Source organism: Castor canadensis, chromosome 14 (genome assembly GCF_047511655.1).
Source record: "Castor canadensis chromosome 14, mCasCan1.hap1v2, whole genome shotgun sequence".
NCBI lineage: Eukaryota > Metazoa > Chordata > Mammalia > Rodentia > Castoridae > Castor > Castor canadensis.
Window position 1 is genome coordinate 24286407 of NC_133399.1, and position 72089 is coordinate 24358495.

A 72089-nucleotide genomic window follows, 5' to 3' on the forward strand; every position below is an offset into this window, starting at 1 on the left:
TGTACTCCTGCCTGAGAAAAAATGTACAGAATACATGGATCAGAAGAGAAAGAAAGCATGTTATGATTAAAATAAAATACAAGGCACATGATTGAGTTTAGGTTCATTTATCCACACACATCAGAATTAATGCTGACAATATGTTGCAGATTTGTTTCCTTTAATATATTTAGCAATTATATATCCAATCATCCTAGAAAAGTAAAGAGCAAATTTAATATTTAAAAATGATTGTACACTCCAATCGAGAAATGTCAACATTAAGAATGCCTAAATCGTGAACATTAATTTAAAACAGACAAACATCACTGATAACCACTGTAGTCTGTGAAGGTGTATAGTGGATTCTAGTCTGAAATACATTTGAATAATGAAAGAAAGGGTACATCATTGTTAATCAAGGAATGAAATGAGTAAAAAACATTGTACACTGGAAGAACAAAATGTGTGCTATTCCATTATGACCTTACTATTAGAAATAATTTGAGAGACTAATGATGCACTGAAGAGAATGTCAGTGCAGCTTTCTGTATTCTTTCTTCAGTTTCTTCTCACCTTAAAAATTCACATTCATTTGTGGGTCAGTGGTGTGATCATTCATTTCATCATTTGTCTTCCCACTGTTTATGGAGTTCCTACCACATCATAGGTACAAACTAAATATAACTCTGGGATATATAATAAATATTGAGGCTCAGATATGTACTATGCTATAAAAGAAAAATATTTAAAATTATCAAATATGCAAAGAATTGAATAGTTAACTTCAATTAAAATGCATTCCTATCTATTTAAGTGATTATACAAGATTAACAGGAAACCAATTTTAGAAATATAAGCAATTTAAGTAATTTTTTGCTTGCTAACATAATTCTTTACAAAATTGAGTCAATAAATAGAATATATATGATGTATTTGAAGAAAATTAGCTGCTTTGCTTGTGATAGAGACAGTACTAAGGCTATATGCAAATTGAGTATTTTTTGGTGGTCCTGAAGTTTGAATTCAGAGTTCCATATGTGGTGAGCAGGCAATCTGCCACTTGAGTCATTATGGCAACCCACTGAATAAATTGGGAAATTAAGATAAATTCCCCAACTAAATAAACAATGGTTGCTTTCACAACACATCCAACAGGAAATGTTACATGTAAATTACAATGTTTGTGATAACTTGGTGAACATGCCAAGAAGTCCCCTCCAACTGCAATTATTGGAAATTTCTCTTGAGATTGAAAGGAATTTGTATGCTAAGGATGCCACTTAGTGGGAGAAAGCTTAGCTAGTGTCCAGACAACCCTGACCTCAATCACTAGCACTATAAAAATTAAAAATGAAAACAACAATAATGAATTGGTAAACTGTGAGAAGGAAGTTGGACAGAATTACAGCATAAGCTGTTAGATTGCTGTTAGATACATTGTGTACCTAAAGGTGAAATGATAACTACAATAAGGTAGAATGAGTAACAAATAGAAGTATTTCAAATATGTTAGTAAAAACAGTTAAAGGTATAACCAAACTCCAATCAAATGTGGAACAAGATAGATGATATGTTATACAGCATCACTGAATAGAAAAATATATGATAGGGTGAAAGAAATCTGACAGGATCTTCTCATAGATAGGAAAGTGTGGAGAAGACATATAGCCTCTTAAGAGTTTACATATTAGTGAAACAGGTTTTAGATTGCAAGAAGTGAAAGAAAAGAACAAAGGAAAAGCTAGAAGAGATGAGATTTAATGGATCCTGAAGCCCCTTTAAATTACACTTACTTCACCTTAACAAAATATTGAAATATCAGAATTTGTCTTTCTCATTATTTTATAGGTAAAACCCAGTACCCATCTCCTCTCTTCCCTTTGTTCTTACTCTGCCAACCCCTGCCTGGATACCCTGATTCTTCATATGGCTATGACTAAAGCCTCTTCTCCACACTGTGTCCCCAGGGAACACACCTCCTTATTCACAGGAGCTGATATCAGAAAAGTACATATCAGCAGCATTATAAACATTATTAAATGTTCTTCCATCTCAAGGACTGTATACATAGAGCTCTGTGCTAAATAAATTGCTCCATTTTATTTTGACTCACCAAATAATTCAGTTTCCTGGGGGTACAAACAAGATTTTAGAGTAGATATTTTCAGGGTGTTTTTAACTTAGCAGGCAGAGTCAAAGGAGTTGAATTTATTTCCACCAAGAAAAAAACTTTTTTCCCTAGATTGGATTTTAACATCATAAGGTGTCCTCTAAATTATGATTAATTTCTGCAAGTAAAATATCTTAGATACCAGCTCTCTCTGGTATGCCATCTTTAACAATCTGGGTATTTTGAAAACTTTTTCAGATCCATAATGCTATAGATGAAAATAAGTAGTTTATTCTTTTCTATTTTCAAATATGTTTGCTACTTAATTACATTGACTGATAGATTACACATATTTACTGTATTCAAAATGATGTTAGAAATAGTTTTATTGCATATTATTTAAATCTAAAAATTAACTCTTAACTTATTCCATTAGTTATCCTTTTCATGCTGAAAATACATAAATAACATCAGCTCAAAATTCTTCAGGAACTAAATATATCATCTCTAACTATAGCTGCTATATGATACAATAGATGACTGGAACTTATTTTTCTGTCTAAATGAAACCTTGTATCCTTTGACTAGCACTTTCTAAACATCAATCCCACAACTAAACCACTATCTGGTAACCTCCATACTTCGCTCTGTTTCTATGATATCAGCTTTTTGAAATTTCACACTTAAGTGAAATCAAATGATATTTACCTTATTGAGACTGTCTTATTTCTATTCATCTTACGTACTCCAGGTTCACACATGCTGTTATTAATGACAGAATTTCCTTCCATTTTATACCCAAATTATATTGCACTGTTTTCATACCACATTTTCTTCATACAGTGACTCTTGACAGACACTTAGGTAAAGTTCAGATCTTGGTTATTTTGAAAAGTCCTGCAAGTCTCAGAAAGCAGTTATCTTTTAAACATATTAAAGATATGTTTGATTATCTCTCTAGCAGTATTATCAAGTGATCATATAGTAGTTCTTTAATTTTTAAAGCATCTTTATATTGTTTTCTATGCAATTTGTACTAATTCTTAACAATATAGTGATAGGGTCCCATTCCTTCCACACTTTTCATAGTAGCCATTGCAATACATATGAAAACATATCATATAGTAGTGTTTATTTGATTTTTCCCTAATGAGGATTGATGTTGAGCAACATTTGACCATTTGTATCCTTTTCAGAAATACCTATTTAGGTTTATTCCAAGTTTTTTTTAGGTTTTATTTTTAATCTTTAAATGATCTACATTAATTTTTAGTGTATAAAACATCACATTTATACTTTGCATACAAGATCCTCCTTTTACAGGCTTTTTTAAAATTCACACTTACTCGGTTGACAGTTTTTCTTTACTTTGCTGTTCATAAATATTTTAGTTTTATGTGATTCTGTTTTTCGTCTTTTACTTTTGCAGTCCAAGTCTTAGAGGTCATATCCAAAAAAGAAATAAAGGAGATAAAGAAAGAAAGAAAGAAAGAAAGAAGAGAAGGGAAGAGGAGAGAAGAAGGAAGGAAGGAAGGAAGGAAGGAAGGAAGGAAGGAAGGAAGGAAGGAAGGAAGGAAGGAAGAAGAGAAACAAAGAAGAATGAAAAAAAAAACTACTACCACCAACAAGAGAAAACATTGCCCAGATTGATATCATGGCCACAGACAAAAGAAAACATTTTCTACAACACTAATCAAGAGAGTAATGTAAATTAAAACCAAAATGAGATAGCACCTCACATATGCTTGAAGAGCCATAATAAATGTGGCTGATAATATGGAAAAATGTGACAATTTAATGCTTTGGTAATGTAATGTAGTGTAGGAAGCATGGAAAATGATACTCAGGTTCACCACAAGATTAAAATTGTATTATTATAAGATACATCAATGCCATTACTTCTTGTATTTACAAAGCATGTCAAAGAAGAATGCAGGACATATTTGCACCTAATTATCATGCCAGCATTATTCAAAATAGCAAAGACATTTAATTACTACTAAATGCTTATTATCAAATAATAGATATACTAATATGATACATATACACAATGGAGCACTAATCAGTCACAAAAGTAAGATAATTCTGGTGATTTTTTTTCTTAAAAAAATCTTTTTATTGATTCTTTACCATACAAAATTTATTCAAATTACATCCATTTGAAGTGGTAAAATCACAACTAGAGAACAGGTCACCTTGTAACAAATATATTTACAAAATCCATAATAAAAGCTTTTTTTATTTGTTTGGTGTTTTTTACATTATTTTACATTATTTTCTTTTTTAAACTAGCATACAACACAAAGATAAACTGATTAGTAGTTTGCCTACTCTCAATCTTGGGAGAAATACTTACTTTTTTTTTTTTTACAAAACCAGTACCCCTTAGGAAAAGAAATTCCCACACCCTCACAATTGCCAGCCGGGACTTAGTCTGCAAGGCATCTTCCTTCAAATCCCTCCTCCTCATACACCCAAGTTGTCATGCACACACTGGGTTCTTACTCCCTTTTTCCTGAAAGCTAAAGCTTTAAATACTGTAGTTCTATTTACAGATCTACACATAGGACAAAAATGAAAACAACGGAAAACAAAAACAAGGTAACACTCTTAAAAAATTACAAACCAGCTAGAAAATATTCTGGCAGTGTTTACTAATTAATTAATTGCCATTTTTGTACAAAATTTCTAAATAATGAAAATGTGAGTAAACTACATGTCAACTTAAATAGAACAATTGCTATGCACAACTCTGTACATATAAACACAAACCTAACACGGTTTGACAGTTCATGTGTCGCCCTTTATACATGTCATATTCTAAGGCTCATGCGGTCATAATTTGCACACTTGTAACTTTTAGCCACTTCATGTGTAAGCTCTAATAGCAGCAACTGAATGGTACCAGGAAACCTGCATACTTAGTACTTAAAGTAACACAAATACTGTAGTACTAACCAACCTCTTGTGCCAGATACTATATGAAAAGAAAAATGCTTCACTCAAACAGAACACAGCATGGATATCTAATTAATGTACACCAGTTAAACGCATTAACTGGAAAAAATCTTATGCATGAGGAAATTTTAAGACTTATTAGTATTTCTTTCATTCCTTAAAATAATAAATATGGTATTATATTATGAAAAGGTTCAAGAAAGTCAACAAAACACACAACAACCTAGCCAGGTGAGCTCAGTCTTTAGACTTTGGAAAAAAATCAGCTCTGTGAAGCTGGCAAAGAGAATTACACAAAGCTGGAAGCAGAGGCAGCTAACTAGATGAAATAAATATGGGAAATGGGGGAAAGCTTGGCATAAATGGTTTCCCATACAGGAAAAAATCCCACAGTGCATTTCCAGTAGGCACTTAACACAAAGCTCCCCCTCCCTCCTCCACCCCAATGCTTCATCTCGGACCACATGGATATTTTGTACCAAGTCCAGTGTGTATGAGGGGAGGAGGCTGGGGATGGAGGTTAAAGAAGAGATAGGGAAGATAGTCTGCACCTTTGTTTTTCTTCCCAAACATACACCATGCACACCCACACACAGAGTTTAAGTGCTGGTGTCATGTTTCGACCCCACCACCACTTTGCATATTGTGGAAATCTATCTAGAGTAAACTGGCCGGGTTCTTGTGGTTTATTAAAATTTTTTTTCCTAAGGGATATTTTCAATTTGATGAGTTGAGTGCCAACTATGTGTCTCCCAATGGGCCAGGCACATAATATTTCAATTCAACTGTTCATTTGGAGATTTGTTTTTCATGACTCCCTCATTTCCACAGCCCTTAGCATCCAAGGAATGGATTTGAGGTACTATGCCATATTCCCAGGAGGAGTTGGCCATTGCCACCTGCTGATGGGAATGCCATTCTTGGATGTAACTGGTAGGATTTGCAGCTACAAAAAGCCTCCAACTTGCAATACCATTCCTGAGGAGTAAAGAGGGAGATGCCCTGGCATTCCATCACTTCATGTTCTACCTCCTGACTTCCTATAATCCTACTCACTCCTTCATAGTGGAAGGGAATGGGTTCTGGCCAAGACTCTTCCACCCCCAACAGAGTGGGAGCTCTCTGTTCTTTCTAGCTTAAGGAAGTGCCCCTAATATAATGCTATTCACATAGTGGGATGTCTTTCTCCCTAAAGATCTCTCTATCTGAACCCATCCTGAGAAGTGGTCTCCCTGAGTGTGGCTAAGAGCCCTTTCCCCCGGTCACAGGGGCCCAGGAAGCCCAAGGATGGAGGGGTCTGTCCATGCCTAGTTGCTCCTTGGGACTGCTTTGTCATCTGACCTGTTGTCTTTCCCAATGGGCCACCCATGTCAGCGACCTCCAGAGCTGACTCACTACAAGCTCCCTTTCTGGGAAAGAAAGCAAGATGGAACAATGCTTCTTGCAGAGGCTGGTAGACCTTAGGTCACACAGGTTTAGATGCTCTGATCAGTAGAGGTTCTCTCCCTCTGCTAAAATAATATGAATTTGTAAAAACTGCTTTAAAGTAAACAATTGAAATGGTGATGGGTGCCACAGGAATGTTAAATGGCAGCTAAAAAAGTAAAGTCTAAAAACAATCCACAAGGAACTCCTAAGTAGGCATTTGCTACAAATCACCTGGAAACTCACAAATACATTGGGGACAGTGAAGTGGGAGTGGTTTATGGTGACAGGCAAATCCACAACAGCTTGGAGTGGCAGAACTCTACCAATCTGTATCTGCAACAAGTACTTAAAAACAGGTTCTTCATCCAAAAGGCTGTGGAGGTCGTCTCGACTTCCAAGTGGGACACACAGTCCATAGCTTAAATTGAATTATGACAGTAATTTAAATATTCTTAAGAAGTGCTAAAGAAATCCATTTCATACTGTTGCATGACTTCAAGTTTGCATTTGCTGCAGTTCCATTCCATATTAGCAGACCCCAAAGACATGCATTCTGCAGAGAAGGCACGGCATTAAATGCTATTAAGGAAGATTGCTGTTTTCCAGTGGGCCAGGTGGACAGACCCCATTCTACAGTCCATCCGTCAGGCACAGCAAGCCAATCTGGGAGGAGGGAAGAAGGGAAGGAGTTGGGAAGGAAAAGGACAGGTGAGAAACACCTGATTGCACATTTTCTCACTTCCTGACTCATCTAGGAGGTTTTGGAGCCTGGGATAAGGCAGGGCTTTCCCAAGGGAGCCTGCGACTGTGCGTTTAGACAATTTCTTTTTAATTCATTGTCTTTTCAATGAATTGCATATAATAAATAAGTAATACTATTGGAATGGAAATAAATAAACATAATAAAAATATTTTAAACATAATTTACCATATTGCACCTGTTTATAAAGATTGTAACATTGAGTTTGTCTGTGAGGACTACTGGGAGGTATAAGAAGGAAAGAAATGTTAGAGAGTGAGAAATATTGAAACATTAGACCAGTATATTAAGATAATATAACTCAATGCATTGTTAGTGTTGAATAATAGACAACATAGAGATAAAAAAAAAGAATTAGGAATGGGTAATTAATCTAATGAAAGCATGATATATATACATGTCTGAAATACCAAGGGGAAACCACTTTGAACAATTAATATTCACTTAAAAATTTAGCACAGGGAAGTAAAACAGATACTTTAGATATAGGTAATAGTTTGAAGAAGGGCAGCATTAAGAAAGAATGGAGGAGGGCAAATATATTGGATATCTTTTGTATTTGCATATGAAAACAGAACAATGAATGCTGCTGAAATGATTTTAAGAAGGGAAGGAAGAAGGATGAGGATGAATGATAGAGGGTATGAATCTAATTAAAATATATTGTAAGCACATATGTAAATGTCACAAGGCATAACTCTTATAAAATATTATATAATAAAAATATTTTTAATAAAAACAAACTCAATAAAAATAAATCATAACCATAACCATAATAGATATATTGAATTGGTGAAATTTTAATGCCATTACAGAAGTCAGCAGCCTGGACTAGGAATGAGAAATATTTTTGCTGAATTTTAGAATATCCCAAGTCAATCTCCTCCCTTTTCAGTCTTTTTATATTTTCCCTGAAATTTAAAGGGATGGGAGAAGATACTGTGGACTCTAACTTGAAATGTTATTTACAGCAATATTTCACTAAGAAGGGCTAATATTAAGTTTAATATGCCAGCACAATTAGTTACGAGGTCAAGAAAAAAGTCCAAACAAATGTAAAACAATATGCACAATACCTCCTGTGTAATAGATCTTCAGTGAATAATCAATAAAATTGGATGCAGGTCATTCAACTGTCACCTAGAATTTATATGAAATATTGAAGAAGAGTTGTAGACACTCCATAAAATAATTCTTGTTGTATTAAGGCTCAGGATTCCTGATAGTGGAGAAAAAAAATAAAATAAGCTCTGAAGATGAATGGGTTCTATGGAAACTAAAGTCCTTTAGTATAAGAGGATTTCACCTTCATAGCCCAAAGAAATATAGAAATTTGTCATACTTAGTATCCTAGAGGTAAGGCCTAGTACACACTTGTTATCTTTTTCTTCTTCTTGCTCCCTCAGCCCTAACTGAGACAAACTAAAGCTCTCTTATGTTTACCAGTGAAGCTTTCTCTCCTCCACAATATGTCCCCAGAAAGCCCACATTGGTTTTGATAGAGACTGTGACCAGAAAATTTCTCTATGTCAGAATTCTCGAATCTCCTCATTAAATAAATTGTTCTGTTTTCACTCCAGTCTCCAAACAATTCATCTCCCTTGGGGTACAATAGAAAAGACACAGTATACTTTTTTTTTCATTCAATTTCAGGCTATGTAGGTAATGATAGATGGAGATTAAATTATTTTTTCCAAAGAAATAATTTTCATGTTATTTACATGTGTTTTTATGTGATTTATATCAAATGTGATGTAAATGTGATAAATTGGCCCTTTAGGAAAGATTGATTTCTACAAAACAGATACCAACCCCCCCATCACTATGGTTTGCTATCTTTAACAGTTTTGGTTATTATAAAATTCATTTCACATCTACATTGTTATGTAGGGAAAATGTCATTCCTTTTCTATTTTCCTTACACTTTAGTTTTCAAATTTATTGGCCTGTTTACCTATTTATTCATGTAATTGAATTTACAGATAAAATTGAACATATGTATTGTGTAAAATAATATATCTAGGGCTATTTTAAATTTTGCAATTTGTGAATTTTTCCTCAGTTGAATCTCAGCACATTGTATGCATCACTAAATTATTAGTGTATGCTACTTGTACAAAGTATTTCATTGTGATAACTCATGCATATAATGTAATTTGATCACATTCACTCTCACTATCACTCTTACTTTCTTCTTTCCCTTTTCTTTCAATTCTTAAGTTTTAATTAACTTTGTAATTTTCATACATGCATATGATATAATTCAATTATATTCTTCCCCCATCAACCTGTGCTTCCTACCTCTTACCACTGGTTTCTACTTAACCAGTCTCACTTTTTTCAGTGTCAAGTTCACTAATTCATTAGAATTTTGTGGTGATAACAATTGACATCAGTTCACCATTTTTCAAGAACAAAATATATCTCCCATAGCTATAGTTGCCATGTTGCCAAAAAAATTGGGGAATATTGTCCTCCTATGTAAATGTAAAGTTGTATCCTCTGATCAATATTTCCCTCATTACTACCTGCAACTTCTGGTGACCACTATTCTCTTCACTATTTCTACAGTATCCAATTTTTTAATCTCCACACAGAGTGAAATTATGTGACATTTATGGTGTGCATAGTTTAATATAATATTCTCCATGTTCATCCATCTGCTTGTAAATGATAGTACATTCTGCGTCTTCATGCCTAACCGGCATTTTATGCATTTATTTCATGTTTCCTTTATTCACCTATCTTTTACTAGACACATAAGTTGATTTATTATTCTGACTATTGTGAGTGATGCTCAAAACCAAGGTGATGATTTGTATTTTCCACATAATTATATTTACTTGGATATATGCAGAAGAATGGAAAAGCTGGATCACATAATTATATGATTTTACCATTTTTGAGGGGCTTCATGTTCTTTTCTATATTGTGTGTACTAACTTAAATTCCCACAGCAGTTGAAACTATTCCCATACTGTCATTAAAATTATGTACAATGGTGGTTCTTATTCTCCTTTTTAAATATATTTACCTGTGAACACTTTTAATTGCAAATTCTCTCTCCTTACCCTAAACAATTTAATAACATCATCTATATGTGAAGCTTTTGCTTATTCCTTTCTACAGCAAAACTTAGGACAGCTATCATAGAATATTTCCTGGCATTTAATAATATAACCAGTATACACCATTAATAATACCCATGATATATATTAACATATAAAAAATTAGTGTTATTCCAAATTAATACAAATGTAACATTATAGAATACAGGACAAAGAGAGGAAAAATACGGAAAAAAGAACAGTCTTTGTATGAGATACCTTACTTTGATAATATGTGCTTTATCAAAACATAGAAAAGCTAAAAAATTGTTTTCCAAGAATTTTCTTATTTCTTTATTACTTAATTATGGACTGTGTTAATGTCACTATTTCCACGTTTCTGGGTCGTATGTTACTAGCATAATGTATTTATGTGACTTCAATGAAATAATTTTTCTTTCAAAATTTAAAAGGCAGGACAGACAGAGATAGGAATTATATATTAGATACTTTTTAAATCAAAGTTGAATATTTATGCTGAGAAAAGATAATTATCAGAAAACAAAATAATGACAAATTAGGAGATATGGTCACATAATTATATTTTCTAATTATAAGGCATTCATTTTAATGTAGTATTCAGACCTGGTAGACCTATGTCTGACTGAGTATACACAAACATTTTTAAGAATGGACTTCTATAGTTTTTGTTATATTACAATAAATTAAGTGAGTAACGTTCCTACATTATCTTAATGAGAATACGTTTTTCTCCATGAAGAAAGCATTTTCTCCTCTGTTTAGGACATTTCATATTCTCTATTTTTTTCTAGATTACTGAACTATCTTTACATGTGCTCACTGATGTCTTCTTCTATATTATATTCCTAGTCTTCTAACACTGTGCAGTATGTCCCAAATTACAGAGTGCATAGGACAAGGTGAATAAAACAGGGGACAATAATGAAACAAAACCCTGAAGACAGTGTTTTCACAGCAGAGAAATTTTGTTGAATATTTGTTGAACAAAATGTGCATATTTCATTACAAATAACTAAAGAAAGCTTGGTGTAGTAAAACACAATGGTCAACTGGGAAGCAGAAGAACTGCTTGAGCCCACAAATAAAAGGCCAGTCTGTGCCACATAAAGAGACAACATGTGTGCATTTGTTCATATGTTAATGTTAATATATGTATATAGATAGATATACTACTGGATTTCTGCTCATTTCTTGCATTTCTCCAACACTGTTTTGTTACTTCAAAGGTTTCATATATATATATATATATATATATATATATATATATATATATATATATATATATATATTATATATATATATATATATGAATTATATATATATATATATAATGTAGATTTTAACACAAGTCACAGAATTCTAACACATGGGAATCTCAGATAATACAGGACTGCTCTTTTTGTTTGCTCTTAATACAGTTTATGCTGTTATTATGGTTTGGAACATGCTTATTATCATGGTCATCAGCTGTGACTTCCACTTTCACAACTCATGTACTTCTTCCTGTCCAATATGTCCTTGGATGACATCTGTCTCCTCTCAACCACATTCACAAAGATGATTTTTGACATTCAATCTCACAGAAGATGCATCTTCTACATTTTTTGACTAACATAGATGTCCCTTTTTATTATTTTGGGGTGTTGGATCATTTGTTGCTACTGTCAAGGCCTTTGGACATTGTTTTGCCACTTGTTACACCTTATATCACCTTATATTTTAGCCTTTTGGACTGATTTGATTGTCTTACAACCTGCCTGTTTCAAGGAAAATTCTAATTTCTTCTATCGGTCACCTCTCTCAGATTCTTCTTCTTGTCTATTCTGACAATTCAATATCTTATTTATGAATTAGGTGCCATATTTGGTCTTATTCCTACCTCAGGGATCTTTTATTTTAATCATACACTAACATTTCTCCTCCATTTTGAAAATGTATTCTTCATTTGCAAGTGTAAATCCTTCTCAACACTGTACTTCATTTATTCCTTTTAGGAACAAACATTACAGTCTACTTTTTGAAGATCTCTTTCTTCAAGAGGATGCTGTGAATTGTATGATGTACTCAGTGGTCACTGCTATGGTGTATTTTTTCATCTACAGTCTGTGCATTAGGAGCCTTTATCGTGTCCTAAGAAAGACTCCTAGCAGAATATTCTAATCTTAGTAACCCATGACATTTGGAATGTAACTATGAAAAGTAGCAAAAGGAAACATTCACTCATGTAAATTTTGCCTCCTTGCTGACAATATTTTTGTTGAATGCCTTCTAGTGATGTTGCTTAATAGTATGGCAGTTGCCAGAGTTAGGGGAGGCTGAATGTGGAGTTTTGAAAGTGTGTTCCAATTTGAAGCTTAGAAGTATGTAAAAATTCCAAGAATGGATTGTGGTGGGTTTTGAACAACAACACGCATGTTATTTATACTTGAAAACATAAAAATGGAAAGAAAATGCCATAATGAGGAAGACACCATAAACTTTAGGGGCCAGTCATTATGTCAGCTTCTTTCTCCAATAATGTGAGAAAGTCCTTAGAGGGCAGGATAATATGGACCAATTTAGCACCTCGATCCTCCAAGGTCCTACAGTGGTGAATAATCAGCCTGTAATGACAGCCTTGCATTTAGTTGGTTTGGTCCAATGAGCTCTATGTGTGTTTCAGCTTTTTGCCTGGTTAAGTGCATGAAAAAGCTCCTCTAATTTACTAATATCAGTCCTGAAAACAGATCTGAGCATTCATTTGATACCTAATAAGAGATCTACTTTGGATCACAATATTTTAGTATGGCACAGTATAGAAGGAACCTACACCAGAAAGTACTGAGGGAGATATTTAATGGAGAAAAGTCCACAAGAAATATTATTTCCTCATTATTAGGAATAATATGACAGTGTGGGTAGCCATATAGGAGAGAACTAATGTGCAAAATTTCAGTTATGAGGACTGTGACTTCATATTCTTGGTTGCAGTGAGCATGTCAGAAATCGTATTCTTACTTAGGCTACCATGTACATTGTTCTAATTCCAATAGATATATAGCTCATGTTAGTAGAAAATGTGTCTCTACAAAAGTTTCCCCAGTGTTCCAAGGGGATTGTGAAGGTGATGCCAAGCATGTGGAGGATGACAGTGAGTACAACATTGTGAAGTGTTATTGAGGGCTTCCCAAATGCCAGACTCTGAGCTCGGCATTATAAGCAGTTTATGTACTTCCTGTGTAGATGAGGACTTTGTAGAGATGGAGTAGAGGAAGACTACTTCCTCTACCTATAAGTGTCTACATCTACATTTTTTAGAGAGAATTAAAGATTATAATATATTTATGTAACATTAATTAGACTATCAGGAAAAATGAGTAAGGGTGTGTTTGAAATGTGTTATCTGATTATGAGCACAGGGTATCTGTTTGGAAAATATGTACTGCTTGTTCCCTTGAAAACCCAACAATCTCTGTAACTCCAAAGGGAGACTCCATTATCATTCTGTTTTTTCTTTTGGGGTGTTCCTTGTAGATCATAGGGCATAGCATTATTTTTTCTGGTAGAATGCAATATATCATGGGTAGGTATAAATCACCAAAATGTGAAGACAACATTGGCACAGAACCATGCAACAGAAATCTCTCTTTCCGTCTCTAGAAAACAATTGCAAATGCACCTTTTCCCTTTCATCTTATCACTAGTCCACTGAGTCTCAAATGGACACATAAAGTCAGGTCTTGATTTTGTGTCTAGAGAGGAGAGTGGAAAGAGTTTTTAAGAAAACTTCATATGCAATTGGGACTGAGACCTCTGGAATTTCCCTTAAAATTCTCTGATGATGTGGAAGTAATGATTAAGATTAAATACTGTTTACTGTGGCCCAGACTGGAGTTCTAAGGAGTTCTAAGGAGACTAAGGCAGGAGGATCACAAGTTCAAAGCCATCTTGAGCTACATAGCAAGATCCATATTTTTAAAAAATATGCATTAGTGTATCAGTGTCCCAGAGCTAAACTATTTGATTAATGTTGATTTTGATATCATTCTAACCAAATGTACTTTTAGCAAAATTTACCATCTTTCTCCTTCTGTTCCAGGACTTTCTTTATCTGTATAATTTCATTCAGTATAATTGGAGAGGAAGGAATAATTTTTAACTACTGATTCTCTTGAGCTCATATATAAATGAAGCATAATATTACAAAAGAGATGGCTAGGAGTGCAGTTTAGGATACAATTCTTGCCAATCATGTGGGAAACCATAGGTTAAATCCCCAACACCAAAAAGTAAAATGAGAAGGAAGAAAAAATTTCTCTTTAATCACAAAATTGGCATTATCAATTTGATATTGTCTCCACTCTTGCTTTCCTGTATTCAATTTCTTCAATTTTAGGAATGCATCATAGAAATAGAAAAAAATACAAAGTGTCTCTGATTTTTGCTGATGTCATGGGCAAAGAGGAATTATAATTCCATTTAAAGGCATCTACACCATTCAATTATTCACAAAATAGAAGACATTGGCATGGACAGGACAAAGAGAAAAGATGTACAAAGAAAAGTATGTAGGTAAACATTAAGACTTCGGGTGAGAAACATTTTAGAATTCACATCATTCAAGAATCCAGTGCCCATTAAGAACTATATTCATCAATAAATGCATGATAGACTTTTTGGTTGAAAACAACACAGTAATCAGGCAGGATGGCACACACCTGTAATTCCGGATACATGAGAGCTGTAGATAGGATCATATATTGAAGCAAGCTCCTGCCAAATTTAGCAAGATTGTACATACAAAAACAAGCTACACATGGTGGTGCACAGCTGTGATCCCAGCTAGGTGGGAGGAGGGTGTAGGGATATTGAAATCTCATACTAATCTGAACTAATGTACAGCACCCTCATTGAAAAAGAAAGTAAAGCAAAAATGAGAAATATATTTTGATCTTTAAGAAAACTCATTCTAGGTTTGGACGCATGGCTCAAGTAAAAGGTCCCAAGTTCTTATGCCAGTATCGACAGAAAACCCCAATTCAATGATAATTCAATTGTGGATAGATAAATATTTATATAGACACATAAATAAATACATAAATAATATAGATAGGTAAGATACATACATTGAAAGATAATTTACATAGGTAGAAAGATACTTATAAACATGTTGCAGATGATAAAAATGTGCAGATGAGCATTTTTCTCCCATTTTCCACTATGCAGTTGTGCAGAGAAATGGGAATATTTAACCAAATACTTTAGCTAGTCGTGTGTCAGTGACATGAGTCTAAAATATTCATTTCTTGAACTTCATGCCAGGGTCTCTTTTGTTTGAGGAAAAGTACTCTTTATGCAAAATTAATTCCATTTTGAGTTACACTGGAGGAATTATTACTAGACAGATTTTAAATATAATTATTGTAGTGTAATTTAAAGACAATATATAGGAAATAACTGATTTATATTGGGTCAAGAAACTTAGGTGATGAATAGTAAGTTACCATGTATCACATATGGTAATTCAAGCAACTGCCACATGGGTAAAATGGAAATTGTAACTTAGGTATGTGGAGGGGAGACATAAGAATTGAAAAGTAATGTCATAATAATGAATTGACACATTAGGTAGCATTAATTCCTCAGGTAATGCTGATAATCAGTTAAAATATTTGGAGTTGATATACATACGTCTCAGTCAATTACCATGATATAAATGCAAACCAGTACTTCTCAGTGACAATAGGTTTTATGTGGTTCACTACTTAAATGACCTAAAATACTATAAGATAAGCTTTGAAAAAATTATATAAGAGAAAATTTTACCAGCAAATTCATAACAGTATTTGTCTTTGGAAGATAGGTGGGCAAGAGAATGGACTCGTGTGGGGATAGAGAGAACACAAATTTCATAGGTGAAAACTCACTTCATAATAGCTACATAGTAATTATAGAGCAAATATCATTAAGTGGTTATATTCTTATATCACTTATGGATATCAGTACAAGTAATAACTAATTAATACTAATGGACTGTTTTGTAATGCCAGCAAATATTCTAAGGCAGTTTTTCTCAACTATTATTTACAAATTGATGAAAGAGAACATGATATATAGTTTCTTTTATTTAACTTGTCTTGTCTGGTGCTACTTATCTGCACATTCTAAAATAAACAGATTTAAATACATTGATATATGAGACAGTATCAGCATTCTTATGAAATTCAAAAATCTTCTTAAAATCCTTAAATTCAAAAATCTTCTTAAAATCCTTTCTTGTCACAGCCTATAAGGTAGACAATTGTGATACTAATTTCACTGATGTGGAAATTGATAGATTGCTTTGGTTTTGTTCCTGTAGTTTTTGTGCTTTCATTTTGCCCAAGAAAGAATTGAAATAAGGAGTATTTGAATATGCCTTTACATGCAATGAAAATTTTCTTAAATATGGTAATATATACATTATTCTTTATGTTATTTTAAATGAATATGATGTACTTCCTAATGTTCCCGGACTTGATACCTCTGTCTTGGTTTGGCAATATATCTTGGCTGAATATCCCTAAAGCAGGTGTTCATAGGAGGAGTAAAACACAGACATCAGAAGGAAATGGGTCTAATAATTTTGAGTTCATCATGAATGAGAAATATATCTGAAGGTATATGGACATTAATGTGAATGGAATATACATGGAATTATGGGAGTTAAAAACACACATACAGTGTGGATTCCTGCTTAATTGATTTTCTGACTTTTTTCATTTCAAATGGTGTCCAGACAATGTAGAACTCCAAAATCTAACACTAGTATCAAAATTCCATCTCAAGATACTCTCAGAAGATACAGATATACAGACTATCCTTTTTGGACTGTTCCTGTCCATGTACCTCATAACAGTGCTTGGGAATCTGCTCATAATCCTGACTGTCAGCTGTGTCTCCCACCTCCACACCCTGTACCTCTTTCTCTCTAATCTGTCCTTCGCTGATATCTGTTTCATTTCTACCACTGTCCCAAATATGATTGTAAACATTCAAACTCACAAGAGAGTCATCTCCTATGAAAGCTGTGTGACACAAATGTCCTTTTTTGCCATTTTTGGATGCATGGATGATCTTATGACTGTGATGGCCTATGACCATTATGTGGCTATCTGTTACCTTTTGAATTACATGGTCATCATGAACACTCAACACTGTGCCTTTTTAGTACTATTATGTTTCTTATTTAGTCTTCTGGACTCCCAATTGCATAATTTATTTATCTTAAATCCTTCCTACTTCAAGGATGTTGAGATTTCAAACTTCTTCTGTGATCTATCTCAACTCATTAATCTGGCCTGTCCTGATATGTTTGCTAATAACATAATCATGTATTTCACAGGCACCATATTTGGGTTTCTTCCTATCTCAGGGATCATTTGCTCTTACTATGAAATCATTTCTTCAATTCTCAAAATGCCAAATACAAGAGGAAAGTATAAAGCCTTCTCCACCTGTGGGTCTCACCTGTTACTTGTTTGCTTATTTTATGGAACCAGTCTTGGAACGTACCTTTTTTCAGATGTGTCATCTTTCCCCAGAGAAAGTGCAGTAGCATTTGTGATTTACACAGTAGTCACCCCTATGCTGAATCCCTTCATCTACAGCTTGAGGAACAGGGATATAAGAAGTGCCCTGAGGATCCTCTACAATAGAACCTGTTCTGGGTCTTCCATATAGAATGTCAGTTGGAAATGTCAACAAAAATAAACATCTATACATTAAGAAATTCTGTATCCTTAGTCAATTAGCATGTAGTTAGGTGTCTTCAGTTTCTCATAATGTTTTATAATTTCATTGACAGGTCTTGGGGAAGGAAAAGTAGAAATTTCTTTACAAATAGAAAGATATAGTTTGAGAAGTTGAAAGATAGCTGGAGATAGAAGATGGTGATGGCTACACAACAACATGAATAGAATTAATGCCATTGATCTGTTTAATTTATTATGGTCAAAATGGTAACTATTTTGTTATGCATATTTCACAACAGCAAATTATTATGTAAAAATTAGAATGATCATAAGAAGAAAACAACAAAAAAGTGAATAGTAGACATGAGCTACTTCTGAGTAATGGAAAAACAACATATTTTAGACATTTGTTTTCCTTTTTTCTTCTTCCTCTAATATGAAGTCAAATGAAATTGAGATAAGTTGGACTAATCTTACTATTTATATGCTGCTTGTACTGAGCTCTGAGGTCATATAAATAAATATTCAGGCTGCTCAGCAAGTGATTTTGATGGATGTTGGTTCTACTGTCTTAGACCTGATCCCTGTATCTCTTCCTAACATACATTTTTTTGTATCAGGATTCATTTATCTTATCTAGTATTTAAATCTATTACTAATCTGAATCCCTACCTTTCATTTGATACTCGTCATGGGGGCAATTTTGTTACTTTCATGATCTTAACCCAACAGTAAAAGTGTAAGCCCTTAAATTCTAAGGCAGATGATGGATAAGGAAAGAACTATCAGAACCATTCATTTCCTTTCCAAGTACAAACACTAAAGTTTTTTAGTAAGTAGAGAAGATTCTAATATGCAATTAGAGGTATGAGTTCTGTGAATATTATATATTTGGTTGTTCTGGGTTCCCAAGAATCTCATTCAAAGTGTTGTTTTATCCCACACTCACTCTTCTTCCCTTCGACATCTCACCCTTGATAGCAGTATGTGAGTCTTTATAAAGTAGAAGGTGCTCTGCACTTCAGAAACACTTTGAAGATGATGTGGAAGATAAGTATGAGGGTGAGAATAATGAACATATTTTGGGTTTTTAAATACCAGCATTATTGATATGTGTTGTAGATAACTTGTCTAAGTTCATCAACATAATCTTTTCTATTATAAGCTCTAATACTGTTATTAGAAAAGGAAGAAAGCCTATTTTATTTATCCAATACTAAGCCATTTAATAGAAAATAAGAAATCATGTTTGCTTGGTCTTTGTGATTATAGACATGGCATTTTGCTAACAGAATATTGGAAGGCTTCCATCTTGAGAATCTAAGAATGGTTTCACTTCCATATGTCTCCAGAAAGAGACTCCTAGATCACCCTGGATTTTTGTTGTTAGGCTTCCTGATAGATCACTAGGACAACATTGGTTTTTACCTCTGTATCAACTGTAGGAAGGGCAGTTATAGATCACAGGAAAGATTTCATGATGTGTATATGTCAATCTCTCTCTTGGCCCTACTTCAGGATATCAATGAAACTGTGAACATTGTTCTCAAATATTATAACCATCCTACTCAAAACCAAAAGGAGACATATTCAGGATTTTACACTCAAAACTGGATAAAATTTAAGAAATACTTATTATTTAAAACTCTATACTTCCTCCTAAAACTTTCTGATGTATCAGGTGAGGCAGTCACATCTGTAATAGTAGTTACTTGGGAGTCTGAGATTGGGAAGATCATGCTTTCCGGCCAACCTTGTTAAAATTTTATGAGACTTAATTTCAGTACATTGGACATGATGAAACATACCTGTGATTCCAGCTATGCAGGAGGACATAGAAAGTAAGACTGCAGTCCAGACAAGCCATAAACAAAAATGAGAGATACTACCTCAAAAAAAATTAAGCAAAAATGGCCAAGAGGTGTGACTAGGTTTTAGGGCACCAAACTAACAAACTCAAGGTCATGAATTCAAACTTCACTACCACATTTTCCCCTTTTTTTCTTGATGGTGTTACGGGGGTTTGAACTCAAGACCTTGAGTTTTTAGGCTGGTATTCTTTCATTTAAGCAAGATTCACAGCACTTTGTGCTTTAATTTTTTTTTCAAGATGGAGTCTGGCTTTCTGCACGGGGTGGCCTGCCTAGTGAGAAAACTTCATATTTTTGCTTGCTGTGTAGCATTGGTAGGAATTAGTATAAAATGAATAGAAAACAATATAAAGTTGCTTTAAAAAATATATATATATATATCATATCCTTCAATACCAACACTAGTTAGGTACTTAAGGAGGACAATTTGGTATGTCGAGAAGAAATCTGTTGTCCAATGTCTAAAGATATATTCACAACAGCCAAGATATGGACTTAAGTGTCTTTCAACAAGAAATAGAGGCCAACATGGTCGTTACCTAATAGTGGATTACTTGTGGGAAAGATGTAGAGGTTGTGCTCCTCAAAGGGCACAAGGTCCCATTTAGACAGATAGAATATTTTCAAGAGATGTTTTGTAACTATGGTAATTATAGTAACCATAAATATTCCTGCCCACATTGTGAAAATGTTTCCTTTACTTTCCTCTACACCATTGTAAACATCTATGGTTATTGATGACAAATTAAGTTCCTGAGAAATTTTAAGCTAATGTGAAGTATTTTCACTGCAAAAGGGATAGGTAGTGGGATAAGGCAAATGTTAATTTTCAGATTTAAACATTATACAACAATGCAAAATACTTATAGATTTACATTGTACACAGCGTGTATATATAATTTATCAATCAACATAAATAAATAGTTATTGTATAACAACGTAGATGTTAAATGAGTTTTAAAATATCCAAAGACTGTTAAAGGTTGCATACCAGAGAGAGATGGCTTCTGAGATATTTTACTTGTGTAAATTAATCATAAGGGATACCTTACACCTTTTATTATTTTTATTTTTTTTCTATCCATTCCTTCTTTTTTTTTCTTTTATTATTCATATGTGCATACAAGGCTTGGGTCATTTCACCCCCCTGCCCCCACCCCCTCCCCTACCACCCACTCCGCCCCCTCCCTCTCCCCCCTACACCCTCAATACCCAGCAGAAACTATTTTGCCCTTATTTCTAATTTTGTTGTAGAGAGAGTATAAGCAGTAATAGGAAGGAACAATGGTTTTTGCTGGTTGAGATAAGGATAGCTATACAGGGCATTAACTCACATTGATTTCCTGTGCATGGGTGTTACCTTCTAGGTTATTTCTTTTTGATCTAACCTTTTCTCTAGTTCCTGTTCCCCTTTTCCTATTAGCCTCAGTTGCTTTTAAGGTACCTGCTTTAGTTTCTCTGCATTAAGGGCAACAAATGCTAGCTAATTTTTTAGGTGTCTTACCTATCCTCACCCCTCCCTTGTGTGCTCTCGCTTTTATCATGTGCTCATAGTCTGATCCCATTGTTGTGTTTGCCCTTGATCTAATGTCCACATATGAGGGAGAACATACGATTTTTGGTCTTTTGGGCCAGGCTAACCTCACTCAGAATGATGTTCTCCAATTCCTTCCATTTACCAGGGAATGATAACATTTTGTTCTTCATGGCTGCATAAAACTCCATTGTGTATAGATACAACAATTTCTTAATCCATACGTCAGTGGTGGGGCATCTTAGCTGTTTCCATAACTTAGCTATTGTGACTAGTGCCACAATAAACATGGGTGTGCAGGTGCCTCTGGAGTAACCTGTGTCACAGTCTTTTGGGTATATCCCCAAGAGTGGTATTGCTGGATCAAATGGTAAATCGATGTCTAGCTTTTTAAGTAGCCTCCAAATTTTTTTTTCAGAGTGGTTGTACTAGTTTACATTCCCACCAAAGTGTATGAGGGTTCCTTTTTCCCCACATCCTCGCCAACACCTGTTGTTGGTGGTGTTGCTGATGATGGCTATTCTAACAGGGGTGAGGTGGAATCCTAGTGTGGTTTTAATTCGCATTTCCTTTATTGCTAGAGATGGTGAGCATTTTTTCATGTTTTTTTTGCCATTTGAATTTCTTCTTTTGAGAAAGTTCTGTTTAGTTCATTTGCCCATTTCTTTACTGGTTCATTAGTTTTGGAAGAATTTAGTTTTTTAAGTTCCCTATATATTCTGGTTATCAGTCCTTTGTCTGATGTATAGTTGGCAAACATTTTCTGCCACTCTGTGGGTGTTCTCTTCAGTTTAGAGTCCATTTTTCTGATGAACAGAAGCTTTTTACTTTATGAGGTCCCATTTATCTATGCTATCTCTTAGTTGCTGTGCTGCTGGGGTTTCATTGAGAAAGTTCTTACCTATAACTACTAACTCCAGAGTATTTCCTGTTCTTTCTGTATCAACTTTAGAGTTTGAGGTCTGATATTAAGATCCTTGACCCATTTTGAGTTAATCTTGGTATAGGGTGATATACATGGATCTAGTTTCAGTTTTTTGCAGACTGCTAACCAGTTTTCCCAGCAGTTTTTGGTGAAGAGGCTGCTGTTTCTCCATCATATATTTTTAGTTCCTTTGTCAAAGACAAGTTGGTTATAGTTGTGTGGTTTCATGTCTGGGTCCTCTATTCTGTTCCACTGGTCTTCATGTCTGTTTTTGTGCCAGTACCATGCTGTTTTTATTGTTATTGCTTTGTAATATAGTTTGAAGTCAGGTATTGTGATACCTCCAGCATTGTTCTTTTGACTGAGTATTGCCTTGGCTATTCGTGGCCTCTTGTGTTTCCACATAAATTTAACAGTACATTTTTCAATCTCTTTAATGAATGTCATTGGAATTTTGATGGGAATTGCATTAAACATGTAAATTACTTTTGGGAGTATCGACATTTTTACTATGTTGAGTCCACCAATCCATGAGCATGGGAGATCTCTCCACTTTTTATAGTCTTCCTCAGTCTCTTTCTTCAGAAGTGTATAGTTTTCGAGGTCTTTCACATCTTTTGTTAGGTTTACACCTAGGTATTTGATTTTTTTTTTGAGGCTATTGTAAATGGAATTGTTTTCATACATTCTTTTTCAGTTTGCTCATTGTTAGTGTATAGAAATGCTAATGATTTTTCTATGTTGATTTTATATCCTGCTACCTTGCTATAGCTATTGATGATGTCTAGAAGCTTCTGAGTAGAGTTTTTTGGGTCTTTAAGGTATAGGATCATGTTATTTGCAAATAGGGATGTTTTGAAAGTTTCTTTACCTATTCATATTCCTTTTATTCCTCCTTCTTGCCTAATTGCTCTGGCTAGGAATTCCAGTACTATGTTGAATAGAAGTGGAGATAGTGGGCATCCTTGTCTGGTTCCTGATTTTAGAAGGAATGGTTTCAGTTTTTCTCCATTAAGTATAATGCTGGCTGTAGGTTTGTCATATATAGCTTTTATAATGTTGAGGAACTTTCCTTCTATTCCTAGTTTTCTTAGAGCTTTTATCATGAAATGATGTTGGATCTTATCAAAGGCTTTTTCTGCATCTATTGAGATGATCAAGTGGTTTTTGTCTTTGCTTCTGTTAATGTGGTTTATTATGTTTATTGATTTTCGTATGTTGAACCACCCCTGCATCCCTGGGATGAAGCCTACTTGGTCGTGGTGAATAATCTTTTTGATGTGTTGCTGAATTCGGTTTGCCATTATTTTGTTGAGGATTTTTGCATCAATGTTCATTAAGGAGATTGGCCTATAGTTCTCCTTTTTGGAGGTGTCTTTGCCTGGTTTTGGGATAAGTGTAATACTGGCTTCATAAAATGTGTTTGGCAGTTTTCCTTCCCTTTCTATTTCATGGAACAGTTTAAGGAGGGTTGGTATCAGTTCTTCTTTAAAGGTCTGATAGAATTCAGCAGAGAATCCATCAGGTCCTGGACTTTTCTTTTTAGGGAGACTCTTGATTGCTGCTTCAATTTCATTTTGTGTTATAGGTCTATTCAGGTGATTAATTTCCTCTTGGTTCAGTTTTGGATGATCATATGTATCTAGAAATCTGTCCATTTCTTTTAGATTTTCAAACTTATTTGAATATAGGTTTCAAAGTAGTCTCTGATGATTTCCTGGACTTCCATGGTGTTTGTTGTTATGTCCCCTTTTGCATTCCTAATTCTACTAATTTGGGTTTTTTCTCTCCTCATTTTAGTCAGGTTTGCCAGGGGTCTATTGATCTTCTTTATTTTTTCAAAGAACCAACTTTTTGTTTCAGTAATTCTTTGTATGGTTTTTTTGGTTTCTATTTCATTGATTTCAGCTCTTATTTTTATGATTTCTCTCCTATTTGTTTTGGGATTTGCTTGTTCTTGTTTTTCTAGGAGTTTGAGATGTATCATTAGGTCATTGATTTGGGATCGTTCAATCTTTTTAATATGTACACTCATGACTATAAAGTTTCCTCTCAGGCCTGCCTTAGCTGTGTCCCATAGGTTCCAGTAGGTTGTGTTTTCATTTTCATTGACTTCCAGAAACTTTTTAATTTCCTCTTTTATTTTATCGATGATCCATTCTTCATTAAGTTATGAGTTATGTAGTTTCCAGCTGTTTGCATGTTTTTTGTCTTTACTTTTGTTGTTGAGTTCTACTTTTACTGCATTGTGATCAGATTGTATGCACGGTATAATTTCTATTTTCTTATATTTGCTGAGACTTGCTTTGTGCCCTAGGATATGATCTATTTTGGAGAAGGTTTCATGGGCTGCTGAGAAGAATGTATATTATGCAGAGGTTGGATGTGATGTTCTGTAGACATCTACTAGGTCCATTTGATCTGTTGCATATTTTAGATCTTGGATTTCTTTATTGATTTTTTGTTTGGATGACCTATCTATTGATGATAATGGGGTGTTAAGGTCTCCCACAACCACTGTGTTGGCATTTATATATGCTTTTAGGTCTTTCAGGGTATGTTTGATGAAATTGGGTGCGTTGACATTGGGTGCATACAGATTGATGATTATTATTTCCTTTTGGTCTATTTCCCCTTTTATTAGTATGGTATGTCCTTCTTTATTTCGTTTGATCAATGTAGGTTTGAAGTCTACTTTGTCAGAGATAAGTATTGCTACTCCTGCCTGTTTTCGGGGGCCTCTGGCTTGGTAAATCTTCTTCCAGCCTTTTATCCTAAGCATGTGCTTATTTCTGTCAGTGAGATGAGTCTCGCGTAAGCAAAAAATTGTTGGATCTTCCTTTTTAATCCATTTTGTCAAACAGTGCCTTTTGATGGATGAATTAAGTCTGTTAACATTAAGCATTAGTACTGATAGGTATGTGGTGATTCCTGCCATTTAGTTGTCTTAGTTGTTTGAAGGTTTGATTGTCCTAAGTTGATGTTACTCTCTACTGTCTTGCTTTTTCTTTTCCTGTGGTTTGGTGCTGGTTGTCTTTTCATGGTTAAGTTGGGTGTCACTATCTGTGTGCAGAATCCTTTGCAGAATCTTTTGTAGTGGTGGCTTTATGGTCACATATTGTTTTAGTTTCTGCTTATCATGGAAAACTTTTATTGCTCCATCTATTTTGAATGATAGCTTTGCTGGGTAGAGTATCATGAGATTGAAGTTATTTTCATTCAATGCCCGGAAGATCTCACCCCACGCTCTTCTTGCTTTTAATGTTTCTGTTGAGAAGTCTGCTGTGATTTTGATGGGTTTACCTTTGTAGGTTACTTGTTTTTTCTCTCTTACAGCCTTCAATATTCTTTCCTTATTTTCTGAACTTGTCATTTTAATGATGATATATCGTGGAGTAGTTCTATTTTGATCTGGTCTGTTTGGTGCCCTGGAGGCCTCTTGCATCTGTATGGGAATATCTTTCTCTAGATTTGGGAAATTTTCCATTATTATTTTGTTGAATAGATTACGCATTCCCTTCGCTTGCACCTCTACTCCTTCTTTAATGCCCATGATTCTCAAGTTTGGGCTTTTGATGGAGTCAGTGAGTTCTTGCATTTTCTTTTCACAGGTCTTGAGTTGTTTAATTAATAGTTCTTCAGTTTTTCCTTTAATTACCATTTCATCTTCAAGTTCTGAGAGTCTGTCTTCTGTTTGTTCTATTCTGCTGGATTTGCCTTCCATTTTGTTTTGCAGTTCTGTTTCATTCTTTTTTCTGAGGTTTTCCATATCCTGGTTGTTTTCCTCTTTAATGTTGTCTATTTTTGTCCTGAGTTCATTTATCTGTTTATTTATTGTGTTCTCTCTCACTTTGGTGTTTATACAGTGCTTCTGTTGTTTCCTTTATTTCTTCTTTTGCTTTTTCAAATTCTCTATTTTTGTTGTCTTGGAATTTCTGAGTGTCTCCTGTTCATTTTGTTTGACCCTATGCAGTATCATCTCTATAAAATTATCATTGAGTACTTGTAATATGTCTTCTTTTAAATTATTATTGTGGGCTTCATTGGGTCCTTTGGCATAGTTTATCTTCATTTTGTTTGAGTCTCGATCTGAGTTTCTGTTCTCTTCACTCCCCTCTGGTCCCTGTACTAATTTTTTGCTGTGGGGAAACTGGTTTCCCTGTTTTTTCTGTCTTCCCATCATTGTCTTTGGTGTTGTTATTGTCCCTGTACTGTGTGCAATTAAGTATTTTCTAGCTTGTAATAATAACAATGGTAATATTTAGAAGGGAACGGTGAGCTGAGATGGAAAGCAAGAAGTTAAAGAAAAGGGGATAACAAATACACAGACAAGAGGGAGAAAGCAGAACAAGGTTTCAGATAAGAAAGTTTCAAAGGTATAAATAGGGAGCTTTAGTGTACTAATTAACAGTAAGCTGGTCCGCGTCTTCCCAAGCCATCTGGGTGCCGGCCACTGGTGCCCTGGGGCCCTCCTCGTTTCTCCATTTAATATGAGGTGGAGATTATCTGCACCAGCTGGAGATGTGGAGGGGTCAAAGTTATGCCTTTTCTCAGTGATTATGCCTGCAAAGTGTGTCTCCAGTGTCTCTCCAAGATTTCACTATAGGAGGCTCGCTTTCTGCTTCCTACCACTAGCTGCCATCTTGGAATCCACCTTACATCTTTTAAAACCAATCAAGGGAAAATATATTTTTCTTGGAGGAAATGAATTTGTCTTCCATGCTTGTACCTACATAGGTAAAAGTTTCCACTCTAGTATATTATTTGTACTGCAGGGATCTGAATTATTTGTAGAGTGAAAATAAATAGACTATTTATTTAATTAGGAGCTCTGAGAATTCAAGTCCTGAGACAGTCAAGCATTTAATAATGCTCCATCTGCCTTTCATTTGTACTTTTCTGATCTCAGTTCCTTTGAATACTCAAGTGTGTTTCCCAGTGACACAGTGTGGATAACAGGCTTCAGTTGGTTACAGCCATAGTAGGTGTCAATGTGTCCAGTCAAGGACTACCAGAATAAGAAGAAAAGGAAGAGAGGGAGTTAGTACTGTGCTTTTCCTCTAAAATAATGAGAATGACAAATTCTGATATTCCTTTATTCTGTTAAGGTGAAGTCCCAGTAATTTGAAGGAGCTTTAATCTCCACTGAGACTTGTCTCTTCCAGTTCCTGCGGTTTCTTCTCTCACTCTGAACTCTAGAGCCTGTTTCAATATGATGTAGGTTCTTAATTGCCTAGCTTCCTTTTCTCTTCTAACAATCTATTATTTTTTTATTTTCATTTAATTGTTTTTTAATGCTGGGGATTGAAGCAAGTGTTATCTGTACACTAGATGAACATTGTCTCACTGATTGGTATCCCTAGCCCACCAATTCCTTTTGCTATCCAGGCAAATATCAAATTGTTGAAGTTGGAGGAGACTTTTTTAGCATGTTCACAAATTTAACAGATACTCTAACATTTCCTGTTGGATGTGGATTGCAAACCACAATTGTTTATTTGGTTAGGGAAGTTTTCTTCACTTCTCAATGTATTCACAGCCACATCTTCATCTTCTACTAAAAAAAGCTCTTAATTTTTTGAAATATATAGTATATTTTGTGTCTATTGAGCTAAATTTGTGCAGAATAATATTGTAAAGCATGAATTTCTCAAATTGGCCTTCATTTGCAGAAACACTTTCCTGTTAATCCTGTATTATTCTCTTAAATAGAGAGGAATATATTTTAATGGACTTCACTATTCAATTCTGTGCCTCTTTTTGGATATATGATAATTTATCAAATGTTTCTTTTGTGGTGTAGTACACATTTTGTCTCAGTAATTATTAGAGATCACACACATGTATGAGGTTGGCCCCTACAATGTGGTAGTCACCATATAAGTCACTGGGAAGACAAATGATGAGATAGACTGTAACAGCACAGACACACAAATGAAGATAGATTTGCAATGTTACAGGACCATCAAGAACAAACACAGGAAGCTTCGCTGTCATTCTCTGCAGCCCATTACTGGTTTCTCAAATTGCTTCCTCTACTAAGTTCAATGTAGACAAACATACATTCTCTTTTATCAGTGTAGAATATTTTCCATTCCATTTATTCTCTGATCCACAATGATGCATGCTTTCTTTCTTTTTTTCAAATATTTGTATTTCTGAATAAACTTCCCTACCCACTTCACAGAATAAATTGGTCATCAATGATATTTTCTGTTTTGAACAACAGTTTATGATCTAGGCATTCATAATACTGCTTTTTCTCTAATGGAATTACAATGTTCTATTTTCAACAGTAAATTTGTTTTTTACTGTCTCTAGGATGATTGTTTATATAATTGCTGAATGTGTTAAAAATGAATCAGTTATATATTTTGTGCATTAACACTCCAATGAAGTGTGTGGATAAAGAAGCATACACTCTCCTATGTGCCTTATACTTGATTGTGATGATAGTATGATTTTTTTCTCTTCTTATCCATGTATTCAGTGTACTTTTCCCTCTGTTGTGATGATTTCCTCATAAGCATTTTCCAAACAAGGATCTAAAGGGCTCTCAGTAATTAGAAATGCTCTATAGCAGTCCAAAGTGATAACAGAATTGTGTTTGTATTATTAAGTACACTATCCAATACAGCTCCCCAGTTAAAGAAGACCATAGCAAAGTTGTAACATTAAATATCAGATGTATTGAGATGGTAAGAACAGAAAATTTTCAGGTGTGGTTGTCTGTATCTGTAATTCAAACACTCAGAATATGAAGGCCATATGGTCATGAGTTTGAGGCCAGCCTGGACTACAAAGATAGACCCTTGTAGAAATAAACAAACACAAAAGAAACAGAAAACAAACCAGAAGGTCACATTTGTGAATTCCAATTGTATGAAATACTAACCACAGTAGAAAATGTACACCAATGTAATTTAACTTTAACCTCCAGTCATATTAACTGCTGAGTTCTTAGTGTTCTTATTCTAATGATTATGTACTTGTAAATGACAGATGGTAAATAACCTTGCCAAGGTCACAAGGATGTTGATAAAACTACTAATGAATGTTTAATTCAAGAGTTATATTTCTTAAACACCTCTACATACTGTATAAATGGAAGATTTATACTTAAAATATTATTCAAGAGATTTTAAAATTGTAATCATAGTAATGAATAGTACCCAAAACTGAAACCCCTTCTGAGTACAAAATCATTTTTAAGCCTCCTAATTAAGGTAACAAGTAAAACCACATTTAGATGAAAAAAATAAAACAATATGAATTGACTAGTCCCATAATTATAGTTGTTTGAAATAAATATGTCTGTTTCATCAGGTTTATGTAGATTACCAAGGAAATTATGTGAAATACAATCAATTCTTTAAGATGAGAGATAGCAAAGAAAAAATGATTAATAAGTTTTCAAAGGCAAATTACAGCAGAATTTATGACAAACGTATGATATATGTAGTAACTGAGAGGACCAGAGGGTGGAACAGGTCCTGCCTGGGAGGGTTCGTATCAGTGTTATGGGGGAGGAGGTAGGGAAAGGGTGTGGGAATATATAGTGCAAATACTGTGCACACATGCATAAAAATAGAAAAATGATACCTGTTACTATTCCAGTAATGAGGGTAGGAGGAATAATAGAGAATGGTGAGAGGGTGAATTCAAATATGATACATCTTATTTATTATAAGAACTTTTGTAAATGTTACAATGGACCCCCAACCAGTACAATAATGAAAACTGGAAAAAATTCTAATTGATTGTATGCCTAAAAAGGGAAACAGGATTTCAACTAAAAGAATCAATTACTTAGGAAATGATAAAGTGTGGGCTTTGTCAAACAAAAAATAATAGTATATTAAGTAACAAGTAACAGAAGTTCCATTTGACTGGTTTTAAATGTTGACTTTCCTTTCTTCCCCAAAGGATCCAGTATAAACATGGAAACAAAAAAACATACAAATCTATGACAATTCATCCTCTGGGGCCCCTCAGATAATCCTGAAATGCAACTCCTTCTTTTTGGTGTATTCAAGTCCATGTACATTGTCACTATGTTAGGGAACCTACTCATTATCCTGGTCACCTTCACTGACTCCCACTTGCACACCCCCATGTACTTCTTCCTCTCCAACCTGTCCTTTGTTGATATCTGTTTCACCTCCACCATAGTGCTGAAGATGCAGCTGAACATCCAGATATAGAACAAAGGTATCTCTTACTTGGACTGTATTACTCAGGCTTATTTTTTCATTATTTTTTTGGAGTGAACAACTTTCTACTGACTATAATGGCCTGTGACCGTTTTGTGGCCATCTACCACTCCTTAAATAACACAGTCATCATGAACCTGAAGCTCTGTATCCTTCTTGTCCTGATGTCTTGGTTCATTATAATGTGGGTCTCACTCACTTATATTCTACTGATGAGGTGACTGATGTTCTCCTTAGGCACTGAAATTCTACATTTCTTTTGTGAACTGGATCAGCGTCTCAAGGTGTCCAAGTCTGATACTCTCATCAAAAACATCTTTGTTTATGCCATCAGTACCCTGCTGGGTGTGCTTCCTGTAACAGGGATCCTCATATCTTATTCTCGAATTGTATCTGCTGTAATGAAGATGACCTCCCTTGCAAGCAAGTACAAAGCATTTTCCACTTGCGGGTCACATATCTGTGTAGTTTCTTCGTATTTTGGCACAGGAATTGGTTTTTACCTCAGTTCTACTGTGGTTCATTCATCCCAGAGAAACACAATTGCCTCAGTGATGTACACTGTGGTGACCCCGATGCTGAACCCCTTCATCGACAGCCTGAGGAACAAGGATGTGAAAAGAGCTCTGGGAAGACTACTCAGCAGAGCATCTTCTTGTCTTAGAACACGTACCTCTGAACTGAATATTTGGTAGGTATTTGTAAGGCAAATGTTATGAATTTCAATATCCTGGGTGTTTTACTTTCCTAAAGGTCATGGTTAAATTTCTCTATTACCACAATTTGTAAGAATTTTCATGTGCTTATTTTTATTTCTTCCCTATAACTCCCTCATTAATTCCTTTTAAAATTATTTTCCTTATAAATTGCCAATAAAATTCCATTTTTGGTGAGGTTTCATACAGGCCTTCATAGATTTCTGTCTTGGCAGAAATCAATTATATTGCATACTGACAAGGATTCCACCAAACTTACTACTTAATGTTCTTCTTAATTTAATCGCATATTTGTTTTCTCTGAAGGAAATAGTATGGAAATCAATAATCAAAGCACTGTGCTTATCATAATTGTGTGGCCTCGTCACTTTATGAAGAGTGACTTTGATGATAAGATCATTTCATCCAGGTATTTCCTATCATTCACACTTCTTTCAAATGAAGAGAGAGGTTATAGTAAACAATTACCTGAATTTGGGCTAATATTGTTAAATTTTGCTACATAACCTTTTGTAAGAGTCATCTGAAACTTGGAATGTACCTTTGGATGCAGGTTTGTTGCATGATGTATACTGATATGATGACTAAGATTTTTGTTTTCCTTCTTGTGATCATTCCAATTTCTTTGTTTCCTGCTGTTCCTCCTTCATTCCTACCTGCCATCATTCTCACTTCATTTATCTCTTCCTGCCTTTCTGTTGATTCATTAGTTGCTCCATTTCTTCTAACTGATGAATAATATTCTATTCTATGTGTATACATTTTTTGTTTATCTGCTAATCCACTGATGGGCATTTGAGTAATATACTTCTTTTGGATACTGTGATTTTGATGCATGCAAATGTGTGCATGTTTATTCTTTTAATATGGCCATGCATCAGATAATGTCATTTCAGTCAATAATGGACTATTTTATGATGGTGGCCCTATACGATTATATTACCTAGTGACATCACAGCTAATCTCAGTTTGTTGAAACATGATCTATTCTGTTCACGCATTAGTATAATAAGATACTGATGCATTAGTAAGAACACATTCCTGTGACTGAAAGATATCTGAATATATATTCAGTTACATATTTGTATATAAGTGAGGCTGCCTGTTAAAATGACAATTTTACTTTTAGTTGTTTTAGGACTAGCCAAATTGTTTTGCATAGTATCTTGCTTATTTTAGATTTGAACGAGGATACTAATATGCTCACAAACTTTCCAATAATTTTTAATTTTAAATTTTAAGAAAGAAATAGCCCCCACTGGGTGTGAAATAGTGTCTTGTGGTATTTTCTACTGGAATTTCTCTTTAACAAACTGAACATCTTTTCAGGTATATGTTCATAGCTTCTTTATCTATGATGTATAAATGTCTTTTTAAGTGTATGCTTAGATTGTAGTCATTAGATTATACCTTTGTAAATACTTGTGAAAATTACTTATTCTGTATACTTGCCTCATACTTGCCTCTTTCAATATGTGTGTTGCAAATATTTTCTCCATTTGGAATGATGAATTCTATTTTGAGGTACGCAATTCATTGTTATTACCTGCACTCATCATCAAGCACAGTACATCTCTTAAAGTTATTGCACATGTGTATTTGAAATTTTTTGTTCTTGTACAATATTCATGACTAACACATCACTTCACAGCCTTGGATAGTTACCATCTTACTTTCTGTTGAAATGATTTTAACTGATAACATTTCCCATATAATTGATGTCAGTTGATGTTTGTTCTATTATTCCTGCCCCATGTCCTAACAAAATTTTTTACAAGTTAATTCATGTTCTAAAGTAAATGACAGGATTCTTTTCTTTTTATGCCCGAGTAGTTTTCTACAGTATATTTTTTGCCATATTTTTGTATATGACTCTCAGGACGGACAACTAGTTTGGTTCTTTATCTTGAGTTTTGTGGATAATTCTCTCAAATTGGGAATACAGGTACTTTTGACAAACAAATTTCATATCCTTTATACATACATGCAATAGTGGAGTTATTGTATCATACAGTGTTTCCATTTTTAACTTTTGAATAAACACCATATTATATTACTGCACTGATATATATTCCTACCACTAGGGCTAGGTGATGCCATTTGTTCCAATTTTTATCAACATTTGTTATCATTATTCTTTATGATAAGAGCCATTCTTACACTTGTGATATGATACATCATTGTGGTGTTAATTTACATTCTTCTACTCATTAGTGTTGCTGAGTTATTTTCCATAGGCATCACATACATTTTTGGCAATTGTATGTCTTCTTCAATTGATATGAATTTAGATACAAGCCATTATTTATGCTTTTTAAAGTTTGAGGGAAATATAATTATTTATTTCATTTCATTTTATGGACATATATGAGTTGCATGAAATAATGCATTTCATGTTGACATTTTAATATGTGTATACATTTTTCTTCAAACATGTTCAGCTCCTATCACCTTGTCTTCTTACATTCGCACCTTTCAGTTTGCCTCACCAATTATGGTGCTTTTACCACTTTCATGTTTTTTTTTTTTAATTCTAGATTCCATGTATGATAGCAAACACATAATATTGGTTCTACTGAAACTGAAATAACACTCTTAACACTGTGATTTCCACTTCCATTTCCATTAATTTTTCTATAAACATTATACTTGTGTTCTTTATGGATGAATAATATACATTAAATTGTATACATAGGCTGATTCCATACATTTGTTTGTGAATACTTTCACAGTAAGGCAGGAGAAAGAAATAAAGTGAACACAAATAGCAATGGATGAAATAAAATTATCCCATTTTGAAGATGAAAAGACCATAAAAAATAAGATGAGTGTAATGAGAGAATATCACTTACGTGCCACCTGGGTTATGGAGGCACATGTTACTCTGTATCAGTAGATGTATAGCTGAGAGATTTGGACAGATTTACAGGCATTCTATATATTATAGCAAATCCATGATCCATGACAAAAATGTTTATTTCCTCATTCCTATCCTAGAAAATCTTCTACAAATGAGTCAAATAGAAATATTCATTCTTATGAGATACAAAAGCTTGGTGATTTGTCATAACAGAATGGTCCACAGACAAAATACAAGAGTATTTAGCTGAAATATATTATGAAGAAGTTGATGTGTTCATAATGACTGCTTATGTATGGGAACAAAGACACACTAGTAAAACTGAATACACTTCAGCACTTGGAATTTAAGTTGCCTCTACCCAAATAATACATGAAATAAAAACTTGAGTGATAGGTAAAGAAGCACCAGAATTTTAAACAGATATTCTTGAATATATGTGTGAAATTGAATTATGATACTCCCTCAGGTAATTCACTGGATCAGTAAAATCATTTGAAGCTAATATACACATTTCACATATATACTTAAAATCATACTCCAGTGTATAATAGTACCTTTCAGGGTAAATACGTATTGTGAAATATATTGCTTAGAATAACTTTATTTATTTTGTTCCTTTTATTTGCATATAATAGTTATAAACATAGATACATTGTGATATTTATATATGTATTTAAATACATCTTAATTGCTTAAACAGTACATCATTTACCTACATCTCCTATCTTCTCTTATTAAAGCAATTTCAGCACATTACATTATTCTATTTGCAAATATGAATACAAAATACATCACCATGTTCACAATCACTCACCCTTTCCTTATGCCATTCTTCCTCCTACTGGTACCGACTTGTGTAAAAGATCTATTTTATCTTTGTGTCCCCCATTTAAAAAATGTTTATTAATAATCCAAGAAGTGATCACCTTTGGATTTCAGACATGTGTATGTCATGCTTTTATCAGATTAACCCCTGCATTATTTACTCTTTCTCTATCACTGTGGTCCCCTAATATTCAATAGCTTAGAGTGGAATATATTATACATATTCATATACAGATGTAATACTTTCTCTTTACCGCATCCCATATTCCACTCAAACAGATCCGCTAATATAAAATATATGCATGTATATACATATATGTGTATACATGTATACATATACATATATGTATATATGTATGTTAAATATTATACATTATATATGTATAGATAACATATTATATATGTATATAAAACATATGTTATGATGTACCTTCAACATATGAGGGAAAGCATTGGACCTCTGACATCTTCAACATGGCTTACTTCACTTAACACAATGTTCTTCAGTTCCATCCATTTACCTGCAGACAACATAACTTTTTTCTGCTCAAATAGCATAAAATTTGTATTTCACATGACATACCTTTATATCATGCTCTCATGTGTATAAATTTTACATGCATCAATTAAACTTTCCAAAATATTTTAATTATGTTATGCATGCATTATTTTAAGCATATACATAGATTTATCTTTTATAGTTTTTACTTCCTTCTTCACATCCATGTTATGGTTTGAATCTTTTTTCCATCTCTTTATGTAGGGTGTATGAAAACAATTCACTAAGTCTTGATTTGTTTGAAAATGTCTGTATTTTTCCTTCTTTTTTACAAGTTGTATGTATAGCTCCACAGTTTGAGGTTGTCAGTTATATTCTTTCAGCAATTTAAAGATGTTAATACATTGCCTTCTGTCTTTACTCATTTCTGTTGAATATCAGCTGTTGATTTCATTTTTGCTTCTTTGAAAGTAATGTGCATCTATTTTTCTCTCAAGGTTTTAGTCTTCTTTTCCTTGTCTTAGGTCTTCAAACAACATAATTTTGTTCATCTTTATGGTTGAATAAAACTCTATTATGTATATATACCACATTTTTAATTCAATTATCATTTGGGCGGCATTTGGCCACTTTTGATAGCTTGTCTATTGGGAATAGTGCTGCAATTCACATGGTTGTGCAATTGACTCTATTGTTTCCTTTAGCACATTCACAGAAGGAGTATTATTCAGTAAAACTATCTTTCCTAACAGAAGGACAAACTGAACCTTCTTCAACTAGGAAAAGCTGAAGAAATTCATGACTACCATGCTAGCACTGTAGAAAATATTAAAAGAACTTTTATACACAGAAGAAGAAACTAGAGTGAGACAGGAAGACCCAAGAAAGAACAAACCTTTTTGATCAAACAGACGAGTAAGTGAGAAAGAAGTAAAAACAAAAGGATACTAACCACATAAATATAACTACTACTAGCAATGAAAATGAAGCAGTAAGTAAATAGTCTCCCCACAGTAAGAGACCTGGAAATGATGTATTAATGGCTAAATTAAATAAACCTTGAAAATATGCCTCAAACATTTCAATGGAATTGAAAGGGAAGGAACAGCAACAAGCTCATTCTATAAAAGCAGCATTATACTCATTCCAAAACCCAATAAAGATGCAACCAGAAAAGAGAATTACAAACCAACATCTTTAATGAATATAGGTACAAAGATTCTCAACAAAGTACTGGCAAACAGAATTCAATAACACATCAAAAAGACCATACACCATGACCCAGTCAGCTCCATTCCAGAGATGCAAGAATGACTCAACATATGTAAAACATTTTAGTTTTTTGAGGAAATTCCATACCGCTTTACATAACAGCTACATTACTATACATTTGCACCAAAACTGGAGAAATGTCCCATTTTCCACACATCCTCGTTAACATTTGGTGGTCTTTGTTGTATTGATGTAGCCATTTTGGGTGGAGTGATGTGGATTCTCAATGTTGTGTCAATCTGCATTTACTTGATGGACAATGGTGTTGAGCATTTTTTTTTATTTTTTATTGGCCATTTGTCGTTCTTCCTTTGATAATTGTCTGTTCAGTTTATTTACCCATTTATTGACACAGAAGAGAAGAAATGCAAAACAGTAAGATCTGAGGGAGACATTGAAAGGAGGAAGGACCAGCAGAAACATTGTTTCTTCATATTGAGGAATGATATGTTGGTGTTGGTAGCAGGATGGGAGAGACCCAACATATAATATTTTAGTTATGAGGGCTGTGATGCTATGGTTTACTTGTTAGGAGGTTATAAGAAATCTTATCCTTTAGCTTTCCACACACATTGGTTCTACTTTCAATAAAAATATTACCCATGTTAAAAGAAAATGAATACATCCCAACTGTTTCTTCAGCTCTCTCAGGGGATTATAAAAGTAAAGATAAGCATAGAGTTGAACCTTTGTTGAGAACTTCTTAAATGCAATGCTCTTGGCTTGGTATTTTAAGTAGTGTATGTACTTCATTTGTAGATGAACTAGTGATAGTACATATAGTAGAAGAAGACTAATTCCTATACATATATGTCTCCACATGTTTTAGTTTAGAGAAAGTGATAGTTATGTTTATGTAATTTTAACAAGGATCTTAGGAAAAATGAATAAAGCAGTGTTTGAGTTGTGGTCATTATGGGCAGAGGTCTTCTTTTTGAAGTTTCACTTCTACTTCTTCCCTTGACAAGCCAACTAGTCACTGTAATTTCTGTCACTTCAAGGACAGAACCTGTGTTCCTTCTACTGTTCTTTTTAGATCACTGGGAAGAGCATTCATTCTTCTGGCAGAGTCCAGTATAGCAAGGATCGGTATAAATAATAAAAATATGGCAAGAAACTTGGGCACCAAATAACTCAACATAGCTCTTTCTCTTTCTCTAGGAAACATTTGCAGATATACCATCATCTTTGTTTTGTCATCAGCTCAGTGAGTCTCAAAGGGACACATCAAGTCAGTCCTTGTTTTCATGCCTACACAGGAAACTGAAGAGAGTTTTAAAATTGACCTGAGATGCACCTGAGCTAAGACCTCTGGAAAGACATGAAGAGCAAAGGAATAGAACAGAAAACTGTGACACAAACTTACTCAGCTACAGTCATCTGATTTTCAACAAAGTAGCCTAAAACGTGTTGGAGAAAAGAAAGCCTCTTCAACTAATGGTACTGAGAAAACTGGATATCTACATGCAGAAGACTGAAGTTTGATTCCTTCACTTTGTAACAGCACCAATTCAAAGTGGATAAAATATATTAATCCAATATCTGAAATGATGATTTTTCTTCTTGAATATCTGTGCAGTAGGGAACTTGAGGCATAATATACTAGCTCTTTAAGTATCCGAGCAATTTGTGTTGTTTTCTATACAGTTTGAAATAATATGCATTCCTACCCACATTGTGAAAGGTTTTCCATGCCCCTACACCCTCAGTAACAATTTTCTTTTGCTTTGATAATATCCATTGTAATAGATTTGAATTTGTACATTATTTTGGTTTATTTGCTTTGCTGTAAAGACTAGTGATATTTAATTGCTTATAATTTTTGGTAATTTCTATTCTTCTTAGAGTATCAATTTATGGTTTAGGCCCACTTTTGGTTAAGCTATTTGTTTCATTGTTATTAAATTGCTCATTATTTTTAGTATATTAACCCCACAGCAACTTTATACCTTTCACCTAATAACTCCTCTTTCCATAGGTTTACTATTGCCTGTTACTATTCTAAATGTTTTTCCTTACCTTAATGTTCATAAGATTTGTACTTTGATGTGATTCAAATATTTTGTTTATTTTATCTTTGAAGACTATAACTTATAGTTCTTATTCAAAAAATTGTGCATACTGGAGATACGGCCAACAGCAATAAGAAAACATGCTCTACCATACAAATCAACAAGGGGCAATGATAACTTAAAGCACAATCAAATATCAGTTCATATCTGTTTGAAGGACAATTATTGAAACAGCAGCAGAAGATAATAAATTTTCATGAAGATATGAAGAAAAGTGACTCATGAATGCTTTTGTTGACCATATAAATTTGTGTAGTAAATAGGGAAAACAATAATTAGTTTCCTCACAAAACTAAAATAAGATTATTGTAACAAATTAATGTTATTTTATCTAATGTTGGTTTGTTTTTGCCAAAATAAATTGCTCAATGCAAAATAAATATTGTAAAGTCATAAAAGTAGGACTAACAATATCCAATAATCTCAAAGCTTATGATACGTGTGCAAGACATCTCATTATCATGCCAGCACTATTCACAATGGCCACATTGTTCATGATCAGATGAAGAGATGAAGATAAGTAGTCATGTTCCCAATAGCCCTCTGATTAGTGACAAAAATAAAATAATCCTGTTGCTTTCTACAACATGGAAATCTGTACACCATGAAGTCAGACTAAAAAAGATAAACATCATTTGAGCTCACTTATATATGTATACAAAAAGCAGAACTCACAGAGACAGTGTGAAATGGTGACTGACAAAAAATGTGTGGTTGTGAATTAATTAGGTGCTGGTTAAATGGCACATCATTTCTGTTATGTGGAAATGACTTCCAGAGATTTCATTTTAGCCATATGACTAACTTTTGTAATCCAAGCAAGTCAGGAGCCTGAGGTTGGGTAATAATGATTTTAAGAATAGCCTGGTCAACATAGTGAGACCCTGTCTCTAAAAACAGAATTTTGTATGTAATAAGAAATATATTTAACAACAGATTGATTGGAGGGAGTCCTGCTGTGTCCACCATGCATCCCTGCAGTGGCTGTGGTGCTTGCAGGAGCCCATGAAGCTGAATTCAGAGGGTGAGAGGCCCTGAGCCCTTCCTCCCCACGATTGTCCTTGCCACCACATCTAGGGGCTGATTCAGGGTGTGAAATGAACAGTGCTGAACCTAGGCCCCAGCTTCATGGGCAAGTTTGTTCTTTTGTTCTGAACAGATAGTTTGCCTAGTGGTGATGCCCTGTTCTGCTATTTTAAGGATCTGGACTCCTTTTCCTGCCTTGTTCTTTGGATTACATTCTCAATTCATACCATTTGTCCTCTTCCACTGACAGCAAGTGTCCTTAGGCCTATGGAACACTGCAAATATATCTATTTAAAATGAGGTAAAATGGGACATACTACCAATCCCACACTCCCCAAATCTGATATATGTGATAGGATCATCTGGCAGACCTTACATGCATTCAGACTTTTAATCTCTGCATCACCTTTTATGCTGATTTGACTAAGTTTTTCTGTTTAAGGCTATTTTGACATTTTGTATTGAAGTTCTGGTGCTTTAAGTTGGATATACTATGTTCCAACTTCCTGTCAACAATTCTGGACATTTAAGAAAGTACTAGAAAATTGTCAAATAATACTTAGTGACATTGGGTTGGAATACTGTAAAGAGCATGTAGAAGACTTTAAACAGTTTTAACCTAATCACTTTTATTTTAAAAACACTATATAGGAGGATGTCGTACTATGGGTCCCTGCACTTACAAAAAAATCAGGACTATGGAACAGAACATTTTTGCTGCAATGCTTGTCAATTTTTCTCAAAATTCTTCTCTTTCTACAAGTCATTTCCTGAATGTACATCGTGAAGATTTTGAAACTAGGACTCTCCTAATTGTCTCTACTGTTCCTCCAATGCAGACAAAATGAATTTGGAAACACATCAAAACATTTCATACTTCAAATGCCAGCACACCAAGTAGCAGCCTTAGCTCTTTCCAAGATAAAAGCAAGAATGATAGCCTTAAATCCAATCAGGCTGATAGTGTAGAGCAAGTGGTTTCTTACTGTAAGAAGTACACTTACTGAGACGTTCTTTATGAAATAGTTAGGAAGCATCATTAAAGGAAACATTTTCAGCTTGTCCTATCACCTCACTTAGCAAAGACATAAGAAATGTCACTCAATGGTATTGTTCCCTTGTGTGAAAGTTCCTGGGGAAGAGTGTAGTATTCACAGGAAGTAATGCCTTCTCATGCCAAAGTCCTCTGAAGCTTTGAAACAGCATGTCATCACAGACCATGAACACATAGGTGATCAGGTAAATGCCATGATCAGGAGCAAAAATATAAAGGTTCCCCATTCCAAACCCTTGATGCTGATTAACTCTCAAGAGGAGAAGGTCATGGGACTCCCAAGAATTGGTTCTCTTGCCTCCCCAAAATGTCCAGTCTTTACCATCACAGCAGATGGTGAATTGACTGTCAACAATAAAAACAATAATTCCACAGGAGTCAACATGATGTCTAATGTTTACGTGAAGCAGAACAGCTATGGAGTCATGTATGTGGGTCACTGCTACAATGTTGGTCAGCCAATGAGACTGGGTCTTGGTGGAAATGCATTTGCTTTCATTCTGTGAAGCAGTTACTTTCAAGTAGAAATGGAAGGTTACACAGGCTTGGGACAAAGCAGAACCATATACTCCTTTCAAGCTCCTAATTCTTCTTCCCTCCCATTGGGCCAGTTAGTCTCCATCCCTCTCCCAGTAACAGAAATCCAGGGTATTAAGTCAGTCCAGCCACAAACCTCCATCAGCTGACACAGGCCTTCCCCAACCCAACACTTCTGCAACCCAAAAGTGGAAAATATATACAACCTGTTATGAGCTTTTCCTTGAAAATCTCTATAGCATGCACTTTGAAAAAGAAATTAAGCTTAGAAAATCCCAGCAGTAGCCAACTACATTATGAAAATGCAAAATTTTACAAGTAAATTCCTGTACTGTAATCACTATTTGCCCACAGATACATTGCTTAACCACATATTAATTCATGGTCTTTCAACTTTCATATTGTCTTTCAACTTTCAATAACATGGAAAAGATGGCTGCACACATGCAAATGGTTCAGATCTATGACAATTCATCTCCTGGTTATCATGTACAGTCTATGGAATGCCCCAGCTTATCTGTTGCTTACTATGATTAGAATAACCCTACAGTTCCTCCGAAGCCACAGTCAGAAGTTCAAGAGACAGCAGACACCCCTCTTAAAAGTTCATCTCAGCCATCAGTGCCCTATAAAAAAGATGTTGGAAAAACCCTTTGCCCACTTTGCTTCTCAATCCTAAAAGACCCTTCTCTGGCAGTCAGTAAATGAGAAAAACCAGTAAGCTGCTTTCTCATGAATGCACACAGGGAAAAGCAGAGGTTTATCATGTCTGTCTTTTCAGCTTTTCATTCCCTCTTTAAAATATTTGATTGGATTTCTGTTAGAAGTATTACCCCGATTTACATGGTAGGTAGTCTAGGGTCAAAACCATAAGCAACCAATTTAATGGGTATAGTAGACTCTGGGAAAATCAACCTGGTTTCCCATATTCATTCTGAACAGTTGAAATGTATGCTTATACAGTCTTTTAGACCTATTCAAGTGATGCTTACAATATTTTTATTGTGTGCCCCATCATAGATTTGTTTCCTTTTTAGTGTTGTCTTACTGTGTAATAAATGCTATATGTAGCTTACCTTGCGGAAGCTTGAAAATTAGCTACTTTGGACCTTAAGTCAGGATTAGTTTTTTTCAGATAACCTTGTACAATCTTGCAACAGAGTCCAGCCACATAAGAGATATTTCTGGACTCTCTCATATTATAGAAGTTTTCTTGTCCTATGTATTCTTGATATTACAACTGTCAAAAACAAAACATTAGATATTTCTGAAAATATTTAAGCTAAAGTCACATACAAGAATTGACTTTGTAGCTACTATATTTGGCAAATTTTAGATCTGTGTAAAAGTGTGTTGTGTTGAAGCAGCAAGCACAGTTGAGGGTTGTGTTTTGGATATTGAGTTTTATTTTTAAACACCACAGTGGTGCTTCCTTTATATTATCTACTTTAAGTCACACTGTTGCAGTGCATATAATTTTATTATCTTTATTTCTCTTTGAATTCACCTTAAGCATCCAAATAAATTGTTGTATTGTGTTTAATGTAAAAAAGAAATACAGTTAATAATAATAAATTTTACATTTCAGCAAAATAAAAATTAATATGCAGAATTTGCTTCATATTTTTAAACCAAGCATCTGATTATGGTCAATTATTCAGATGATACAATGAATTTTTACAAACCAAAAGGAAAATGATATCCATATAATTGGTAAATAAACAAACATTTGAAAACAATGTTTTTCCACAGAAAATTCATTCCCTGAAAGAAACGTTTGAAAGGATGTTCAAATACTTACATAGAAATACAAGGCTAAAGCAAAATATATACTAATTTTTGGTTAATAGAATTCTGTAATTTTATACAATTGGAATATGGAATGGATTTTCAATGATATGATGATATGCAAACCTTCATACATTAGAAAGTACAAAGTCTATGGTCACTGACATGAAAAATGAAAATTTGCAAAATTTGAAGTATAAAATGCCACAAAAACTTCAACATACAATGAAAAACAGTGTTGTTTTTTGAAAAGGGTAAGTATATAATTGCCATATTATGAGATATCAGATTCATATCTACCTATATCTATATTGATGTTTATAGAAAATGTCTCTGTCTCTACCACTATCTCTATCTCTAACTACATCTATATCTACCTATATCTATGTGTATCTGTATCTATATGTATAGCTACATCTAGATCTTTATCTATATGTGCCTACCACTACCTCTACCTTTATCTCTATATCTATATCTATATTGATATTTATAAATATATCTATCAATCCATATTAGAAACATGATTTCAATCAGTTTCAAGAACTACAGCTTCACAGGTACTTCTTTGATTCTTACTGTGAGAAAGCAACTCAGGAAAGCTGATGTACTTAATCACAATAGTAAATTAAGCATCAAAAGCATCACTGTCCAAAACTGCATTCAACAAGGATTCTGTCACCCAGCAGAGCAAAGTGAAAGACTCTTGTGACAGTTTTTCTAACCATTTGTCTTGCCAAGGATATTCCTTGATCTTGTCACATTGTAAGTGTTGAAAAACTACAAGTAATAAGTGTACAATAAAGATTGAGACAAAAATGTTTTCTATAACACAGAAGACAAAATTTCATCCTTGTTATATTTTTGAACATAGGCAAAGAAAGGTAATATTAAAGTTAAGTAAAATCCATTCAAATATCTTTTCAAATACAACATGTAATAAACAAGTATTATCCACTTTTGGAATGGAAATCAGTTTATCATGATGATGTATTTTAAAACATAATTTATCTCATTGGATCTTGTATGAAGATTGTATTAGTGGGTTTGTCTGAGAGGACTTCAGGGAGGTGGGAAAGGGAAAGACCATTTTACAGATTGAAAATTATTGGCACATAATAGTAGAACTCAATGCATTGAAAGCTCTTGAATAATAGTGCAACAGTGTGATAGAAAAAGAGTAAGTTGAGGAAAGGGTATTAGGTGGTAAAGATAGTAGAAATATTATGAACTCATGTATGAGAATGGAAAAATGGTACATGTTGAAACTATTTTAAGAATAGGGAGAGAGAGGATAAAGAAGAATGATAGAGAGGGTGAATTCAGCTAAGATCTAATGTAAGCACTTTTGTAAATGTCACAATGTATCCCCACTACAACAATTATAGGGCAATAAATTTTTAAATATATTTAAAAGAAAGTAAGTAATAATGGAGTAAATTTCATTAAAGCACGATATATACATATCTGAAATACCAAAGTGAAACCCTTTTGAATTACCAATACACATTTATGAAATGAAACACAGGAATGTAAAAGAGGTTCTTTTGGGTGGGTACCAGTGGAGGGTGAGGGCATAGAAAGGCTAGAAGAGGGTGAACATGATGTATAAAGTTTATAACCATTTATGAAAATAAGACAATGACCCCTGTTGAAATTGTTCTAAGAAGTAGGGAAAGAAGAATGAGGGAGAATTACAGAGGAGAGTGAAACTAGGTATGATATGTTGTAAGCACATATGTAAATGTCACAATGAATCCCCCCCATATGACTATTATATGCTAATAAAATGTATTTTATCACAAAATCAATTCAATGTATAGAAATTATACCCATAAACATAATACACATGTTGCATTTAAAAAATGTAATAGCCATTACAGAAGTCAATAGCCAGGCCTGAGACTGCATCTAATTAAATGATCATGAATATTTTTCTAAACAAAAATAAGTGGTTTTCAAACTTCAGTGAATAGGAGATATTACATTCATACAAAACTATATTTATATTACATTCAAGAATATGCCCAAGTACTCTATTCCTATTTCAATCTTTTATTTTCTCTGAAGTTTAAAGGAATACATAAAGTGATCATGGAAGATTGGACTATTGAGTGTTATTAGTAGTGGGAGAAACTACTGTGGACTCTAAGGTGAAATGATACCTGCAGTAATGTTCAATTAAGAAGGGCTATCATTAATTTAAGTATGTCAGCACAATTAGTTAGGTGACAAAAAAGTCCATCCAAATGTAGAAAGCAACATACAAATATCTCCTGCATAATAGAACTGCAGTTAATAAAGAATAAAATTGGATGCAGACCACTTATCAGAAGTATAGAATTTATATGAAATAATGGAAAAAATTTGGAGTCACTCCAGAAAATAACTGTTTTTGGAGTAAGGTTCAAGATTCCTGAGAGGGAGAGCAGAAAATAAAATAGTCTCTGGAAATAAAAGCATGCTACAAATACTAAAGTCCTTTAGTATATTTGGTCATCTTTATTGACCAAATGAATATGAGAATTTGTCATACTTGGTGTTTTAGAAGTAAAGCCCAGTATCCACTGGCCATCACCTTTTTCTTCTTACTCCAGCAGCCCTCATTGAGACATGTTAAATCTCTCCAGTGGTTATCAGTGAAGCTTTCTCTCCTAATCAATACATCCCAGAAAGTTCACATTTCTTTTAATAAAGAATATGACCAGAGAATTTCTATAGGTCTGAATTCTCAGATCTCCTCATTAAGTAAATTCTTCTCTTTTTATTTCACATGCCACATCTTTCTTCTCCTTGGGTTACAAACGAAAAGGCAGAGTAAACATTTTTAGTTAATTTTGTGCTAAGTTGGTAGTGGAAGATGGAGAAGAAATTCTTTCTTCCAATGCAAAGCTCATTCATAGATCTTTGATTTAAATGTCATAAATTTTCTTCTGAGTGAAGTTTAATTTCTAGAATAACAGATGCTAAAACCCAGGAATAAGTTTTGCCTTGTTTAACAGTATTTGTATATTTTAGAATTCATGTCAGATCAACATTGATATGGAGGAAATATGTCATTGTTATTTTCCTTAATAGTTTATTCTTCAAATTTATTACTCTATTCAGTTAATTATTTGCATAATTAAATTGACAGATAAAATTAAATATAGATGTGTAAATTAATGTGTCTATTATTAATAGTATAGTACATCATACCATCTATGAGTTTTTCCACAAAAGTCAATCTCAGAACATTGTCCTATCAAGCAATTTGTTAATGTACATTACTTTACAAAGGGCTTCATTGCAATTTTACCAGACATGCATATAACGTACTTTGATCTCCTTCACCCTATGTATTACTCTTTCTTCATCTTCTCCATTTTTCCCTTTCTTTACAATGTTTGACTGTTTTAATTTTGCAATTTCCATATATGCATAAGGTATAATATGATTATAATAAATACCCATCAACTACTCCTTTCTGCTTCCACCCACAGCTTGCACGACAACCAAACTACCTTTATTTTTGTTTTTGTTATTGTTTGTTTGACAAGTTCAATATCCCATTCTCATTTTGTGGTGAGACTATTTGACATCGGCTTAACATGTTTCTAGAACAAAATGTACCCTAAATTTACTTGCCATGATGTGAAGAAAAAATTGAAGAAAACTTTCCTCCTATATAAATGTAAATTTATATCCTTTGAGCAATATTTCCCCACAAACTACCAACTACTGTCCCCATTCTATGATGGCCACTGATCTCTTCTCTTCTTCTATGGTGTCAAATCATTGAATTTACACAGAGAAAACTTATGTGATGTTTGTGATTCTGCATGGTTTATTTTAATCACATGTTCCCCATTTTGAACCATGTGGTTGCATTTCCTTATTATTAAGGCCTAAATTGTATTTTATGTATTTATTCCGAGTTTTCTTTATCTTCCTATCCTTTAACAAACACTTAAGTTGTTTTCATATTGTTAGTATTGTGAAAAGTGCTCAATACCTGGGTAAGAAAATATATTTTCAATGTACTAATATTATTTACTTGATATGTACCCACCAGTGGAATAACTGGCTCATGTACTATGTAATTTTTACCTTGATATAAGGTCCTTAATATGTTTTTCTATATTGTTTATACTAATTTATATTGCCACCAACAGTTTAAGCTATTCTAATTTCTCTACAAATTTATGAACAATTATCCATTGTAATTTTATTTGGTGGTACAGAGGTTTTCAACTCAAAGCTTCATTCATGATAGGCAGGCATTTTGCCACTTGAACCACAGACTTATACCTGCTTTGTGTTTTGTTAACCACCATTTTAACATATGTAAGTTAAAATCTGGGGTTTCATTTCTTTCAGTTATTTGTAAACACTTAATGAAGTATCATATTGAATTCAGTGAGGATATGTATGGATATGAAAAATTAAAGTTAAAAGCACAAATCACAAAATTCAAAAACTGCCATTCCAAGATGAGTTTTGAGAGCAAAATACACATAGCTATAAAAATTGGAATCTAAATTATAACCACTTTTAACATGCCTTCAAATTATAACAGAAAATATGTTTCTCAAATATTTCTTTTCTAGCTATTGAGTAACAGTTGAAGACAATACAGGCTAGAAAGTATGACATCCTCTCCACTCTATTACTCAGATTTAAATATAGGTATTTTATAGCAGGACATGTAACACAATTAATTCATTTTGCTTCTATTCAAAGAAAAGAATTCCTATAGGTGAGAAAAAAGACTAAAATCAGAGGAGAGAAACATAGAAATTTTTAATGGCTTACTAAATTAGAAAATAAATTGAACTATTTTATTTGGTCGATGGTAAGTATGTTTTCAGGGAATTCATATTCCATGACCACTGGTTTTGAGTCTGTGGCTATGCCCATGTATTGTTTTTAATTATGCATTCATCATGTAGTAGAAGAAGTTTAGAATAACTTCAATCATCGCCTTCTTTCTTCTGTACCTAAATATTTAAGTTTATGTTCAGATCAGAGATCTAACACTGCCTCTATAAGTATTTCATATGGATGAAAAATAATTTAGCAAGACATTTCTAGAATAATACTCATTTTTAACATTGTAGCAATATAGGTTTTAATTCTGTGGAAATAATATTATATACTAAAATTTTATACTCTTCATAGGATTTTAGCTGAAATTAATCTATTTATTCTTGTTATACATCAGATAAATAGCTTTGTATATAGTACAAACAATAAAGGAAAATGAGAAAATTTAGAATAACTTTTTATTCCAACTTAAGAATTTCATATGTTTACACACAAAATGTGTGTTACAAATGTTTTCACTTTGTTATAGGTTCGGTATCATTTATAATGATAGGGAAATTTCATGCTAAAAATTTCATGTGATGTACTTTAACCAAATTCATCCACTCTATTGGATTCCCTTAACCTCCTTCCCTTTTTCCCCATTTCAAGCAGTCTCTTATGGGTTTCATTACACTATCTCCACATATACATGTTTACATACACACACACACACATATATATATGTATATACACAGATATAGATGTATGTACTTCATATATATTATTTTTATATGTGCAGATATATGGAGATAAATATACACATATTAGATGGAGATAGAATATTGGATATATGATGCATTTATATGTATATATATATTCTCTGTATATCTATCCTTCATCTCTCTTTACATATTCATATATGTAAAGAGATGATATATATATATATAGAAAGAGAGAGAGAGGGAAATTATAGTTCTATTCTCTTCCATTCTTCTACCTGATTCTTTCCTCCTTCCCTTCCTGTGTCTGATTTTTTACACTTTGATTATGATATGTTGTGGGGCACTTTTAAGTGGATTTAATCTGAATAGAGAACTACAACGTATATTTACAATGTTGCTTGTAACATTCTCTTGGTTTGGATAATTTCTGATATTATTTCTTTAAATAAGTAGTATACATTTTTTTGTCTTCTGTGTGTTAATCTGTAATGCCATGAATATTTGTTGTTTTGATTCTGTCTTATAAATCTCTAATCTTTCTTTACAGCTTTTTATTATTTTGTTCAATTTTCTCCTACAACTGTATATTTGCATGTATTTATCTTCAGTATCACATTTACAATTATCTATTTTGTCACTCCTACTATTAGTGTATCAGTTCCATTTTCCATTTTGTTCACTACATGTTTTAGCTCCAAGATTATTGCTGTGTATATCTCAAGATATATGCATATGCATTCATTTACATATATATAAAATTGGATTACTATTGTATTTTTATGTATAAACAAATGAATCTCTGTTAATTTCCCTAATTGGCCATTTCTTTTGTTCCTCATTTAATGGAATTACTGGTTCTTAAGTTTTAATGAGCTTCCTGACCTCCATTAATAGAACTTTTATACACATTCATCTCTACAGAGGGTCACACATGTCATTACATTCTGTTTCTCCATTGATATTCTTTCTTTCTTACCAATCTTCATGTTTATGAATCAATGTCTGCATACTCAGAAAAGTGGGTATTTCTTGCAGGCTTCATAGATTGGCTTTGACTGGGAAGGCCTTTCATGGTAACTCTGCAGAGATTCTGACCAAGCAGTGTGTGGCATTCTCTATGCCTGAGTCTACTCTGGTCATGGCAATATTAGAGGACCCACTCATCACGGTATCATCACTATCAGCAAGACTACAGGCTGGAATTTAGGGTCTTGTAATGACAGTTTAACAGGAAGAACAACAGATTAACACAGTTCACTGCCATGAATATTTTGGAAATGACATGATTCATACACATACCTAGAAAATGTACTAAGAACATACTGTATGAAAGATGTAAGCTGCACAATGAGACAATATCATATTGCAAAATAAACTTGAATACATGAATATTTTAAACATTTTTATATTTAAAATAGATCATAAACTATTTGAAAATTGCTGGAAGAAGTGTTCAAGTTCTAACTTGGTCACTGGTGTTATGGTGGGGAACCACCTTAACATAGGTCATACTGTTTAACTTTTCACTGAGACAAAAAAGTTCTTCTATCTTCTATCTCAAAAGGCCTCGCTTCTATACTGGCTAAGGAACCAATTCCCCCAGGCATCACTGTGGGCCCTGGGATCTATTCATGACTTAGACAGAGAACTGAGAACACCGTCCTTAGTGGTTGAATGTTTGTGCTCTACTGAAGAAGGAAAAAGAGTGTGTATCCATTTGGCAACTACAACCTGACAATGCAGGAGAGGACAGAGACTACATTCATGAGAATATGAACAAAAGGCTGGGACACAGTACAACAGAGACAGATCATACATAAACATTCAGTACCTTCTCATCACACATGTAGATTGTGAAAGAGCAAAAAATATACAGAGAGCCCAATAAATGGAGAGCAAAAATCTTGCAAAAGCATGGTTTAAAACAAGAGATCTTCAATCTATTCCATAAACTATCATGGCAGAGGGGTCCTTCACTTTGTAGCCTGATTTTGATTGTTGTCGCAAAACTTAAGAGAGACCCTACCCTGTGAACTTACCTCAGTGGGAATAGAACACTGTGATTTTTGTTTATACGCAAGCTTCAATGTTCTCTGCTCTCTGTGGGCTCAGCAGACACCCTCCAACCTACCAAGCCAGTGCAACAGCAGAAAATTGCTCTTGACATTGACATACCTTGTGAGAACAAATCTATGTGGTGGGAAGCATGGTATTCTTTACAGAGAAATGGGCACTGTTTCCACTTAAAAGGTGTGGCTAAACCACTGAGGAGAAATGAGACCAGTAATGTGAGAATCTGTGCAGAGATTGATACAGGTACTAACATGGTAGGGTTTGGGGGACCCTTTAGGTCACTACACTGGTCTACTTCTCCACATGATGAGAGACATTTAGAGGATTCACATCACCACTTGAACATTTATTAGGTACAATGATAAGGATCTAATATGTGAGTGGGGACACAATCATCTGGTCTTCAGTGGATAAGAGCAGATTTGACCAATTTGAAGCTATATTCAGATGATTCATCTGAATATAGCTTACTAGTAGATAATGTATTGAAGAAAGGGAAGGATTCAGCATCCACAATTTCTGGTTTATATTGAAGCATTTTATTGGTTCTCAGAATGAATAATTCAAAGCACCCCCTCCCATACCTTGCAGTCATTGAAACCAGAGAACTGGGAAACATAAACTGCTGGAAGGAATGTAAATTAGTACAACCACTATGGGAAACAGTATGGCATCTCCTCACAAAACTAAAAATAGAACTGCTATATGATCCAGCAATTCCACTCTTAGGGACATACGTGAGAGAGTGTACATGCATAGGCATCTACACACCCATGTTTATTGCAGCATTATTTATATTCTGTTCTATGGAAAAAGCAAAGAAGCCCCAGTAGTGAAAAGTGTATTAAGAAAAATATGATATTTTTAAATAATGGAATTTTATTCAGACACAATTAAGAATGAAATGTTGTGGTTTGCAGGTAAATGAATGAAACTGGAGAACATCATGTTAAGTGAAGTCATCCAGGTTTATAAGACCAAAAGCTGCATGATTTCTTTTTATATGGGATATAGACCAAACACAAATACAGCCATATTATAAAAAACAGGTCATGCTAAGCAGAGGTCACAAATAACAGTGGGATGGTAAAATAAGGAATTTAAAAAGGTTTATATGAATGATGTACTTTCTGGTCAATAATGAGTATAGAATTTTTAAAACTGCTCAAATAAGCATAAGAAGGCGACAGACATTGAAAGAATTAAAATAGAGATGATGAAGCAATTCATGTTATTATCGATATATACAAGGAAATGTCACAAGGACACTCCCTGTGTAGCTATCTTTAAAAAACATAATCTTTTTTGTATTTAACAATATCAGAAAACAGGACAGCAGCATAGGTCCTGCTTGGAGGAGCTGGTAACAGGGTGAGGTAGGGGATGGTAGGCAAAGCACACAGGTGAGTGAATATGGTGAAAATAATGTTTATACAGGAATGTAAACGGAAAAGTGAAACCTGTTGAAACACTTCCAAGAATGGGGGGGAAGAGGATGGGGTAAAGAATGGTGAAGCAGGTGAATTCAACTAAGATATATTTGATATATTATAAGAACTTTTGTAAATGACACAATGTTGCCCACCCATCAAAACAATTTTAAAAAGATAGACCTAAACCCTGTAGGAAACCACTAAATCCTGAGCTGCATGTTTGGAATCTGGGGTATATGGTGGTATGATGTCAGTTCCAATGGGCTTGGGTAGCTCAAACCAATTGCCATACTGGTTACAACACACATTACCTCTCTCTTGGGCTGGATACACTCCTGTGGCATTCATGACAGACAGTACGTGTTCTTGGGTTCCTCAGTTGTCTGGGATCTCCATTTCAGTTTAGACTCCACCTTCACAGATTAATGAATTTCACCTGAGACTATCTGCATGGATTCCAAATTTCATATATCACCCAGACTTCCATGATTTCCTTTGCAATCTGGGTGGAAGCTTTCATCACCTCACGGCTCTTGCATTCCTCCTGTTTGCAAAACTGACATCACATTGATAAGGACAAAGAATGCTCACAGCTTGAGCTATAGTCAGGACCCACTGGAATAAGACTCCTTTGGATTCTGAGTGCCTTAGCAGCTGAGCATTTTGAAATGAATTTTTGGTAAATAACTTCCTATGTAGTCCATGTAAGCTGGGAACCCAGAAGGTGCCCTGTTTTCAAGGAAAATTTTTTTTCCAATGAGTTTAGTGTTTCATACTGCTGAGCCTATGAAAAGGTGGGTCTAGTTAGTTCTTGAGATGAGATACTCTACATACATCTTTCCTCTTGATTTTAGGAAATAGTGGACATTTTTAATGGTGCTGATCTCTTCAAAAACAATGTGTTCTTTAGCCCAAACTTTACAGTGACTTTTTGGGAAGAACTTCAACATTTTCTTGTCTTCCTTGCTCTTGATTCTCACTGCAAATATTGTGACAATATCTATGTAATATCTAAATGATATATTGCTTTGAAATTCCTTTACCAGATTAATTCATCTGTCACTAATAAAATCACAGTCACAGAGTCTCAAGACAAAGACAAAATGAAGACAATCTGTTTGACACAATAAAACAGGCCTGTCCTCTAGTAAAATTGCCATCAGAATTCTCATTCCATTCTGAAACTTTATGATCATAGTCTTTTCCATCCATATTTCAATAAGTATCATGGTCTTTAAAATCACATCAGAAACACCCATTAGGCTTTACTTATAGAATTCTAGAATTTCTATGGTCTTTACCTCTCCAAAAATGTTCCATATTCTTCCCACAGACAAGTTCGAAAGCCTTCTCAGCCACCACATCTGGTAAATTAAATCAGCAACTCAAATCCTCTGGCACAAATTATAACATTACGTATTTTTTCCAATTTCTGTGACAAAATACTTGACAGAATAACTTAAGGTGAAGAATGACTTGTTTTGCTTATTGTTTCAAAGTTCCAGTACATAATACTTGATTATTGATCCTGGACCTGTTGTAGCAGATTGTTATGGCTGTAGTAAATGTGGCAGAGGTGGTTCACCTTATGGTAAACAGAAAGCAAACAGAGAGAAGGAGGAGGAAAAGAGAGTAGACAAGGACATAACGAGAAAGCAAGGATGAAAAGTGGGAAGGGAACAGGGATGAAAGGAAATGAGCAAGTATCACTGAGTAAGAAACATATCAGAGTTATGAAAGACATTTTATCACTCTGAATTCTATACAAACCTGTCAAATATAGATTCATATTTTGAGAAACTGTCTAATAATTGTTGCTATAAGAATTAGGATAAAAAGGGCAGGGATGTGCTTTTTGTCACAATCCACTTGGAGTCAATTCATTCTCGATCATTTTCCTTTGGAAATGATGCAAATGAAAGAAAACATGTACAAGAAACGTTTTAGTGGATAAAGTCATACACACAAAGTGACCTTCACAGTACTATTTTATTACATACTTTTCTTCATGATTTTCATTACATTTCTCACAGGGAAAACAATAACCAATTCAGGCAAAAATACTAATTTTCAAACCATAGCTTCCATGGAACCAATGCAACTGTTGATTTAATTTATTTTTGTCATATTAGATGTCATCAGAATGTATTCAGGAAAATATAACAAAGTTGAAATTTGGTGGACCACGTTTATGGGAGAAAAATTAAAACTGAGATACTGAGTAGATTTAGAGAGAATTACATACAACAATACATAAGAGCAAATCAACAGTGTATAGATGAATTTAAATACATGTTTCACAGATGAATGAGAAAGTGCAGCAAAATTCAACACATTTGACTAAGGAGACATGATGTCTCATTTGTTCTGAGTTCAGTGGGCTGTAGGAATGAGAGGCTGCTCTGTTGAAAAGACTTCAGGGCCAACTTCACATACTTGTTTCTCAGGATGTTGATGAAAGAATTCGCCATGAGGTAACAATGGTGTACATCACTGAGGTGAGCATGGTTCTCTTGGGGTAATGGATAACAGCAGAATGGTTGTAAACCCAAGTCCTGTTCCTTAGAGCAAGGAGTCTACACTGAGGTGAGACCCACATATACTTACTTTCATGAGATAACATTCTCAAAAAGATATATGTAATCTGAGAGTAGGAGAAGAGGATCCCAGTGGCTGCAATGGCAAGTGGCAAGGCAGTTATCACATATAGAAAGATGTTAATGATGAGGAGGTGAGAACTGTCACACTGAGAAGCAGACTTAATTCACAGAAGAAATGTCAGGTCTCAGTTCCAATAGAGAAGAGTAATAGCTGCATCTGTTGAATATGAAGGAGGGAGACTGAAGATGTAGTAATCTAAGATATCAAGACCTGAAAACCACAGAACCAAGAGACCATAATGACTGTGTAGTTTAGGGGATGAGAAATGGACAAAAAAATAGTCATAAGCCATCACAGTCAGTAGGAAATTACTCACTCCAAGAAATGTAATAAATAAAAGTAAGGCACTCTATGTAGGAGATGTTTTTACTATATGTCTGGATGTTTGCCAGCATCTTTAGTACTGTATTAGCAGTGAAACAGATGTCAACAAAGGATAGACTGCAGTGACTTGTGGTATGGAGGTGGGAGTCATTGCATGTATTCAGGATGATGAGCACATTCCCAAGCACTGTGACAGGTACACAGACAGGAGTAGTCCAAAGATGAAGGGCTGTAATTCAGAACCATCTGAGAGTCCCTGTAACAATAACTGTGATATATCTGTATGGGTCTCCTTCCATGGAGCTGTTGTATCTTGTGAAATTTAAAGTATGTGTTCAATGAACATAAATTGGACTGTCATTTAGTTATTACATTACACACCACTTTGGTAAGGGTTCTTTTGCCAGTTGGCAGAAACCAATAAGTCATTTATATAGCCAACTGGCAACTGTCCTCCCATTAAAACGTTATACCTATTCAAACATCCCTTAAATTACCAGAAATATCATTCTTTATCATTGGCTCTCTAGGCTCAATTATCCTTTTAAAAATATAGACATGAGCAAACTTATTACTTGAAATTCAACTTCAGCCATCATTTTATTCTCAGTTGATAGTCCCCATACTTCTTTATATTATAGACTTATTGTTGATTAAATATGAATTTTAATAAAATAAATTTCATTATTTGACATTTCATTGTGGCACATTAATTCACTAGCTGCTTATATATTTCTAAATATATGGTATTGAAATCTCATTTGTGAGGTGTAAAATATCTTTGTATGCAGAAGGTTCATCAGCAAATAATAACTCACATTAATATTAATGTTAGTAAAGTGATATACATACACATATATGTATATATATAATACATTACATATATGTAAATGACATATATATATATATATATATTTAATTTATATGTACATCTAGAGACATGTTTCTGATGTTTCTTATATAACCAGCAGAAAACATCCTACTTTTGGGAATGTTACTAGAATCAATAAGTAAAATAAGTTTTAGATGGGATATCTGTAAATGTCACAGCAAACAGATGCCATAGAAGTGGCCCTTGTTCCTCATAATTTGCTCATTGTTTATATGGAGAGAAACCACCTCATGAGAGGTTATATAGGTAAATCTATAGGCTAGGGAGAAAATAATGCCTATGTTTTTATATTTCCAAACACTAAAGACCCATCCCACCCACTGGCCTTATGGACAACCATCATGAGAATCAGGTTGATCCAGGAAACTGTGCAATAGACCCAATTTCTTGATCAAATGTCTTCTTGGGTGGGTTGTGAAGCCATGGCACCAAAGAGGAAAAGGTAATGATGACAACATCAGTGGACTTAGAACCTGAAATCTGAAAACAGGAAAGATACCATGCAAATGTGTGCTAGGATAGAGGACTCTAAGGCCAAGGCATACAAATCCAATCAGAATTCATGCCTTACACAACTATTGCAGTCTACTTTGACTTGACTTCTTTATACAATCTCAGTGGTTCACACAGACGTGAGGAAATCAATCACTGATTCAGAATTTCACATACAAAGTACAATAGGCAGAGTACCTCTGGTTTGAGAAGACTTCCACATCCATGGAACCTGAGTTGCAGATGGTGGGAGAAGTTTGAGAATGAGGTATGCATCATTAGAGAATTTTGCAATTGTTCAAATGTCATTTAGTGCATTTATATGATCGTGGTTGTGACACCACATGTCAGTTTAATGCTTGTAATCAATGACCTATATACAGAATGTGATTTACCAAAATTTTGTTAATGCAACACATTATCATACTCAAACAAATAAATCCAAGTCATATAATTCATATAACATTCAGCATTACTTAGAAAGTGGAAATTCAACCAATGTCCACCAATATATTAATGTAAATCAACTTGTGGTGTATATTAAAAGTGAAGCATCATTCAGTGATACAAAATATATGGTTAATATTGACCAATAAATCATGCAAGAATGAGAAGGACAATAAGCAAAGGGGGAAAGAAAGAGATAGGAAAGTAAAGAGGGAATGAAAGACAAACAAAAAATCACAGAGAATGAAGCAACATCTCAGGTTAGGATATAGATTATTTCACTAGGAATCAAAAGCACAAGTATGCCATCAACTAGATGATTAGGATGTAGACATGTACTCTCAGTGTCATGTACTTGGTTATAGTCTATCCTAATTTTAGTTTTTTCTTCAAATATGATGTGAAGAAGATTAAATATTTCCCAAATCATTCCAGGATAAAGTCGTATATATAACTAGCAGAGTCCTGACTTAAAGTAGTTTATTCTGAAGATTTTCATTTAATTCTTCAGAGAAAGCAAATATTTAAATTAAGATGATGAGTTTTAACATTCAACAATATATTCTGAGAAAGCCACCTCAGCAATTCATACAATTTACATCATGTTTAAGATCACACAAAGTCACATTAGAAAACTTATTCCACTAGAATGTAATATACCATGTTTAGTTAAGGAAAAATTTAAAACATTTCACCAAAGGAATTTATAGGGAGAAATAAATATTAAGTAAATGGAATCAGAGTCTTCATAAATAGAAAATTAAATGTGTAGTAGGAAGGCAAAAGAGCTAGCATATTTGAAATTCACAATAGCCTTACAGTCAATAGTCTATTACTTTCTGACTTCATAGATCTATTAAGAAAAGGAGGGTGCTCTACAATAAATTCTAGAAAACTATGTCATCATTGATATAAGTTATATATGTCATGTTGAAAATCTCTGGGATGCTTGTAAGAGCATCTACCAAAATTGGAACTTCATGGACAATCAATAAAAGAAAATATTAAAGGAATGACTGATATCATGCCATGGGAGGAATAAATTGCAAAATATATAGAAAAAAATGTAGGATATGGAAGAGATTAATCATGTGTTTCAGAAAGGTAAATACTAGAATTTTGAAATTCACATCATTGCCTTAGGGACCATACAGCTGACTTAGCTCTGAGTTCAGTGATCCATGACGGACAAGAGACTGCTCTGCTGAGGAGTCTTCCCAGGGCCCCCTTTGCATCCTTGTTCCTCACACTGTATATGAAGGGGTTCAGCATGGGGGTGACCACAGTGTACATCACTGAGGCAATAGTGCTTCTCTGGGACAAGTGAGTTACATCAGAACTGAAGTAAGCACCAAATGCTGTTCCGTAGAATAAGGAGACAACACAAATGTGAGAACCACAAATGGAAAATGCTTTATTCTTGCTTGCAATTGAGGACATTCTCACTAAAGTACAGACAATCTGAAAGTAAGAAACCAGGATACCAGTGACAGGAAAAATAACCACCAGGGCAGCCACCACATACAGAAAGATGTTACTGATGAAAATATCAGAGTAGGCCACCTTGAGAACCTGTGCAAGTTCGCAGAATAAATGGGGGATTTCAGTATCTATAGGGAAAGTCAATTTTTTCATTAATAAAACATGAATGAGGGAAACTAACAACATAATGATCCAAGAAAGAAGAACCAGGAGACCACAGAACCAAGGATTCATGATTACAGTGTAATTCAGGGGGTGACAAATGGCCACAAAACAATCATAGGCATGACTGCCAGTGTGAGATTATCCATTCCAGCAAATGTATTTTAAAAATATACCTGTGTAATGCAATCTGTGTAGGATATGTCCTTTTTTTGGGCCTGGATGTACACGAGAATCTGTGGAACTGTGGATGAGATGAAGCAGATGTCAATGGAGGACAGATTGCAGAGGAAAAAGTACATGGAGTTGTGGAAACGGGAATCTGAGATGGTGGCCGGTATGATGAGGAGATTTCCAAGCATGGTGACCAGATACATGGAAAGGAAGAGCTCAAAGAGAATGGGCTGCAATTCAGGATCATATGTGAAGCCCAGGAGTAAGAATTGTGATGATGCTGTATAGTTCCTGGTTTCCATGAAGCTGGATATCTCTTGGGAAGGAAGAAAAACAACATTCAGTGAAAATTAAACTGGAAGTTCAGTTAGTTATAACTTTATAATATTGTCCTAGGATAACTATCTGCCACCCTCTTTTACATTTTGCCAATGATTATGATGTATTTAACGAGTCTACACCTTTCTATTTCATTTATTCCTTTTTGTGTTGTTGTGGGTGAGGGTACATTGTGGTATTTACAAAACTTCTTACAATACATCTAATATATCATACTGGAAATCACCACCTCCACCATTCTCCTTTCTATTTTTAAATGTACATTCAATCGGACTGTTTATTATTGTTGTACTGGGAGTACATTTGCAATATTGATCAAACTTTTTAATGGTACCATAAAATTTTCTCTTTGATCAGTGGCAAATTATTTTTAATTTTCCTTTTTAAATCTATGGGACATGAAATAAGTTTTATATGAACCATCCAAAATAATTGGAGCCATTTCATTTTATTTTCTTGGTAATGTCTGTTCTTCTGCATGTTATAACTCTAAGCACTGACTTTTAACTTAAAAAATATTAGTCTGTGATTTCCTCTTCATAGTGATATCATATTTCTCATGGGTTTTTTTTTTGTTCTTGTTCTGTTGATGTAGTGATAAGTTTATCTTATTTTGGAGGTTTACAATGCCTTTTTATTCAGTAGAAATCTCAGTACAGGAAAATTCTCATAGAATTATTAATGATGTTTAAAATCTCCTTCACAATATTGTCAATATATAAGTCTTCCAGTGAAGTATAAAAACACTGATCTAAAAATTGAGCACTGAGTTTTCTTCTACAAGCACATGATAGTTGTGACCTTCAGAAAGTTATTTGTCTCTTCACCACAAATAATATTTACATGTATTCACTCCATGATGGGCAGGATTGAAGAGCAAAATCAAATAAGATGTTGCAAGTTTTCTACTGTGGTTTTTATGACATACAATGAGAATTTCGCCAATATGATCTTCTGTTATTAATATCTCAGGAAACTTAATCAGTATGTTTATTTTTAAGCAACTTATCTCTCAAACTTGGTTAGCCATAATGAATTTTAAACTCTTCAATATAATTACAATAGGTCTGTTACCTATTTAGCTGCTATTCAACAAGTCTTTTAATGAGCATATCTAAGGCTGCTTTTAAATATTTCCTGCTAGGTAAAATTTATTCAGATGAGGAAAAAACATGCATAATACATGGATAAGAAGAGAAGAATGTGCACCATCATTAAAATACATACAGGCAGTCATGATTGTGTGTGCTCATGTTTCCGTGTTCTTGAATAAGGATGTGTTGTATTAAAACAATGTGTTGTATTAAAATGAGTACAGTTTTAAATACAAAATTGATGCTTTTAATTAGAGTATTTAAAATACTACAATTGTTAATCTAGAAGTTGTAAAATGCTAATTTAAGATTGAAAAATGAATTTTCACATTCAATAACAGAAAACTTCAGCATTATGAATGCATAAAGAATAAACATTGATTCAAAAGAGAAAAAAAATCACTGATGACCTTTGTGGGGGAATCAGTGAATTGATTGAAACAGGAATGCCTAAGTAGAAAAAGGAATAGTGGAATATAGTTATTAAACATAAATAAGAAATTACAAAATATTCTACATTCAGAGAACAGGATGTGTGATTCTTCAGAGAGAGATTTGTAAAGGAGAAGATTTGAAAGACTAGCATGACCTAAAGCAGAGAATGAGGGTCAGGAAGGAGAGAGTATGTAACTGCCATATTAGAACTACATATGGTCTTGCATGCTGTTGTTCTCACATTAATGAATTCATGCTAATTTGTGGATCAGATGTTTTGACAGTTTTGTCTGGTTATTTGCTTTGTCATAGAATTACATGTTGTACCTGTCAGATTGTACATGCTGACCAAACACAAATATTGGTTATATAATAGATTCTGAGGCCTAACAAAACAAAGGAAACTCACTAAATTATCATATGCCTAAATGAAGGACAGATTTGAAAAAGATAAACAAAATAGAGTCGTGTTCATCTTAAAATCATTATATGGCATCAACAAGTAATACCATTATGTAAATAGAAACTGGTTTAAAACAAATATGCTTGTTAAAATAATTCATCAAAAACTGGGTTGCTGAAGCAAAATCATAGCTGTAAATATGAGTTATAAAATGCATCTGACAAAAATTTAACAGACATCACTCTGGGTAGAAACCAAAGGTGAGAACTCACTCAATGAAAAATTAAAGAGAAATGACTAACAAAAGAATGTGTATTTGTTTCCAAATTACATCCAATAGGAGATGTTACATTAAATCATAATTGTCTTTATCTAAAGTTAACAAACTGCAGCTTGAATTATTTAATATTTTCCTGAATGTTTAAAATGGTTAGGCTGAGAATGTATTCTACTGTAGAGTGTTTACCTACTGTGTGAAAGGGCTGGATTCAGTGCCAACACTGCATCAATAAATGAATGAATGAATAAAAGTATCCAATCCAATTTGGAACACAATAGATACTGCCTCATATATTAGTGATCATGCAAGAAAGAAATAATTTGTTAAACAGGTGCCAGGGGCTCACATCTGTAACCCTAGCTACTCAGGAAGCAGACATCAGGAGGATCACAGTTTGAAACCAGCACTAGCCAAATAGTTTGTGAGACACAATATTGAAAAAAGTCATCAGAAGTCATGGGCTGGCAGAATGTCTCAAGTGGTAAGAGCCCATGCCTCACAAATACAAGGCCCTAGGTTCAAACCTCAGTGCCACCAAAAAAGGGAAATACTGGGATACAGGATCACCAAGAGGAGTCCACAATTTACTGAAAATAGTAGACAGGAATTGGAGAATCACTAGTTAGTAATTCTTACTAGAAAGTATGAGGATGCAAAGAGTGAGAGAAGAAAACAGGAATACCTAAAAAATCTGATCTCATTGGAAAACAAAGTGTTTCAAAATACAGAGAGTTCAGCTTTATAAACAAAAAAAATGTAAAAATTCCTATTCACATTATTTTTATTTAAGTCCAGTATCCAGCTTCTGTCTCTTTTGTCTTCTTCCTCCTTCAGCATTCACAGGAAAAAACTGATTCTATCTATGGTAGTCATTGAAGTTTTCTCTTCTCCAGGATCTGCCCTCAGGAAGTCCACTTGTGTTTCCACAAAGGTTGAGCTCACTAAAGTACGATGGAAAGAAACTAGGAACACTATAAAATCCTCTACTGTTGCTAGGTTTGAATTCTCAGAAAACATAATTAAATACATCATTTTGTTTTTTCAAAACAATTCATCACCCTTGGGTAAAAAAGAAGGTAGCAGAGTGGAAAATTTTCAATTAGTTTTATGTGTATGTAGTCAGTGGCAGGAAGAGACATACTTATTTCCTCTAAGGGCAAACTGTTTTTAGTTGGCTTAAAATGTTAATATCTGCAGGAATCACAAGAACCATTACTATGCTATGGCCCTGATTAACCATCTTTGGAGATTTTAGAAGTAATGTTGGCTCATGTATTTAGGGAAGAATATGGCCCCTACTCTTTCAATTTTCTTCAGCATTCTTATTTTTCCAAGTTTATATATTTGTGCCTCTATTCACTTAAATCTACATATAAAGTTTTACCTATGAGTTGTGAAAAATGCTATCTAGATGTTTTTATATTATGCAATATTTAAATATTAAAATATTTTATAAATCACATCATTTGCTACCATTTTTGGTGATTTTTATTCATACCACTTCAATATTTTTCAGGCATATAATATTCACTAACTGTAATAGATATTACAAATTTATTCCTCCTGTCTGAACTGAATTATGTATTCTTTGTCCAACATTAACCCAACATCTTCATCCACCTGTAATTTCTTTTTTAATGACTGTTGGGTTTTGCATTTCTATGTAGTCAGATTTTTTATAAACTCTCATGAGTGAGATCATGTGATAGTTATTTATATGCACCTATTTTATTTTAATTAACATAATCTTTGCCAAAGCCAATCAGACTTTAAACCATATTTCCTTCTGTTTTTGCCCATAGGGTACTTCAGGTTTTCTCACATTTTATTTATCAACTCACCAGCTGATAAAGGCTTTAATGGATTCCATATCTTGTCTGTTGTGAATAGTGCTACAAAATAAGTGAGAGTAAATATCTTTTGAATATAATGTTCACTTGGATATTGAGTACATATTATGATTATGGATTCATATGGTAATTCTTCAATTTTTCAGGGAAGTTTTAGCTATTTCTAAGCAAGTTTTACCAACTTATATTCCCCAACAATGTGAAAGTATTTTATTGTGAAAAAATATCTTTTGTTTGTTGATAATAGCTGTTCTAATATATGCCATTTGATATCTCATAGTGGTTTTGGTTTCCATTTGTCTAATTCCTAATGATAGTAAGAAAAATTTCATATTCCTCTTGGCCATTTGTATGTCTTCTGCTTTTAAGAAGTATCATTTTAGGGTTTTGTCCAGTTTTTAGTTGATCATGTTTTCTTACCATTAATTTTTTGTTTTATATATTTTGGATATGAATTCCATATCTGATTTATACTTTAGAAACTATACCTGCAATTGTGTAGGTATTCTAGTCAGTGTGCTGGTTATTTTCTTCTCTATTTTGCATAACATTATAGTTTGATGTAATCATATCTACTTTTTGTGGCCAATCATGTAGAATTCATATCCAAAACTCATTTCCCAGATTAATGGTATAGAATTTCCCCTCTATGTTTTATACATTCAGCTAGTCCTTATAAAACATTAGTCTATTTTTGCATTGATATTTCTTCTAAGCTATTCAACTATTGTCTAATTTTCTTTATTTATATGTGGATATCCCATTTTACATTATAGGTTTTTAAAGAAAGTGCAATTTTGAATTATACATGAATAGCAAGTTTGTCAAAAATCAGTCAGCTATGTCTGCATGAACTTTATTTTGGGGATTCATTTCTATTGATTTATTGTATCTCTTTAATGCCAGTAGTCACTTGAATAATTTTAGCTATGTAAAATACTTTTACATCAGGGAATTATTGAATATTTTCATCATAAGGCATTCTTACTGGTTTCAAGGAATTTTTCATTTCTTCTAGGTTTTCTGATTTCTGGTAATAAATGTTCTTAGTATTTTCTATAAAACCTTTGCATGTATTAAGCATCAAATATGATTTATCCTTCTTCAGTTCTAGTTTTAAGTGATTATCCTCAGTTATTTATTGGTCTCGTTAATTGGTCATCAGTTTTACTCATCTGTTTAAAAACTCTTCCTGTATTTCATTGATATTATATATTTCTAGAGTCTATCTCATGTATTTCTGCTCTGATATTTATTGTTTACTTCATTCTGTTAGTTATTGTTTCATATCCACCCATTTTATTTCTCCAGATTTTTAAGAGTTTATTAGGTTGTTTATTTCATTTCTTTTCTGATGCAGTTATTTATTGCTATAAAAACCCTCTGGGACATTAATTTGCTGGATCCCCTGGTTTTACACATGTATTATTTTCATTTTATTCTTAATAAATTTTCTACTATGCTGTTAAATTTCTTCATTGTTTTATTCGTTGTTCTGGACCTTTTTAATTAAATTAAACTATTTAGAATTTTCAAAGTTTACTACTGATATTTTCTAGTGTTATGTCATGGTGTTCAGAAAAGTTATTTAATTTTTCAATTTTTTAAAATTTGTTAAGACTAATTTTGTTGCCTAAACTATGGTATATTCTACAGAATTTTGCATATGCTACTGAGAAATCATGTATTTTGTAGCCCTTGAAGAGAACCTTCTCTATTACTCTGTCTAGTGTGTTTGGCCCAAAGTGTAGTTTAAAACCAATATTTCCTGACTGACATTTTTCTAGATTATATGTTCATCATGACATCTTCTGTTTTCTCAATTGGGGAACAACAATTCCATACATGTGTTGATAGTTCAAGTGCTTGAGCACCTGCCTAACATGTACCTGGCCATGATTTCAAACTCCACACCATGAGAAAAACAAAAAGGAAAAAAGAAAAGTAAGAGTGGTGTGTTGAAAAACTTACTATCATTGTGTTCAACTTTATCTCTCATTCCTGTTGTTTCAGATATCCAGGTCTTCAATTAATTTCTGATAAATATATAAAATCATTTTAGCCTTTTTATTGAACTCATATCTTTTCATTATGCAATGTCCTCGTGACTCTTTATAGTGCTTAATGTAAAGTATTTTATTTTTCCCATTTGGTTAGGATATATTTGTTTTACAGGGATAATTCATTGTGACAATTCTGAATAGACTTATGTTGTACATTGGTTAGGTCAATCTTCACAATTCACATCCCCTCCAATCTCCTCCCTTCTCCACTTAAAGCAACTGCAAGATGTTTCATCACTCTATTTCATGTATGGATATGAAAACCATCAACCATATTACTTCACCTTCATCTCCTCCATTCACCCTCCCCATTCCTACATGAACCACCACACACTATACTTGTTTTACAGTCCTGTCTTTCATTGTTAATTCCAAAGTCAATGTTTAAAGAGGTTATCCTTTTACATTAATGTAAAGTTCATTATAACTGATGTGTTTTCCAGGCTTTGCATTGCAGTGACAACATACCTGACATAAATTACTTCAAAGGAGGACTGTTACAGTTTCAGAGGTTTTCCACAGTCCATGGCTTGGTTCACTCTGGGCATGTAAGGAGGAAAAATATTATAGAAACTGGAACATGTGAAACTGGTTATTCCCTTCATGGTAATCAGGAAGGAGAAAGACAGAGAGAAAGACAAAGAGACAGAGACAGAGATAGGAAAAGAGAGAGAGAAATGCAACAAGAAGCATACCTCAAGTACATGCCCCTAGTGACAAACTTATATCAGGAAAGGTTTACCTTCCAAAATATCTAGCAGCTACCAAAATATTGTCAACTCAGGAACAACTATTCCATACATGAGTCTTTTGTAGGAACATTTAATTTCCAAACCATAGCATTCTACCCTCAAGGTCCAAAAGGTTCATGTTCATCTCACAAGAGACCTCATTATCTTAAGATTTCCAAAATCATTAAAAAGTTCTTTCTCAAAGACTCCTGTGATACTCAAAGCAAGGACTGAGCTGTGAGCCCCATGTGAAATCAAGCACATGTTACATATTTCCAAGATACACTGCCACAGAGACATCTTTCTTATTGTAAAAGGAAGCCTAGAACACCAAAGAAAAAGAAACAAGACCAAAGGTAGACTGACAGAGAAACCATTAAATCCTGTGGCTAAATGATTGGATTCTGAGTCACATGGTTGCATGAGCTCCAATAGTCTTGGGCAGTCCGAACCAAATGTCCATACTGGATACAACACACATTACCACTCTCTTGGGCTGGATACACACCTATGGCTTTCCATGAAATCATTCCGTGTCATTGGAATCCCCAGTAGTCTGAGATCTCCATTTTAGTTTAGACTCCCCTTTACAGCTTCATGAATTTCTCCTCAGAGAGTGCCTTCATGTATTTCAAATGTCATATATCACTTAGATTTCCATAATTTCCTTTGAAATGTGAGTGGAAGCCTCCATGATCTCACTGCTCTTGCATTCCACCTGTTTGCAAAACTAGTATTACATAGGTAAAGACAAGGACAGCTGACCATTGGTTAATAGTGAGGGCCCACTGGAATATAACTCCTTTGGATTATGAATGCTTGGGGAGCTGAGCATTTTGAAATAAATCCTGGGTGAATAATTTTCCTAGGTAGCCCCATGTAAGCAGGTAGCTCAGGAGATGTACTGTTCTCGTGGAAAAGTCATTCAAATGAGTTTACTCTTTCATTATCTTCAGCCTGTGATGTGTGTGGTGTGGTCAATTCCTAAGATGTTCTACATTTATCTTTCTAATTGACTGTATGAAGTAGTTCACTCATTTTTAATTGTGCTAATCTCTTCAAAACCAATATGTTCTTTAGCCCAAAGTTTACAATGATTTTTCTGCACAAAATGAAAATATTCAAGTCTTCCCGTTTTGTTTCAAATCTTCTGATTCTCATAGTAAATATTACCAAATGCAGCCAGCAATAATTGTGCAATATCTGAATGATGTTATTGCTTTGAAATTTCCTCCAGCACATTAATTCATTCTCCATGATTAAAAGATAAGCCCCACACAGCCCCAAGATAAAGACAAAATGTAGACAAGTTGTTTTACAGAATTCATCAGGATTGTACTCTACTCAAACTGATGTTGGAATTCTCCTTCCAGTCTGAAATATTATGACCACATTCTTTTTGATCTGTATTCCACTAAGTGTTATGGGTTTCTGAGCTCACATCAGAATAACCCATTAAGCTCTAAATACAGAATTCTGAAACTCCTGTTGTCTTTGCATCACCAAAATATCCCACATTCATCCCACAGACAAGTTCCAAAGCCTTCTGAGTTGCATAATCATGTAAGCTAAAACAACAACTCAACTCCTGTGATAGAAGTTATAACATCAGTTATTTTTCAAGTCTCTGTGACAAAAATACCTAACAGAATAAAAGTGGAGGAAGTATGTATTTTGCTCTAGTTTTACAAGTTTCATTCCATAATCCTTGACTCTTGATTTTCACAATGATGTCTAAAATGCATAATGGTCTCTTAAGTGAGTGGCATTTTGAAATTTGATATCCACATGCAGAACAAGAGAATTACAACCTCATTTTACACTATCTGAGCACATACAAACTTCCTAAAATGGAGTGAAGGAGCACAATCGCTTATATTTGCAATACCCCTATTTATTAACCTAGGAATATTTGAACAATCATAGAGAAGAAAAAATTTCCAAAAGGAATTACTGAGGGAAATTTTGGGAGAAATACATACAAAAACATATAAAAACTATGTCAAATGAATACAAATGATTCGGGATATTGAAATTCATATTTGGCTTATGACCATCATGTCCCCTTTATTCTCAGCTTTGTTATCCATGAAAAAGAAAAGGCTGTTTGCTGAGGAGTCTTACCAGGGCCCCCTTGAAATCCTTGTTCCTAAGACTGTAGATGAATGGGTTCAGCATGGGAGTGACCACAGAGTACATCACTGAGGCAATCATGTTGTCTTGGGATGAATGGGTCACAGCAGAACTGAGATAAACCCAAAGTGCTGTTCCATAGAACAAGAAGACCACACTGAGGTGAGCCCCACAGGTGGAAAATGCTTTATACTTGCTTGAAATGGAGGACATCCTCATTAAGGAGAAGACAATCTGAAAGTAAGAATAGTGGATTCCACTGATGGGAAACACACCTAACAGGGCAGTCATCATATATAGAGAGATGCTATTGATGCTGGTATTAGAACTGGACACTTTGAGAACCTGAGCCTGTTCACAGTAGAAATGGGGAATTTCGGTGCTTATGGAGAAGTTCAATTGATTCATTAGCAGAATGTGTGTGAGGGAGACACAGAACATGATGATCCAAGACAACAGAAGTAGGACAACACGGAAACAGGGGTTCATGATGACTGTGTAGTTCAGGGGGTAGCAGATGGCCACAAAGCAGTCATAGGCCAATTCAGTTAATAGAAAATTATCCATTCCTGTAAATGTATTTAAAAAGTATACCTAAGTGAGGCACTGTCTGTAGGAAATCTCTTTGTTTTGAGTCTGGATGTTCACCAGGATCTTTGGGACTGTTGTTGAGATGAAACAGATGTCCACAAAGGACAGGTTGGAAAGGAAGAAGTACAGGGGGATGTGGAGGTGGGAATCAAAGATGGTGGCAAGGATAATGAGCAGATTTCCAAACACAGTGATCAGATATGTTGATAGGAACAGTACAAATAACAGTGGCTGAAATTTGGGATTATCTGAGAGTCCTAGAAGGGTGAAAGCTGACACAAGTGTGTGGTTTTCAATTTCCAGGTACATGGTATATCTTTTGTGGGAAAAAGACAAATAAAAAATTTTAAGAATAACTAGCTGACACTTCAGGTAATTATCAGTTTTCAATATCACCCTTCATCCTTTACTGAGTTTGCAAATGTCTTTGATTACTTATACATGTATCAACCCATTTCCAATTTGAAGTTTTATAATTATTCTGATTCCCTCAGTTACAAGAAATCTCTTGCTTTTACTATGTATGCATTCCACTATTTTCTTGTTTGATCTAACTCTCCCAGACACTAAAAGCTTTCATAAACTTTTTTGGTAATCCTAATACTATATTCATTCCACTAGCTTCGTAATTGTGATTTCCTACAAATTTTTATGTCAAACAACTTTTATGTTATGACTTAATATTTTACAGATTTGTGAAGTTTAATCCTAGGTCCCTAATATTTCTTTTTTCTGAAAGCATGATTATTACCATCACATTTTTGGAGGTCTAATAATACCAGGAACTTAACAGGAAATGAATAAGTACTATGATCATTATTTGTTTGTCAGATGCTCTACCACTTGCATAACTCCACCAGTCTCTGTAATTATTATTTGGGAAATATAACTTTCCTAAGTGACAGTATAGGAGTGAGGATTAGTAACTGAGCACTTGAATGAGAAAAGGTATGCTTATTATTTAAACACAAAGTTTGTAAGTACTCAGAAAGGAAAAATTTGAACTCAAGTCTTTGTGCTAGCCAGACATGCGCAATACCACTTGAGCCATGCCACCAGTCCTTTATACTTCAGGTATTTTTAAACAGAGATTTGTGTTTATGCCTGAGGTTGGCCTGAGCCATGATCCTCCTATTCTCCTAGTTTTGCTTCCTGCATTGCTGTGATGAAAAACACATATCATAATGCCCACATTTTATTGATACACTTTGGTAATAAAAGATTTTTGTCTGGGCTGGCCTCACATTGCTATCCTCCCTCTCTCTGCTTTCTGGGTAGCTAGGATTGCAGATGTGCCCCACTGTGAGGCAGGACAGGCATCTGTTAAATATAAGAAGGAAACTTTAATGCTGAGAGTATAAAACATTTTGCTATTGATGATGAACAGTTTGTTTCTGGGTGGGATTTGAGAGGCCAAGGTGAGGTACAGCGGACAGTGCAGGGCAGGAGGGAAAGGGTAGAATTCTCACAATAGAGCATCATGTAATCTTCCACCTCACATAAATTTGTGCACCTGTGGGTCTGAGGCTCTGACAGTTTGTTTCATCAATTTTCTTTTCAGGATTTCATGGTATCTTTCATAGTGCATGTTCTGAACAAATAAAATACTAGATATATAATAACTATTGAGACAAAATATCTATTGTAAAACAAAAAGGAATTCACACAATTCATCATATGCCTGAATATAGGCATAAAATTCAGTAGCAAAGATAAATAAAATGCATTCATATCTATCTGAAAAAAACAATGAAGTATTAACCAGTAATCCAATTATGGGGCAGAAACTCAGTTTAATCTAAATATATTAACATAAATTATCATAACACTAGGTCAACAAAATGAAACCATTATCAGGCATACAATATACAAAATGCATTTGAAAAATTTGCTAGCTATTATTGCAGGTTGGTACCAGGCTTGAAACTACAAATAAGAACAATATCCTAATCCAACAAAGCATGATTGTTTTCAAACCACATTCAACAGAAGATATTACATTAAAAGATTACAACGAATGTGCTAAATACATTAACATGCCAAGGCAAAACCATTCAAATTCAATCATTAAATATTTTCCAAAATATTTGAAGCATTTCATAACATGAGAAAAGAAAATCATATTTAATATTAAACACAAAAAAAATTACAATTAATAGTAGCTATATTGTGGAGTTCCAGTTCAAATAACAACAATGTAAGAGTTAGAGGTGCCCTCAGTAGGCCAAATAAGCCAGTAAAATAGGGACAGACTATAACACAGAATAAAAAATTTGAAGAAAATATACCATACCTTGGATTTAATATATCTTCTGTGAGTAGTTCACAAAAAATAATTGATGTAGGAAACCTGAAAGAGCTTGAAATTTATATGAAAGAGTGGAGAAGTCCAGAAAACATCACTTGAAAGGGGCTACAGATTACAGAAGGAAAATGAAGAAAGCAGGAAAAGACTGATTTCACTAAAGTCTCCTCAATGTGTAGATTAAGCAATTATGGGAATTTGTCATCAATCTAAAGCCCAGTATTGTCTTTCTTTCTTCCACTTATTACTCCTGAAGCTTCAGTGACATGTAGCAATCCTTTCCAATGGTTTTCATTGAAGGTTTTTCTTCACCAGGGACTGTTCCTTAAAAGCTTACTTGGGCTTTCACAAAAGCTGAAACTAGAATTATAGGTGAGGGGCCAAAAGCAGTATGCTTTAAAATTTCTAATGTTTAAATGTTTGAATTTTCAAATCTCTTCATTAATAAAATTATTCTATTTTTATTCCACTCTCCAAGCATGAGGGAAGCAGAGTGGAAATTTTTCTGTCTATTTCTTTTCACTATATAAGCAGCAGTCAAGTGTCTACTCTTTTTCCCTTTGGTGTATTGCAAATATCATAAGGTGTCCTCTAAGGAAATGGTAATTGCTATGCTTCCTTTGTACAATCTTTGGAGATAGAAGTCATTTCAGTTCCACAATGTTACAGAGAGAAACAATTGCTTTCTTTGTATTTTCTCTAATATTTTTATTTTAAAAAGTCTTTATTTACTGCTTGATTTACTTATTTGTTTGTATGTTTATTTCTCAATTTAGAAAATACACCAAAGCATACATATTGTACACAACATGATGTCCACAAGTATTTAACATGGTGCAATGATTGAATCTAAAAATTAACACATTCATTACCCTTCAGTTTTGGTTCTTGTGGCAACAACACATAATGTAAACTCAATAGTTTTTAGGAACAAAATATCTGATCAATTTCCTTAGCTGTCATGCTGTGCTGTGTAGTAGATTG

The 72089-nt window shown here is 34.0% G+C and overlaps 1 protein-coding gene and 4 pseudogenes across 1 annotated transcript; 3 read left to right on the forward strand and 2 right to left on the reverse strand.

Moving 5' to 3' along the window:
* The first annotated feature begins 17188 nt into the window (after positions 1-17188).
* LOC141416185 (olfactory receptor 7E24-like) lies at positions 17189-18028 on the forward strand. Its single transcript, XM_074053279.1, has one exon. The coding sequence runs from the start codon at positions 17189-17191 to the stop codon at positions 18026-18028; it is 840 nt and encodes a 279-aa protein (XP_073909380.1).
* A 1805-nt stretch (positions 18029-19833) lies between these two features.
* Positions 19834-31277, forward strand: LOC141416186 (olfactory receptor 7D11-like; annotated as a pseudogene).
* Positions 31278-40348: 9071 nt separating this feature from the next.
* Positions 40349-41415, forward strand: LOC109676458 (activity-dependent neuroprotector homeobox protein pseudogene; annotated as a pseudogene).
* A 16779-nt stretch (positions 41416-58194) lies between these two features.
* Positions 58195-59183, reverse strand: LOC141416366 (olfactory receptor 7D4-like; annotated as a pseudogene).
* Positions 59184-68158: 8975 nt separating this feature from the next.
* On the reverse strand, positions 68159-69109 carry LOC141416188 (olfactory receptor 7D4-like; annotated as a pseudogene).
* Between the last annotated feature and the right edge of the window lie 2980 nt (positions 69110-72089).

What these genes read in the sequence shown, in the direction of transcription:
- LOC141416185 (XM_074053279.1), top strand. Translation starts at nt 17,189, where the DNA reads ATGTACCTCATAACAGTGCTTGGGAATCTGCTCATAATCCTGACTGTC.